At 33.4% G+C, this 72,089-nt stretch overlaps 4 protein-coding genes across 4 annotated transcripts; 3 read left to right on the top strand and 1 right to left on the bottom strand.

Annotated features, from left to right (window-relative positions):
• The first annotated feature begins 15,592 nt into the window (after positions 1–15,592).
• On the top strand, positions 15,593–23,726 carry LOC104881004 (uncharacterized). Its single transcript, XM_019223413.1, has 11 exons — positions 15,593–15,797; positions 15,866–16,029; positions 16,548–16,587; positions 16,825–16,949; positions 17,022–17,119; positions 17,288–17,865; positions 17,960–18,123; positions 18,453–18,520; positions 18,645–18,780; positions 18,850–18,999; positions 23,604–23,726. The coding sequence occupies exons 1-11, from the start codon at positions 15,593–15,595 to the stop codon at positions 23,724–23,726; spliced, it is 1,851 nt and encodes a 616-aa protein (XP_019078958.1).
• LOC100261803 (pentatricopeptide repeat-containing protein At1g10910, chloroplastic) lies at positions 23,382–51,947 on the bottom strand. Its single transcript, XM_002270148.5, has 11 exons — positions 51,592–51,947; positions 48,940–49,024; positions 48,002–48,265; positions 47,319–47,621; positions 44,632–44,736; positions 43,533–43,632; positions 42,570–42,889; positions 40,355–40,531; positions 40,153–40,281; positions 39,028–39,265; positions 23,382–23,679 (listed from the first exon to the last, which is right to left on the bottom strand). Exons 1-10 carry the CDS (start codon positions 51,870–51,872, stop codon positions 39,050–39,052), a joined length of 1,980 nt encoding a protein of 659 aa, XP_002270184.2. The 5' UTR covers positions 51,873–51,947; the 3' UTR covers positions 23,382–23,679; positions 39,028–39,049.
• LOC100244668 (3-ketoacyl-CoA synthase 7) lies at positions 24,796–26,890 on the top strand. Its single transcript, XM_010659392.3, has one exon. It carries the CDS (start codon positions 25,337–25,339, stop codon positions 26,714–26,716), a length of 1,380 nt encoding a protein of 459 aa, XP_010657694.1. The 5' UTR covers positions 24,796–25,336; the 3' UTR covers positions 26,717–26,890.
• A 5,717-nt stretch (positions 51,948–57,664) lies between the features above and the next one.
• LOC100256702 (RNA demethylase ALKBH9B) lies at positions 57,665–60,316 on the top strand. The gene is made up of 6 exons (XM_002270193.4): positions 57,665–57,984; positions 58,348–58,815; positions 59,061–59,146; positions 59,231–59,541; positions 59,726–59,797; positions 59,880–60,316. Exons 1-6 carry the CDS (start codon positions 57,819–57,821, stop codon positions 60,148–60,150), a joined length of 1,374 nt encoding a protein of 457 aa, XP_002270229.1. The 5' UTR covers positions 57,665–57,818; the 3' UTR covers positions 60,151–60,316.
• Positions 60,317–72,089: the final 11,773 nt, after the last annotated feature.

Raw genomic sequence — 72,089 nt, 5'->3', positions numbered from 1 at the left:
CTATCGTCTGCTTGCGTCGGCGACATGGACATGGCCACCGTGAAGAAGGGAAACTCAATCTTCAGCTGGTGGAGCACGTGGACGTGCCGAGACAGCGGCGCGCACCAGTTGCTAGCTTTATCCCGGCGTGATGGAGTCAACCGCCGCCGCCGCGGAGAGAGGGTGAGGGGAGTTGCAGCCAGGCGGGGCGAGTTGGTGAGGGAGATGAGTCCCTGGACCCGCCCATTCTAGCATTGGACTTGGGCTTGTTTTTAGAGCCAAGCCCAAGCTTATGATCCATTTAGCCCCTTTGGTTTGCCCATAGTATCAAATATGGGTTTGTTTTTAGAGAAGCCCAAGTTTGTGAAGGCTTTAATTGCCTTGGGCTTGCCCATTGACATCTTTGGACTTGGGCTTGGATTGGGGCACTAGGCCCAAGTTGGTGATGGATTATTGTATTAGGCTTGCCCCATGAAGACATTGGACTTGGGCTTGAGTTGGAGCCCAGACCCAGTTCGTGTGGATGATAGGCTTCATGCCAATCCTTTTAAAAAAAAAATCCTAAGCTTAATTTTATGCTTCAAAATACTTGTTTAAATCATATTTTTATAAATCAAATCATTATCCCTTATTTATTATTTATTCAAAGTCCAATCTATAAAAAAAAATCATCACATGTCTTAATTTAATTCTTCAAATACTCTTTTAAACCTTATGTTCATCAATTAGAATTATTATTTTATATTCTCCTATCTATCTATGTCAATCCTTCAAAAATCCTAAGTTTTAATTTAATTCTTGTTTAAATCATATTTTCATAAATCAAATCATTATCTCGTATTTATTATTTATTCAAAGTCCAATCTACCAAAAATCATCACATGTCTTAATTTAATTCTTCAAATACTCTTTTAAACCTTATGCTCATCAATTAGAATTATTATTTTATATTCTCCTATCTATCTATGTCAATCCTTAAAAAATCCTAAGTTTTAATTTAATTCTTGTTTAAATCATATTTTCATAAATCAAATCATTATCCCGTATTTATTATTTATTCAAAGTCTAATCTACCAAAAAAGTCACGTGTTTTAATTTAATTCTCCAAATACTCTTTTAAATCTTATACTTATCAACCAGAATTATTATCTTATATTCTCCTATCTATCTATGCTAATCCTTCAAAAAATCTCACGCTTTAATTTAATTCTTCAAGTACTTGTTTAAATCTTAATCTCATGAATCGAATCATCATCCCGCATTATTAGTTGTTCGAAGTCTAATCCATTAAGAAAATCCCATGCCATAATTTAATTCTTCAAATACTCGTTTAAATCTTATGTCCATCAATGGGAATTATTATCTTATACATTCATTTATTATCTAGCCTAACCCTTCAAAAATCCCATGTTTTTAATTTAATTCTTCAAATTCTTGTTTAAATCATATTTTCATAAATCGAATTATTATCCCATGTTTATTTAGTTATTCAAAGTCTAATCCTTCAAAAATCCTCTGTCTTAATTTAGTTTCTCAGTAATTCGTTTAAATCTTGTTTTCGTTAATTAGGATTATTATCTCATATTCGTCTATTTATTTAAAACCTAGTTCTTCAAAAATCTCTTGTCTTAACTCAATTTTTCAAATCCTAAAAATTCTACAGTTCGTCTAAATTTTATCCTCATCAATTAGAATCATTATTCCATGTCCATTCAAAGTCCAATATTCCGAAAACCCCACACCTTAATTAAAACTTCACTCCCAAAAATTCTACTATCCATCTTTATCCGCCTAAACATTATTCTTGTTAATTAGTATTATAATCTCATACCTACCTATTTATTCAAAGTCATATCCTTTAAAAATCCAACGCCCTAATTCGAATTCTCAATTAGAAAAATTCCACTATTCTCCTTTTTATTCGTTTAAACATTATTTTTGTTAATTAGTATCATTATTTCGTGTTTATTTGTTTATTTATTTATTTCAATCATTAAAATTTAACTCTTCAAAACCGGATTTCCAAATTTAACCTTTAGACTAAAAAAAAAAAATTTCCACCATTCACTTTTATTCATTTAAATATCATTTTTGTTATCATTATTATAAATTCCACGTTTACTTATTTCTTTCTTCTAAAAATTCCAATAATTAGAGTTCAATTATTCAAAGGTCTGACTTTCAAACTTAATTCTCAAAATCCCACTATTCACTCGTCCAAATATCGTTTTGATTAATTAGTAACATTACTCCATAATTACCCATTTATTTCTCATAAAAATTTCAATCATTAAAGTCTAATTCTTCAAAATTCCGATTTCTAAATTTAGCTATTTGAAATTCCAATTGTCCCACCTCCGAATTTAATTTTCAGTTTCCTATGCTCTAATTCCCGTATTTATCCCGCTACTTATTATTATCGTTATCATTATCATCTTATTCATTATTTCTATAAATTCTGCCTTCGAATGATCTCTAGGATTTCCAATTTTTATACATTAACTTTCATAGTTTCTATGCTCAAATAGCTTACGATTCTGATCTCTTTCAAAATTTAACTCCCACAATCCCAATTTTCGTAACTTAATTATTCTTAAAAATCCCGAACTTTCAAATAATTCTTCAAAATCCCAATTCTCTTTCAAATTTAATTTTTAAAAGTTCACATTCTTACATTTAATTCATAAGAATCCAATTTTCAAATAATCTCTAAGATTCTGATTCTCGAATGAATTTCAAAAATCTAGTTTTCCTTCGAAGAATTTTAATCCCTGTTTAGTGATGCATGTGATCTGTTTTTTGCTCTATATGATGTACTAATCCTCTATATTGATAGCGCATGGTGGCTCATGGCCCAGGTATGTACCCATTTTCCCTCTAATCGTTGTCTATGCATGTCTCGATTTTTTATGAGTGCATGATCATTCAGGATATTCATTGACTTACTCATCAATTGCCACGTCATCTTCATTTTATTAGTAGAGACCCAACTTTAGGGACTTAGAGGGGTGCTATGGTCTTCACCGTGCCTTCCCGATAAGTAACCTGACTCCCGAGCCCGATCCGGTTTTTCGTAGATCACCTTTTCCAAAACCAGGAGTCGCACTAAGGGTTTTCTTTCTTATTTTGTTTACCCTTTTAAAAATAAAACAAAAATAAGTGGCGACTCCAAGTCATTTTTCAAACAATAAAATCATTTTTCAAAGTAAAATCAAGTTCGCCATCGAGTGGGAAACGCATGAGCCGAAATGCAGGGTCCACACCTGTCTAAAAAATCGTGGATTTAGCGTTCATGAAATTTAAATCCAACGGCACAACAACAAAGAGACCCTTAGAATAGATCCAGAAAACACAGGAAACGAAAAAAGAAAAAGCAATTTTTTTGGTTTTCCTTGGGGGTTTTGCATGGATTTTCTTAGAAATCAAACGAAGATGAATTTTCTCATAAATCGTGGATTTAGGGTTCATGAAATTTAAATCCAATGGCACAAAAGCAAAGAGACCCCTAGAACAGATTCAGAAAACATAGGGAGCAAAAAAAAGCAATTTTTTTTGTTTTCCTTGGGGGTTTTGCATAGATTTTCTCGGAAATCAAACGAGGATGAATTTTCCCGGAAATTGTGGATTTAGGGTTCGTGAAATTTAAGTAATATTATTAATTTTAAATAATATTTTATAAAATATTACAAAGCAAAAATGTAGTTTTAAAATGTAATTATTAAATTTTGCTTTTCCGTATCTTCTCTCATATTTAATTGGTAATGACATAAGATAAATCATTTCATCATTTAACTTATCTTATGTTTAATTAAATATGAATACGATCAATAATGAGATTTTTTTTTTTAAATCCTTTTTAAATGAGGTATATTAATTCTAAATTAAGATATAAGACATATATATCTCATGTTCTATAAATTTAGTTTTTTTTTCAATTTTTTTTTTATATTTGTAAAATAAAAATTTTGATTAAAAAAAGAACTAAAAAAATATTCATAAAATATATTGTAAAATAGTACTAATATATGCATTATTTAATATATATATATATATATATATATATATATATATAATGAATAACATAATATAAAAATGATTTATAAATTTTAAATATTTTAATTATGAATATTATTATTAATTAATTAATTAATTAATAACTTAATTTTAAATTATTGGACAATTTCTAAATGTAACTAAAGGTAATAAAATTTTCATATTTATTCAACAAATATTTGAATATAATATAATTTTTATTTTAAACAAACATCAAATATTGAAAAATAATATATTTTTCTTTTTATTATTTTTATTCAATTTTCATGCTAAATATAAACATGACATGACATATCTAACTAGATATAATACCTTGAGATATCATATGCATTGAATATAATATCTAAAGATGTTATATCTCATTGGAAATTATATCCTAACATATGCATACTCTATGATATTTTTAAAAACCTATCATATTCTATATTATCCTATCATATCCTATCAACCAATTGTAGTTTAAGCAGATAAGAGTTCTTCATTATAAAAACCACCCTTGTAACAAAGTTGAGATCAAGCTTGATTAGCCTTCATCTGCACTCGATTCAAGAACAAGTGGTTATACCTTAAATCAAGATCAAATCAATCAATAAAATTAAATGATCATATATTCTTTAAATTAAAAAAATATCACAAACGGTTGTACTCACATCTTTATTAATATAAATTTTTGACATTTAGTGGGACATCTTCTACTTCTTATCTCTTGTAAAGCTTGAAGGTTTGTATTGGAAGCCTTAATAGTGAAATCCTCACTTGAGTAAGAGCTTGAGGAGAATGGATATAGGTAGATAATCAAATCACTATAAAAGGAGTTTACACATCTTTTCTCCTTTCTCTTACTTTTTTATTATTTAATTTGTTAATACTTGATCTTTGTCGGGGTGGGGGGTGGGCGCTTAAACTAATAGGGTTAGCCTCTTGTTTTTTGTTTAACAATCTAAGAAGATATAACTAATTATTCTAATTCATCTCATATGGAAAGGTTTTTTATTAATCAACCTCCATTCTTTTGGGATACCATTTATTTATATCCGAAAACTAGAATGACGTGGTTTTTAAAATCCACTAACTATGATCTTTGGGATGCCATTAGAAATGGTCTCCATATTCCAATAGAAATTGAGAATGGAGTAGTTATTCCAAAACCAAGCCAAAAATAGGATGATCTTGATAAAAAGAAAGTTTAACTTAGATGCAAAGGCTATTTATTATTTATATTATGTAATAGATAGAAATGAATATAATCATATATGCTAATGTGAATCCTTATGGATAGCTAGAGAGTACTTGAAATAACTCATGAGCAAATTAATCAAGTCAAAGAATCTAAAATGAGCAATCTTATGCATAGTGATGAGTTATTTTCTATGAAGGATAATGAATCCATGATTAAGATATTTATTAGGTTCACCAATATCATCAATGGACTTCAAGTATTGAGAAAGGTTCTCAAAGAATTAGAGAAAGTAATAAAGATTCTAAAGTTTCTACTAAAGAAGTGGAAAGCCACAAATATTCAAAGGATCTCTCAAAGCTTCCTTTGGAGTGATAGTAAAGATGACTCCATAGAAGAAGAAAATAAGAATGAAATGGCTAGCATGTGTTTGACTATTGATGAGCTAGATAAGGTAAACTTTAACTTTAACCAATGTTTTTGAAACTGGATCGATCATTGAATCGAAAAAGCTACTAGTTCACGGTTCACTAGTTGAACTAATGGTCGAACTGTAGTTGAACCGGTGACATCATAAATATATAATTTATATTTTATTAAAATTAAAATTATTTTTCAAAAAATCAAATATATATATATATAATTAAAAAAATTATAATATTATTTATTCTTTTTTATATAAATGTATTAATATTTTAAATTTTGTGTTTAATATTTAAATATGAAAATATATCAAAAATGAAAGAAAAATTGTATATTATATGTATATATATACTGTTATTTATGAAATAAGATATGTATTTGGTAATATTTTACAAAAATGAAATAGTAGTGAAGTGGAGCACTTACTCTTTAATGAACCTAATGCCCATGGTTCAAGTGTCCTCTCCTCGTAGCTTAAAAGCTGGTTTTTTATTTAAATCAGCTACTACATTAGTCCCACATCGGAAAGCAGATGAGATGTAAAGGGCTTTAAAAATATCTTCCATCCAGCATACAACAATTGTTTGATGGGCCTCACACTACATTAGTCCCATATCGGAAAACAAAGGAGGAGATATAAAGGGCTTTACAAACATCTTTCACAACAACAATTGATTGATAGGCCTCACGCTACGAGTTATAGAGGGCTTTATAAACATCTTTCATCCATCTTACAACCAGGGAGGAAAATATCGAGATATTTTGGCAATAGGTTTGGCTGGATGATTAGAGCCAAATATGTGCTCTAATGGCACATATTCTATATGATTTGTGTACCAAAGGACATTCAAATCACCCAACTTGACCTAAATCAATGCTAAGGCCCTAGCCATGAGTTTAATTTGTACTTTGGAGACTTATCTCAGGTTCAAGGGAAGAAAATGGTGCAAATTGAATGACTTTAGATTTTGAAAGATAAAAAAATGGCTAAATGAGGAAATAAGTGAGTCAAGACTCATTGAACGTAAGGAAAGGCAAGACGAGGCTATCATGAGTTTGGAAGATGAGAAATGACCATTATGGAGCAAGAAAGAAGGCAAGAAAGCATGGGAAATGAGGCATGAAGCAAGATTCAACTGCATGGAAATTTAGAACTCAAAAATCTGATGGCATTATATACTCTGACTTTGAGGACAAATTTGGAGCATTTTATGGAGTCCATTATATACATACTATATATTTTTTTTCAAAGCTCGGGAAGTCAGGAGTCCAACGCTTCAAACGGTTTACAAATCGGAGGTGAAATGAAGAAGTTATGACCATTTGAAGACAACTGCACCAAGTTGGAAGGTCATTTCGAAATTCAACTTATGATTTCGAAATTCAACTTCCCGTTGGGGCAAGTTTGCCCCTTGATATAAATATATATAAAGTCAAATTCATCATATAAACATAATTTTAAAAAATTGTTTTAAAGAAAAATTAATTATAATTATTTTATAATTAAATAAATTTTTTTCATCTATTTGAATGCCAAAAATATAAAAATTATCATGATAATTTTCTTCATAGTGTTTTTAATATTCTTAATATATTAATTAAGTATTAAAAATTATGCATATATCATCATTTATTTTATATCATTTAATACAATTAAATTAAATGAATTATAATTTTAATATTAAATATATTTTGAAATTAGATATATTATAATCAAATATCACAAATATTATTATGAATAATATTTGATATAATTTAATAATAAATATATACTTATGAAATTTATAGTTTTTTTATTAACACATACAATATTATTATCAAATATGATAAATCATATTATACATATATCAAATTGTTTAATAAAACAATTTAAAAATATCATTATACTTCTAATTACATTTTTATAAAGTTTTTCTTATATTTTTATAAATTTTGATCAATTTTAGGCTTATCGATATTTTTTTCCAAAATATCCATCGATATATCTCCGATATATCCATAAAATCGAAGTATCGATATATCTGTGATTACCAATATTTTCATCCTTGCATACAACAAACAATTTTGCAAACTAAAGTGGGCAATTATGTTGGACCGAGTACTAAGTGTGACCCATTTTGCTAAAACCAGTTGAATTGTTTGGTTCGTCAAAAACTATTTGGTTCACCGGTCCAGTGGTCGAGACGGTCTGAGGCTAGTCTAATTGGCAAGTGGTTCAAAAGTGGGAACCAGACCGAAAAGACAACCGATCGACGGTTGGATTGGTTCGATCGATTGGTTCAGTCTGGTTTTCAAGACAATGACTTTAACTCAAACTATGAGGATTTGCAATAAGCTTTTGAGAAAATCTATGGAGACCTTAAAACACTTGGTTTAAAAAATGTTTAGATCTCTTCAAAATAAAATCCTAAGTCTTCAAAAAGAACTTAAGGATGTGCAAGAAAGTTTGAAAAGGCTGAAAAAGAAAATATTTCTCTGAAAAAAAAAAAAAAAAGTTTTAAAGAAGAAAAATGATTGGTTGACCTCTTCTCTCTCAATTTTTTCTTGTGGATAAAAATTTTTTGAGATAATTCGTGCAAGCCACTAATATATTTTTTTATTAAAAGGATTAAGGCTACAAGTCCTTTAAGAATAAAAAATATTTCGAAAATTATTTTGTCAAAGAGGCTTCTAGTGCAAATTCATCCACTATTTGCAACTTTTGTGGAAGAGGTCACATAAGTAGCACTTGCCCTCTCAGAAATATTTTTCAAAAGGCTTCTATACCTCTAAAATGAAAAAGGTTTGGATTGCAAAATTGAAATAATTCCAAACCCCAAGCACCCAAGAAGATATGAGTACCTAAATAATCTTGACTTGTCTTATAGGATTTAAAGAAAGACAAATGGTTTATGGATAATGGATGCTCAAACACGTGATTGGATATGAATCAAAATTATCTTTCTCACCAAAATGAAGGAAGGTTTGATGACATTTGGGGGATAATGCAAATGGAAGAATTATTGGTCAAGAAAATGTTTGTAATAATACTTTCTCTTTAATTGAAAATGTCTTGTTTCTTAATGGTTTAAAACGCAATATTTTAAGCATTAATCAACTTTATGAAAAATGTTTTAAAATGATTTTTGAATCTTCATATTGCATTGTTAAAGAAATTCAAGATGATAAAACAATTTTCATAGGTCATAAAAATGAAAATGTTTACACTATTGATATTCAAAAGTATGATGGACATGACAAATGTTTCTCTACCATGCATAATCAAAGTTGGTTGTTGTAGACGCTCCATTTTGTCCATTTGGCACATACCTTGATTAAGTACTTTTTCAGTACTTTATAGCAATTATTGGAAGCCTATTGTTACTCACATATCTTCTCTTTGAGTCATTTTGAATATTTATGACAATTTGTTTAGACTTATTTAGGCCCAATAGGCACACCTGACCTATTTAGGTGTACCTAGTCCTTTAGGGCTCGCCCCAACACCCCTAAGTCATTTGCATGGCTTACATGGCTTATGTAGCTTGCATGGCTTGCATGACTTACGTAGCTTGCATGTTTATTTGTTTATTTATTTATTTATTTATTTTTTTTATGAATATGTGTCATGGACTTATATCTTTTTATCTTTTTTTATTTATTGATTCATTTTCTTATTTACTTTTATATATATAGTTGTATATTTTTGTTATCATTATTATTCTTACTATTATATTTTATTTTTATTGTTTTATTATTATTATTATTTTTATTATTTTCCAAAAATGATTATTTTATCTTATTTACTTAGGCAAAAAAAAAAAAAGTTTCTTGAAGAAAGACGAAAGAATTATTTTTTATAAGGAATAAAGTCCATTGGAAACTTCATGGCCGTCATGCACAGTTTAGCTAACATTGTCGCTTTTGATGCATCATCTTGTATGTATCGGTATCGAGCCCATTCTTTTCTTTCTCTTGTTACTAGGCCCATCACAATCTTGAAAACTCCAATAGCAGCCCAATGGGGCTGCATCAGAGGTTGTGTAAGCAATGGAGAGGCACGAAAAAAGAGAGGGGATTGGGAAGGAGGAAATGGGGGTTTTCAAAGGGTTTCTGCATGGGAAAAGAGGGATTTTTGGGAGAAAATAGAGGGAAGGGCTATTCGGAGAAGAAAATATTCTCATATAAGGGGGATTCAAAAAGCAAAAATGAGGACAGAGGATCTTGGGAAATTTTTCAAAAAGGTTGAGAGGTTCTAAATTTTGGAGGAAAAAAAAAGACTGAAAGGAAGAGAGAAGAAAGATAAAGGGAACACCTTGCTCAAGAAGAAAAGATAGTGAGAGAAGGAGAAAACGTTAATTTTAGAAGAACAAAGGACTCCCAGGTATGATCATTGTGACTCCCCGTACCACCTTCCAACCTTCCAGATTTGCGTATCAATGCTAGAATGCTTTTATTATTAAAATGGTTTGTGTATGGGTTCTCTCTAGTGTGGTATTGTTTATTGTTTACATGGGTTTTTTTTATACTTGCATGAATTCAAATTCATCTATGTTACATGATGTCTTGGGATCACATTCTGGTGTCTGTTAAACCCACTTTCTAGGTCCCTTCATCTATTTCTGCTAATCTCGTTGAAGAGATGATGAAATGTGACTGATTTGAACATCTTTTATTAAGTTTTCTTCTTCTTTATTCCTCTAGGGCTTTGTTTCCTTGATTTTGCACCCTTTCATGAATATTCACAGTAAGGTCTATCACTCCTTTTGCTAGTATGTTCCCATCCTAGAGCCTACTACTAATCCTAAGCCCCACATAGATCAATCAAACTCACATTGTTGGTAGCAATTAGCAAGTAAATACCCCGCCCTGCAGAAGATATCGAGAGGGAATTATGGCGGGTAGTGGAGCAACCCAAATGATGCTAGGTTGTTCTTCTTCTCCATGGTGAGACTGTTGGGTTGACAGACTGACTTTCAAGTCTTAGAAATCAATAAATCTTAATAAAGAAGTAATGGTAGGAGAGTGTGTGGGTTTGGTTTAATTTTATTCTTTTTGTAGATGAGTGTTCTTGCTTTGGATATCAGTTCAAAGACAAGTAGTACAACATGCCCATAAGGCAAGTGAGAGAAAGCTCAGTACAACACCTATGTGATCAATACCCACTTACAAAACTCCATGAATCCAGCTTCTCCCCATGTACATGCAATCTACATAATAGGCCCTCCATCAACTATTGCAATAGAAACCAACCTGAAAATTCTTGTTGAAAGAGAACGTGTAACCCAAGCTGAACATGAAGATATGGAAACTCATCTTGGCAATTATGTCATGGGTATTGGTGAAATTGAGGCCTTCTCCGAAAGGTTGAAGAAAGAACTACTTGCCAATGGAAGCAACATGATATTAAAGTAAAGGACTCCAAGCATAACATTCTTCAACAGAGGTAGAGTTGCTGACTTTGTCTAGAAAAAGCTCCTAGACTAACCATCCTTCTGAACCTTCATTTAAGCAACCTTAGGACATCCTATCTTCTGGTCCAATTTCAAATTAACTTGTTACTGGATATCCATCCCCACAAGTCATTTCTTTCACCTAGTTACACCTTGGGGCCAGAGTCCTCCATTGCCATGCATGGACCTTTGGTGCACGCTTTCTCTTTCACTACATAAGACCCACCGCCAATGCTTTAAGATTGGAGATTCCTTTTTTGTCTTTAACTATTATAATATTATAAGGCATCCAAAATGCACTAACTTTATTACTTAAGGGATTGTTGATGCATACTGGTCATGGCATTTCATGTAGATTTATATTATAATATGCACGAAGTAATAAGGTGCTTAGTTCATGAATTGTAGTGTATTATTATTTTTATGGGTTATTGTATTTTAGATTCTGAGCAATTGCGTATTTATTATTTACTTAAAGTGTTCGGTTTGATCTCATGGCATAAGAATTTTTATTTTATTCCTCATAAATTCATTTGAACATGAAAATAATTAAAATAATTTTTAACATTCATTTTAATTGTTATTTCTCAATGATCCATGCTAAATTAGTTTTCTTAAATTCTCTCTTTTAATTTTTTTAGTTTTGGTTAATTTTGAATAATAGTGGAAATTTGAAATTTTTGAAAATTTTAGTTTTGATTAATTTTAATAATAATGGAAAATTGGATTTTTTTTTAAAAATAATAAAACAAAATAGGATTTTTATTTTTATTTTTTTAATTTTAGTTTTGGTTAATTTTGGAATAATAGAGGAAATTTGAAATTTTTAAATTTTATTTTTAATTAATTTAAATAATAATAATAATAAATATGATTTTTTTTTTAAATTTTAGTCTTGGTTAATTAATAATACAAAATAGAATTTTTTAAAATTTTAGTTTTGGTTAATTTTGAATAATAGTGGAAAATTGGAATTTTTAAATTTTAGTTTTGATTAATTTTTAATAATAGTACAAAATAGGATTTTCTTTTTTTTTAAAAAATAGCCCTAAATTTTTAAAAATAGTGGAAAATTAGAATCTTTAAATTTTAGTTGTGGCTAATTTTGAGGGATAATTGGAAAATAGGAATTTGAAAATTTTAGTTTTAGGTTGACGCAAATTAGTTTTTTCTGAAATACCAATTTGACATTCGTGTGTTAAATGATTTTTCTTGAATATAGAATAAATTAGTTTCATGATTAATATTCTGATGTTTAATTGCTAGTAGTTGGTTTTAGATTGATTTTATGTTAAATAAGTTTTCTAGAATGTCAAATATTTAGCTTCCTGATAATAACCTTTCTTGAATGTCAGTATGTTTCACGTTAACTTTATATTATTTAATTGTGTTATGGAGTTTAAAGTTTTCACCTAGGGCAATGGAAATTCTTAGTTTTTTTTTTTTAGATTTTCTTATTATAAAGCATTTTATTTGATTAGGTTGTTGGATTAAAATTCTTATTTTGGGAAGTGACGTTCCATGGTTTGGATAAAATGCTTATTACGAATAATATAAAATTATTGCTTGTAAACTAGCATCCATATTCTATGAAGTGCCTTGCTTGGATGTCAAGTATGCTTTGGTTTGGTTGATTCCCAGGTTTAAGTAGATTTGTCTGTTACTATATCATATTTGCTTTATTTTGTTTGGTACCCATTTGATTGATCAACTGGTTGCTATAATATCCTCAACTCTGTAGTAGAGACCTCTTTAGAGCTTAGAGAGATTCTACTTCTTTGAAGGTACCTTCCCAATGGGTAATCCGATCCCCAAATCTAGACTTAAGTTTTTCGCAAACAACTTTTCGAAAAATCAAGAGTCATTTTAGGGTTTTTGTTCTTACTTGTTTTCTCCTCTAAAAATAAATAAATAAAAGTAAGTGGCAACTCCAAATTTTTTTTTTTATAAAAATAAAGTTTTTCACCTTAAACAAAAGTGAGTCTCGCCAATCGAATGGGGACGCATCATGAAAAATGCTAGTCTACAACTGTGACATAGGAGATTAGGACATGCTAACTTGGACCTAATTTCCCAACTCAAAAAGCATAAACTTGTAAGAGGACTTCCCAAAATTAATTTTAAGAAAAAATAAAGTTTGTGTTGCATGTCAAGTGGGAAAACAAATAAAAAATTATTTCAAAACAAAAATTTCATTTCTACATTAAGGCCTTTAAAATTTTTGCATATAGATCTCTTAGGACCTTCTAGGACTTCTAATCTTATAGGAAATTTTTATGTTTATGTTATTGTAAATGACTTCTCTAAATTCATATAGGTTTTATTTTTTTAGTCATAAAAATGAAGTTTTTCAAGTCTTTTCAAAGTTTTGTAAAAAAAAGTTCAAAATGAAAAATGTTTTATCATTACTTGTATAAGAAGTGATTGTGGGAAAGAATTTGAAAACCTTGATTTTGGAACCTTTTGCAATGAACATAGAAATTGAACTCAATTCTTTTTACTCCTAGAACTCAACAAAATAGGGGTTGTTGAAAGGAAAAATAGAAATTTACAAGATATAACAAGACTCATGCTAAATGGGAATGATTTACCTAAATATTTTTTGGTGGAAATGGTTAACACTACTTGTTATATTCTAAATCATGTTTTGTTAAGGCTTATTCTTAAGAAAACTCCCTGTGAATTTTGAAAAACAAAAAACCATGCATTGGTTATTTTGAAGTCTTTGGTTATAAATGCTTTATCTTAAACACTAAAGATAGTTTTGGAAATTTTAATGCAAATTTGGATGTTGGGATTTTTCTTAGTTGCCCTCTTTTAAACAAAGTTTGAGTTTTTAACAAAGCAACCGTGGTTGTAAATGAGTCTATCCATGCTATCTTTGATGAATTTAACAATGTTTTTTAAGAAAGAGCAAATGTTGATGATGATTTAGATTTGGAAGAAGGCATGAAAATGACTACAAATTGAAAATGTAATCACCAAAAGTGAAGTAGTGTTGATCCAAAGGAAGGTCCCAACAAGAGCAAGAAGAGTCAAGCCAAGACCTTCGAAGAAATTGAAAGTTTATCACCAACTATCCACAAAACCAAATTATAGGTAATGCATCTAGTGAGAAAAGAATTAAATCTTCTTTGAACGATATTTGCAATAATTTGGCTTTTATTTCTCAAATAGAACCTAAGAATATTCATGAAGTTAAAATTGATAAAAATTGCATGGTTATGCAAAAAGAATTTTTGAAAGAAATGAAGTTTGAGAATTAGTTTCTAAGACTGCAAAGCAAATCGTAATTGTAACTAAATAAGTTTTTAGAAACAATATGAATGAGAATGGAATAATGGTTAGAAACAAAGTTAGGTTAGTAACCCAATGGTTTAATCAAAAAGATGGAATTGACTATGATCGATACCACTTAATTTCTCTAAAACCAAATATCCCTAAGCTAGAGAAATTGAAGCTCAAGAAAGTTTTTAGCTCTCATAGTTGTACAACCCTCATCTAGAAAAATATCTTAAATATTAGGGTTTTAATCTTCATTTGAAAAACTCATATTTGTTTCAAAAAAGTAAAGTTTTTGCACATGTAATCAAATTGTCATCAATTAAACACGGTTAAAAAATCTAGGTAATAACTAAACTCTTGCCCTTTAGTGTGATCAATCAATAATGAAGTCAATTGGTCTAAAACACAAATTTTGATACTCTTAAACTTCAAATCCTATTTTCAACAAAAAGATTAAAAGTTCAAAATTAGGCCGATTAATATTTAATAACATCCATCACCTCAAGATCACTTGCCTTCTCCTTTAACAATCTTCGATCACAATCAACTTAAAAATAAGAAAAGTATAAAAGAGGATTTGAAGTAATTTAGATAGGAGAACATAATAAGAATTTTGAATTAGAATTACCAACACACACAAGTACTTGCATTTTTAATGAAAATTCAAGTGGAAATAGCAAAAATGGAAATTAGGGTTTTAGAAGGGCTAATAGTCAGCCGGTCTTTCCAACGGTGACCCCACCATTCACCTTAATCAAACAAATCTAAATAATTTTTCTCTCAACATATACCTAATTCCTTCTTTTTAACACATAAATCCCTTAATAAAAAAATTTCAAAAAAATTATATTTTTGAAATATTTAATGACTTGATTCATAATAATAGGACAAACTTGTGATTTCCTCTTTGGGCAAGGACAAGAAAAAAACAAAAGAGAATATTAACCACAACAAATAACATAAAATAGATAGAAGGAAGAGAAAATATGAAAGAAGATACTCCATAGTACACCTATACCAGCTTTGTAAGCAACGACTTGATGCAAAGTGCCCACCTTGTAACCCTCGTTAATGGCGGATCCAGCAAAGAAACCGAGACTTCCCCACGTGAAACCCATTCTCTTTCTTCACTTGTATCGCCATAGTTGTTAAGCACATGAACTAGGAAGTGTAATTTACTAGTTATTCCTCTGAGGTGAGAGAGATCATCAGGAGGAAGGGGGAGAAAATGGTGTCTGAAACGATGTGGTCTTCAAGAGATCAGGGGGAGAGTGTGATAGTGGTGATGGATGCCAACCGAAGTAAAGCAAGCGTTGATGCAGTGTGCTGGGCTCTCAAGCACGTGGTCCGCCCCAAGGACACTGTTGTTGTTCTTGGTATTCTCTGTGAGCTTGGGAGGAAGACTTCTTGTTTTCCGTTTCACATGGGCATGGGCACCGCTGGGATTTGTATGCTCTTTCTGTTTATTTATTTACACATTTTGCTTGTTCTTCACAGTTTACTCTTTTTGGCTCAGTTTATGATAAGGCTGTAATCCAAGTTCACTTGCCTACCAACTCTAAGCTTTTCTGTCAATTTGTTAACTTGGCAATTAGCATGGTATCAGAGTCTCGTTTTTCTCGGTTGATCACGGGGGAAAGTTCATATGCAAATAAGAAGAGACTGAGATGTGAGGTTAAGGTTATAACATGATAGCTTAGCAGTATAGTTCCCAGAATTGGTTTGGCTGCTAAGAATATTAAGGAAAAGGAAAGAAAACCAAGTTGTCCTAGAATTAAGTTCTGGCATAGCTTTTTCAATGCTTGGATACTCTACCTGCTTTAATTTCAGTGTATTTTGTTTCAATTAAATCAACATTTTGAACTTAAAAAAAAAAAAGGTTAATTTGGATCCTCTTTTTAGAATAAAATTGGAGGTGAAAACGTATGGCTGTTGGAGCTTATTCATATATCATATGAGATTTGCTCTAGACTGATCTGAGGCTCATTTTCCTCAAAAACTGAGCCTGAGAAAACCAAGCTCTGAGATTTTAGTTTGATGGACTCCATGGGTTCATGAGCTGAGCAGCAGGGGAGAATAAGTAGATTATGGTAGGCGACTACCCAGTTGCCCAAGTAGATATTTAGGCATGGTGGAAGCACAAATGTAGGCAAGGTTGGCTAACAGAGCTCCTTCTGTTACATGCCCCTTTGTTGTAGGCCGCACAGCCGCCTACAGATGTGAACGCCAGCACAAGCGGTTAGGTTCATTAGGCTCACCCAGGTAATATGCCACCAAAGAATCGCTATTCATTACCTAGTTCTTCTGTCTGATTTGTATCTGACGTGAAAATGTGTTAAATCTAAACATCTTGATTGTCAAGTACTTTCATACTTTCTAACAGCCTCTGAATCTCAACCAGAATTCCTATAGGATTGTGGCTAATAGATCTATACATAGTTGCTTCAATTCTAGGATTTCTATGCCTTTTTTCAGGGGAAAGATTGGAATTGTCAGGAAGTGAAGTGAACCCCAAAGAGCTCGAAGAAGAAATTGAGAAAAAGAGGGAACAATACCAGAGTAGTCTCCAGCCAATATACCGACAATGCAGGAAGAATGAGGTCAGTCTCCCATAATGGAGAATTTTCATTGGCTTAATTCAATAAATAAGCGTGAGACTTTTCCATATGCAGGTGAAGTTGGAAGTTAAACTTGCTGCAGGATTTGATGCCAAGAAAATAACCATTGAAGAAGCGCAAAACTCAAATACTCGATGGATTGTTTTGGATAGGTGAGTTGAGTGTCGATCCATGGACTTTGAGAAGAAAAAAACAATATAAAGCATCTTGCAGTGGCCAAATGCTATGTAAAATTGAATGGATCAATCTCATTTTCATGTCCTGGCCGAATTGTATACTCAGTTTTTAGCTAAGTTTCTTAATTTTCTCTTGATGGGCAGCCACTTGAAGAAGGAGAAGGTGTTCATCTATGGCCAGGTAGACTGCAACATTGCAGTGATGAAAGGAAAAGATGTTGCAACCTTAATGGTACCAAAAGCTTCTGGGTGTTCACAAATTCCCCAAAAAATCACTAGAGTTGACGCGGCAAATATCATCACACCAGATCAACCCCAGACACAGCCAGATGATGAAGACCTAAATGATCTTCAAGAAGACTTATGTCGGCCAGCACCAGCTCCTCAAAGTCCTTGCTGGTATCCCCTTGCATGGAGAACTGGTTTCCCTCGCTCTTTCACTCTCACTGAGCTTGAAGAGATAACAAATAGGTTTGGCGATGAGAATATTGTTTTAGACCACGGGGACATCAAACTTTACGACGGGATCCTGCAGGAAACACCTGTTTTAGTCCAGCGTTTCTCTGGAAATGATCAAGGCAAGTTCTGGTCAGAATTCAAGATCCTCTCCCGTGTCCGCCATCGCAATATCATGAACCTTGTTGGATACTGCTGCACTGGCTCTTGTTTGTTCTTGCTCTTCGACTACCCATGTATGGGTAGCCTTGAAGTGAACCTCCGACGTAAGTATAAGCCCAGAAAAGGTCTTGTTTCTACAATAAATTGTAGTTTTTCAGCTAGTCTTTTTGTATAGCTGAGGTCCTGTTTTCATTCTAGACAATGCTGTTACTAGGAAGAAGATGATTTTGAAACCAGATTTCATTATGTATGAAGGTGAAGATAAGGCTGAGAACCTCTCATGGAGATTAAGGTGGTATATTGCTCAAGAAATAGGAGTAACTTTGCGCTATCTTCATGAGGAATGTGCCGATGGACCCATTGTACACCTGTCTGTTTGCTCCTCTAGTATAGTATTTTCTCACGGTTGCTCTACCATGGTAAGCCTGCAACTAGTCTTCAGAAGCAAGTTGGGAACCAAGCTCTTGGTTCAAGTGCATATTCGGCTGGCCTTTACATGGGTTTCAAAACTCCATTGAAATCATTTTCTACTGTCTTTTTCGCCACTGTTTTAGAAGAATCACCAGTGGACTGAGGCTGGTCGCATGTAGCACTATCCCAAAAGGCTTATATATCTTGTGTTTTCCTCCTCGGTTTTTCTTCCAAAAATTGAGCTAAAAAACTGAAACTTTTGCTTTGAATGTCTTACAAGCTATGCAACTTCTCAACGGCTAAGTTGCTCAAGGATGATACTCCCTTCAATGAAGCTTCACAAGCAGAGTAAGAGAACCATGCAAAACTTTATCTAATGGATAAAAAGGACCACTGATGAAGATCCCTATTTCTTTTGAATGATTTCAATATGATGACATCTTACCATTTGTGTGATGTTTGATGGTTGAAGATGCCCCAAGGTAGAGCAAGACGAGTACCTTTCTGCTGATGTACACGATTATGGGGTGTTCCTCTTGGAGCTCATAGCTGGAAAGAGTGCCAGTGACTTTGAGGCACAAGGCAGTGGACAGTCCTTGATTGATTGGGTAAGATGTTTCTTGTATTTCTCGGTTATTCTGCGAGTTGTTTGTTGATTAGCTTCTCCTGGAACACAGGCACTGCCACTTCTGGAAAATGATTCCCTCGGTGAAGTGATGGATCCCAGAATAGCGGATACTAATGATGTTAGGCTGGTCCATCATATGGCACGAGCTGCACTGTTCTGCCTGAAAAACGATTCCGGTCGGAGGTTATCTATAAGTGAGGTAAAACACGTTACACTAAATCTTTGTCAGTTTTCTTTGGGGTGTTTGGATGCCTTGAAAAATGGTGTATTTTGATACACCAGTTGGTAGTATAACATATGCACAAATCCTGAAAATGGCCTCATTGTAAGATCTCTCTCTCTCTCTCTCTCACGCTAGTCAAAGTGTTTTAAGGGCTCATAGTACCCAAAGCAAATAATATTTACAAGGGAGATGATGAATTATTACTAGAGTTAATTCCTACACTCGATGTGAGTCTTTATCTATTTGGTTTTGCAATCTTATGGACAAAATGGCCTCATTGTAGGATCTCTCTCTCTCTCTCTCTCTCTCTATATATATATATATATAGCTCCTCTTAGGCTAGTCAAAGTGTTTTAAAGTTATAAGGGCTCATAGTACCCAAAGCTAATAATATTTACAAGGGAGATGATGAATTATTACTAGTTAATTCCTACACTTGATGTGAGTCTTTATCTATTTGGTTTTGCAATCTTATTGACAAAACAAACACGTAATGGTTGGCATCAAAATGATTGTGATATTCCATGCACATTGAATATATAAAGGAAGAAGTTTCTCCTATTATTTATGTATGAACTTCTCTTAACCAACAAGATGACTTTTAAAATCATGAAACTTTATTGAACCCAAAATAGACCATATCTATATGAGAATGAATAGATCATTATACTGTAAGTGGTCAAATCTCATAAATTTTGAATGGTTAACAAGTTTATGGTAGCTCTAGTAGGGTTTTGTTTTTTTTTTTTTTTTTCCATTTTCTTTTTTTTTTTTTCCTTTTTTTCTTTGTGATTTTACTTTTGTTTCAAGAATATGATGGTAGGTAGAATTTGATTTGCTTGTAGGTGTTAGCAGTGGTTCGAGGTGATAAAGGGTGGATATCTAAGTACCCACATTGTTGAAAAGGGATTGTAGATTGGTGTGGTTTATGGGAAAGAATCAAGAATCAATGTGTGAAGTTTGAATTTCAGGTTCAAACATCTCATACCCATTCAAACAAAAATTTAATTAATTGTTAATGCTTATTTTTGTTATATGACTCATTGTATCATCATCGTGATATGAATTCCTAAATCATCGTGATAAGAATGTATTACTTTGAAAAAAAACCTTAAAGAGTTGTCGTTTTAACCCTACTTGTTAGATTTGTTAATAGTTAGGAAAATGATAGGGTACTAAATGAGTACCCATCTAGCTTGTTATCTCGTTCAGAGTGCATGAATTCTTACTAAATGAGTAATCATCAAACTTGTCTTCTTGACCGTCCAAAGTGAATGGTAAATTCTAGGCTGTTGAATGAGGATATAAACAATGAAATCAAAGTATAAAAGAATGAGACCAAAGCAAAAAAAAAAAAAAAAAAGGATCCAAGTTACAAAGTAAATAGAATATATTTAGGTACAAAACAACAATGTGACTTAATTATGCATGGGATGCATTATGATTGGTCTCGTTTTTCAATATGTACTAATTTGATATTTTTCTGAAACTCTATCATTCAATACTTAAACTCTACTTGTTTTTCATCTCTTTTTTATTCTAAACTACATTTGGTTGACAAGATAAGATATAATATGTATATCTTAGGATATTATATTCAAAAATATATATCTTAGGATATCATTTTGAATGGGATGTGATATGTTTAGATATTATATCCAATGAATAGAGTATCTTAACCTAGTATATATAACCCGATATATTATATTATGTTTACATTTATTTTGTAAAATGTATTATGTTACATATATATATATATATATATATATATATATCACCTATATTATTATTTTTTATAATATATTTTATATATATATTTTCATTCTTTTTTAACCACAAATTTATTTTTAATAAAAAAAATATTTTACAAAATAAGTAATATAAAAAATGAAAATTTTGATAAAATAAATAAATAAATTTATGTTACATGAGATATATATATATATATTAACTTAAGTTTAACCTGTCTTATATGCCATGAATACAAAAATAAAATGAATAATATATCTCATTATTTATTATATCTTATATTTAGTTGAACATAATATAGAATAAATGACGGGATAGTTTATCTTATCCCTTTACCAAATAAATATAAGATAGAATATGATACCCCTCTCCCTTATCATATCATATGTTATATCCGTCAACTAAATATAACATAGAAGTTTTTTTGTGAACTACTTAAAAACAAGTTTTTATTTTTAAAACAAAAAATAATTTTCTAACTAGAAAAATATTTCAAAAAATTTTAACTAAAAATAATTTTCTATAATTTATTTTAAAAATAAGTTATTTTTAGAACAAATTTATGATGTTTTAAGGTATTCTTATAGAATATTATAAAAATAATTAAAAATATGAAGAAAAAAAAATACTTTAAACCTTTATATAATGGGTAAAATTTTGGGTATATAGCAAGGATAAAAATATCAGTAATCACGGATATATCGGATATATCGGCGGATATTTTGAAAAAAAATATCGATAAACCTAAAATTGATCAAAATTTATAAAAAAAATATAATAAAAACTTCATAAAAATGTAACTAGAAGTACAATGATATTTTTGAGTTGTTTTATTAAATAATTTAATATATGTATAATATGATTTATCATATTTGATAATAATATCGTATGCATCGATAAAAATATGAATTTTATAAGTGTACATTTATTATTAAATTACATCTAATATTATGATATTTGATTGTAATATGTCTAATTTTAAAATATATATTAATATTAAAATTATGATCCATTTAATTCAATTGTATTAAACAATATAAAATAAATTATGATATATGTATAATTTTTTAATATTTAATTAATTATTAATGATATTAAAAACATTATGAAGAAAATTATATAATTTTTATATTTTTTGTAATCAATTAAAAGAAAATTTTGCATTTAATTATAAAATAATTATAATTAATTTGCTCTTTAAAATATTCTTTTAATATTTTCTTTATATAATGAGTTTAAGTATATATATGTTTAGTGCATAATATATAACAAGGGTGAGTGTGCCCGGATGGTAAGTGGGTTGAACCCCAAACCAAAAGGTTTAAATCCCCTCAGCAACAAAAGGATTTTTCAGGCATTGTAGCGTATTTGACCGTTGTTGACCATGTGATTTATCGGGAAAAATAGCGAGATATCGCCGATTTTTTGGGATTTCTCCCAAAATTTTGCCGGACCAATATTTCTCCATGAAATATCATATCAATACCCTCTAATACACGACATATCGTGATATTTTTCTCCTTGGTATATAGTAGTATGAAAACTATTCTTTATATTAGACTTCTCAAATTAAAAAAATAAATTAACACACTACATTTTTAAAGATATCTAAATTTAACATCAAGACAAAACACCAAATTCCTAAAGTAAAGCATGAAGCAAATTTTTATCTAATTAAATTTTTTAGACTGCCAAAATTATTCTTATATGTCCATTCACTCATATGAAAAAAAAATCACAAAATAGAGTCTCAACTTTATAAAATATAAATTTTAAGTAGCTAATTAAAAATAATTAGTATTTCATACACTTTTTAGACAAAAATATTACTTTTAACCATTCAAGTTTTACCTTTTAATAATATACTTACTATCTTTTATTGTACTATTTTTTACTAGTAAACGCACAAAACTTGAATTATTTCGAGAGAGCTTCTATTTTATAATTATTTTTATATGAGTGTGAAAACACATTTTTTCCAAAAAGAAAAACATTTTAAATATCAATTTCCCAACACAAAATCAATGGTGAATCCAAAATAGCATTTTCCATTTGCATTATTAAATACATATGAAGTCACAAAAAGTAAGATCTTATAAATAATAATAATAATAATAATAAAAACAAAAAAACAAAAGTGAGGAAATTTTGAGGAAAATAAATTTTTAGGTATGGTTTGGATATGTTTTCTATTTTTTGTTTTTAAAAAATAGAAAAAGGTAATATATATATATAATTTTTATGAGAAAAAAAAAAACTAAATTAGATAATAACTTTAAAATTAAATTTTAAAAAATTTAAATTTTGAGATGATATTTTAACTTTAATTCTTTTAAAACAGTTTTTAAAAGCTATTTTTTAAATATAATCTCTAAAAAAATCTAATATAATCAAAATTAATTAAAAACTCATATATTTTCAAATTAAAAAGAAGAAACATAAGTCAAATGAGGTTGAAAAAACATATAAAAAATTTATTAAATTTAACTATATTTTTTATTTTTCTTTTTTTTATTTTTTTATCTATTTTCTTTCCTTCGCATCCTCCGGCTTAGTTTGATTCCTGAAAAGTACCAAGGAAAACAAGCTTCATCTGACTCAAGCTCATCTCTAGTAAAAGAGTACCAAAAATTGCTCATCTAAACTTCAAATATAACTTCTCACATTCTGAAGGATCTAGAATCTCATAATCCAACATTTCTACAACAAAATCATGAGCAACTGCCAAGGAACCCTCACGTATCAAGACCCAGTTGTGACTGAATGGTAAACCGCTGAACCTTCACTTCGAGATGCTTGTTGCATTGCTGTTCTTCTAATGAACCCATCAGATGGACAACTTTTCAGAGCATGCATGGTATCTTCCTTCAGTTTCGGCACAATTTGGGCATGCAGTTGCTTGCTTGCCTGAAACAAATTCAGGGTTGTTAAAGCTTGGAGGCATGACTGAGTAGTTGTACATGCAAATTTTATGATCAAACAGACACACTTACCTTCCCTGATAGAAAACAAGTCTAGAAGAGAGTAAAGACAACTAGAAAACCAAAGAGAGAACAATCTGATCATCAAATAAGTTAATCTAAATAATTACTTACCTGAAGCAGTTTGTCCCCAGAATACCCAAAGTTTAATATAGCCACATACTCAGCCACTCCCCACACACATAGTGCAACGGTCAGGGCTAAGGGCTTTGTACAATCTTCTCGCCTGTGGCAAGTGATTAGGATTGACCTTGTAGCTCACTAGCCATGCAAAGGCCTTAACCTCAGATGGGGCTTTAGATTTCCAAATGAATTTTGCTAAGGGAAATGAGTAAGATCTAAAAGTTGAACAAGGCTAAAAAAAAAATTTTAACAAAAAAATAGGCCTGAAAAGACAATGACCAAAGTCTCATGCCAGGCATGGATGGTGACGTGTGCAAGATAAGGAGGACATGAACCTTTCAAGAAACCATTCAACCACAATATTTTTTCTTTTTTAATAACCAAGGAACCATTCACAGCAAAGTCCTTCAAACTCCCCATAGGGACCTAAACCTCAGGGTGTTAACTACACTCATTACAACCAGCATCAGGTAATCCAAGGATTCCTAATGGTAGGAATCAAACTCAAGACTGTGAGCCTCTACCACATATCCTAACACTTGCCCTTACCATTGGGCCACACCCTATTCAACCACAACATTTTATCCTTTATGCCTTACAAAGTGTCTAACCTCACAATCCCTTAAAAATGTTTTCACCCCATCAAGCTCCTAATCATGGATCTACCCCCCACCCCCCTTCCCTTTTTGCTCCCAAACCTCAACACACATGCATCTTTGGTGATGGCTAGAGAAACAAATTAGGAAAAAACTCTCCAAGTGGTAAGTCACCACACTATTCATCCTTCCAAATTTTCACTCTTTGCCCATTACCCACCCTAAAACTAGTTCTACTACTAAAAGTCTCCTACCCGCATTTGATTGTCTTACATAAACCCACCCCACAACCTTCCTTCACCCCCTCTTGAGCCCCAACCCCCCTCCCTGTTACCATGGGTAACTGAAGACAATGTCATATGGGATTCACTCCCTGCCAGTGAGCTTATTTTCAGCTGTTATTATGGGCACCAAAACAATTATTCACAATTTTGCCTACCAGAAAACATAACACTAAGCATTTCAAACAACAGGCACAAAGCCTATTATGCTGCTACTTTGGGTAAAGAGACATTCTGCTACAGATCTAATGAAGCTAAATTATCCTTGTATCAAACGTCAAAGCATAAGAAGAGAAATAAGAACTTAAGAGCTAAACCTTTTGGTGCTTGTGACGTTAACCAACATTACTTTATAACAAGGAGCTAATGCATCAAGCAGTAGAAGTAAATTGTCCTACCGACAATAAACAGAAAAAGGTAGTTGAAGTTGTCTAGGTAAATATTCTATCTCTATCATTCATCTCAATTTGCACATGAGAGGGAGGGCAAACCATTGCATTCTAAAACTTCTTCCTTGCTTTACTTATTTATATAAGTAGTCAAGAGTAACAAACTCTGGATAATCCAATCCAAGTTTTTGACAATGGTCACAGGCTTGTTTAGATGTATCTCTCTTACAAACTCATTCATCATCACAGAAGCCACAAAGTCCCTCACCCCTCTCCATCTCTTAGCAGCTTTAGCTTTAATTCTGGTAGTTTTCTTGCTTTATTCTAGATTCAGTAGTGTCTACCTTATTGACTTCTCCTGTTATCGGGCCCCCAATCACTTGCGAACCCCAACCTCCCACGTGATTGAACACTTGGAATTATATGGCAATTTCAGTGGAGAGAACGTCAATTTCCAAGCGAAGTTAAGTGAGAGATCAGGCATTGGAGGTGAAGCTTTCATTCCAGTAGGAGGACATGAAATACCACCTGATACTTCTTTGAAGCGAGCTCGAGAAGAAATTGAAATGGTTCTCTTCACTGTTGTGAAAGATCTTCTATCCAAACACAAAATAAACTCCAAACAAATCGACATTCTTATATCAAATTGTAGCCTCGTCTGCCCGACACCATCCATTACAGCCATGATCATAAACAAGTTCGGATTCCGAAGCAACGTGAAAAGCATCAGCATCAGTGGAATGGGTTGCAGTGCCGGAATTTTGTCCATAAGTTTGGCTAAAGATCTTCTAAAAGTTCATAAGAACTCCTTAGCTCTAGTTCTTAGCATGGAAGCCGTTACTCCCAACGGCTATATGGGTAAGAACAAGTCCATGCTTGTAGCCAACACTCTATTTCGGGCAGGGGGAGTTGCCATTCTATTATCCAATAGGAAGCAAGACAAGAAGATCGCAAAATACAAGCTTCAACACCTTGTCCGAACCCACATGGGATCTGATGACCTATCATACCAGTCTGTCTTCCAAGAAACTGATGAAGATGGGTTTGTTGGGGTCTCACTATCAAGGGCACTTTTACGTATAGCAGGCAATGCCTTAAGGACCAACATATCTGAGATAGGTCCACTTGTCTTGCCATACTCTGAGCAGATCCGATATGGGTGGTCATTGTTTTGCCAGAAGGTTTGGGCTCCCGCAAGATGGAAGGAAATTCATACACCAAATTTCAAGAAGGCTTTTGAGCATTTCTGTATACATGCTGGTGGAAGGGCTGTCATTGATGCTGTGGAGAATACTCTCAGGCTGTGCAATGAAGATGGAGAAGCTTCAAGGATGACATTGTATAGATTTGGTAACACTTCATCTTCCTCTGTCTGGTATGAGCTCTGCTATCTGGAGGCAAAAGGAAGAATTAAGAAAGGAGATCGGGTTTGGCAAATTGCATTTGGGAGTGGCTTCAAGTGTAACAGTGTGGTTTGGAAATGCATTTCAGAAGTAGATCCAAAGGTAGAAAATGCATGGTCTGATAGAATCCATTTATATCCTGTGGAAGTCCCCCATGTGATTGACCATTGATAATCAACATAGATGCTTTAGTTTTGAAATATACTTGATTGTAGACTAAAATTTCTATCTCCTCATATATGCTTCTGGATATGTATTTCATGGTTGACATCCCATTGTATTATTTCAAAACTAGTCTTCAATCCTGTGATAGATAATAAAGGCATTTTACATGGAATCATCTAAGATATTTCTTTTTTTATTCTCTCTTTTGATAAGAGAGACATCCAAGAGAATTTCAGTAGCTGCTGAAGCTTTTGATTCTGATGATTGGAAGCCTCCATTTTGGACCAATCTAAACATATCCTGACCTTGGTTTTATCTACCCATCTCAATCTCCTTGCAACCAGTTGCTCTCGACTTAGCAGCCATCTACATCTCATGCAGACTGAAAAGTGTTTCATTCGCTTCATTGGTTTCCAGGAATCTGACATATATTGAATTACCATCTCTTATAGAAAACAAAGATCAAGGACATATTTACTGGTGAACCTAAGAAGCCTGGAGGGAATTCGATGCAAAATCTAGCATTAGTAATAAATCGCATTCCAATTGCTTTCATCTGCTTATTATATTGAACTCTACACTGAAGAGAAGTGGATAAAGTGCTCCTTCAGACATAAACCCAAAAAGCATGATATTCTCATAACTTCTCAGTTATGGCCCCAAGTGTCCAATCCCTCTTTCAGTTTGCATTCAAAAGCAAAGATACCAGCTCAGATCACCACTGGAATCTTATTGAATTTCTTAGCTAGAGACATTGTAGTCCATAGCAAGAAACTCTGACTGGTAATCCAAACTGCTAAGCAACGTTCTTATGAACCATTAAAATTCATAAAAAACCTTATTCTATACTACCGGTATTGCTACTATGCCCTGAACAAGGCAAGCCCTTAAAACCATCAAGCTGTTGCTTTGAATTATGCAACAAGCCAATGCTGATGGTGAACCAGCCACCATTGTGGATAAGGGCTCGTGGACATTACTAGGTAGCCTCTAAGAATGTCACTGAAACCTAACATATCTTAAATCCTGGTGAACCGAATTGTATTGATGCTCTAGGTAGCAAACTCCATGTGACCTCCAGTAATTTCTGTCCCATGTTAGTTGTGATTCTCAAGCATCATGGTAGCCTGACAAAACAGAAACTGCCACATCTACTCTATGATCTAATGCCATGTGGGCAAGACAGTGGACTTGGGCACAAAATTCCCCCTTAAATCTGTCACTTACTTTTGACGTATGCACTGCACACCACTTGCAAACTTCCCCCTGTGTTTGCCACTGGTGTCATAATGTTGTAGCACTTGGGCACAAATGTCTACTCCCAGGAAGAAGTCTGAATACTTTGGATGCCCAGAAATGCGGAGGCCCAACCATGGCCAATGCCTAGGGGATTCTCCTATTTCACAAGTGGGTGGAGGCGACACCATATGCCTCTAAAGGGAATGGTTACTTCATTCATGTCCTGGAGAAAATGGTCGATTTTCTCTAATGTGGTGATCACCAAATGATCTTGTTGAGGCTTTATGGCTCAGACTATCAGCTCAATATGCATTGTTCCCCCATTACCAAATAACTGAAGCTTTAGGATCGATCAATTACTCCGAGTCCATTTGCAAGTAATTTTGAGAGGGATAGAAGTGCTTCGTAATGCTTAGAAGCACTTTCTTATATAAATTGGTGTTGGGCAAAGTTTAAAAAGTCACTATTAAAAATCTAGAGAATCACTTGAAATGATTGCTAGATAATCACTTGGTAGGTGATTCTTCCAAAAATCCTTTTTTTTTTTTTCTTAATGTTATATCTCAAATCATTTATATATGTATATATGTATCCAAACAACAAGTGATTCCCCTTAAAACCGTTTCTGATGAAAGCGCTATAAACAAAAAAAACACAAGTTAAAAGCGTTTAACCATAATCACTCCCGAACAAGCTCTTAATACAATACTAGAACCTTGTTTTTTAGAGGCCCTGAATTCAAACATTATTGTTTGTTTATTCCCCCATTTCTTGAACCCACACGCAGGAGGGATGAGGCGCATGTGAGGTAGCATGTTGAAGCTATAAGTCTAATTACTTCATCTTGAAATATATTATTGATCCATTACCTAATAGCTTAAACTCTTGGGCCAAAAGGTATACCAACTGAGCTCATATATTCTATCAAAGGTGTCATCCTTGACATATCACCTTTATGCTAATTTATCCACCCTGGTCAAAAGGAATTCTTGAGAAGTTCAATCTGCACTTTTGATGCACCTCGATAAGCAGAACTGATGCTCTATAGGGTAAGGCTTAAGGGTTTTAAATTAGTGACTATTGAAGGTCGGCTAAGGCATGATTCGCATGCATCCAGTTCAACCAGGGTGAGAGAGAAAGGGAATCCACCAATGTTGAGGTACATGTGTCATCATGAAGACTTCCTTATCATCAAATGACAACTAGTTGGTCATAATAAAAGGCTCCATTTTTCCCGATACAAGAAAGAATATAGAACTCAAGCTTGCTCTCCCAAATTATCAAGTCTCTCTGAGCATGAGTTTCTCCAATGTGTAAGCTTCTTACATGACACCATTGTCATTCTCCCTAACCCCTTATCACCTCCTACTTTACTTTGCTTTGCCTTCATAATTAGATGTCTCACCATCCCTTGTGGTTGACATCCTCTAACTGATAACCTAACAAAAACAAATTCATTTCTTTTGTTACCAGTTTACTACATTATTAATGTCTTTAATAGCATATCTAGTGATTGATCCATTCTACAAGAAATCTAAATTATGCATAGGCCTGCACATATCATCCTATTGACTAATTTGATTGAGCACATTAACTCCCTAATTTTCGAGATTTGATTGGAAAAACTAGGGAATTAATTCTTTGATTTTTGGGATTATATAGTCATATAATTCTCTAATTTTCAAAATTATAAAACTGTATATTTCCTTTTTTTTCCAATAGAGGAATTTTATAAATTAGTCAACTTTCTTTGTGTAATTTAGTTTCCTAATTTTGTAGAACTGTACACAATAAATATTGTATCATTTTGTCAAAAATTAAATGAATAGAATTATTCTTTTCCACATGGTATTAGAGCCAATCCAAGGTCTCAAGTTTTCTTCTATTTTTCCCCAATGATCTTCATTACCACCTAGCCTTCATTGTTGTCACCCTTTTTTTCTTCTCAACAACCCTTTTTAACGTTGATCTATCTCCATTTCGCTCTATGCTATGTTGAAAACATTAGAAAAACCAATCCTAAACACTGCATTCAAAACCAACCACATATAAGTGAATATCAAAACACTCGGCCCTAGTGAAGTGATCTTCTGTCTACATGAAGAAAAGAAAAAGGGATTTAGGTGTTAGGAGTCTCTCTTTGCTTAATAAAGTGTTATTGTGAAAATGGAGTTAGCATTTCATTAGTAAAAGGGACGCTTTTATGAGACAGGTTATAACTAGTAAGCATAGAGAGGCGGGAGGAGGTTGGCAGAGTTGTAATGTGAGACAAGGTTATAGTGTCAGGTTATAAAAAGCTATAAGGAATAATTAGGATACTTTTAATAGACGATTGTCTTTTATCATAGGTAATGGGAGGAGGGTGAAGTTCTGGAAAGATAGGTGGTGTGAAGAGGAGCCTTTGTATGCCCAAGTTCTTTCTTTGTATGCTTTAGCCTCTCTAAAAGAGGCTTAGGTAGCGAACTCGTGGGATCAGCCTAGAGAGAGGAGTCGGTGAAATCTCTGTTTTTCTAGAAATTTTAACCATTGAGAACTTGAAATGTAGAGCAATTTTTTGCAAGACTGCAAGGATACATAGTGATCGAAGAGGAGAAGGATAGGGTAGTGTGGATGGATGTAAGGAATGAGACTTTCTCAATGAAGGCTTTTATGCTATCTTAGAGCCAAGGAGTTCACCTTCTTTTCCAACGAGGATCATTTAGAACCCTTGGGCTCCATCTAACATAAGTTTCTTTGCATATGAAGCTTGTTAGGGAAAGATTTTAACCCTTGATCAGCTATAAAAAGGGGTTGAATGTTGGTTAATAGATGTTGTTTATGTAACGTAGAAAAGGTATCAACAGATCACATTCTTCTCCATTGTTCGTTAACAAGGTTTCTTTGGCAGTTGTTGTTTTCTTTGGTTGGTGTTCCTTAGGTTTTGTCGGCCACATTGAGAGAGACTAATGAGGATGAATCTCTAAGATATATATCAAGAAAGGGAATTAGTATTAGTTGCAATTAAAGTAGGATTAGTATTACTTTGAATTAAATTAGGATTAATATTTGTTGGACTCTAATTAGGATTAGTTAGTTATGTTATAATATAATTAGAATTTGAATCATGATAGGTTATTAGAGTCCTAGTAGACTTTGGATGTTATAGTTAGAATTAGAATCATAGTAGGTTATTAGAGTCCTAGTAGACTTTGGATTTCTTAAAGAATTGATATTAATAATATTATATTTTCTTTCATTGCAAAGTTGCAACCCTCAATGGTGAGACTCCATCGATTTTCTTCTAAGTGAGACTCCTAGAAGGCTTTGGTGAGACTCTAAGGTTTTCCATCTTTTCTTCATTGTTTCTTCTTTCTCTCTATTTCTTATCTTATAAGTTTCTCTACCATAAAATTTATTCCTTGTTCCTATCCTTACACCCTAAAAATAAAACCCTAGTCCACCTACCCTTGAGTGTAGGCAACCATCCTAGGGTTGTCCTACATCAGAGACTCTATTAGGGTGGCACAGGTCCCTCATTCGAAATAACCGTAAGAAGGTCTTGACAATTGCTCCTTCATGCATTTCTCGGACTATTTGGAAAGAGAGAAACCGAAGGTCGTTTGAGAATGAGGAGCAGTCTATCAAGATTCTGAAATAACAATTTCCTTAGTAATCTTTGTTTATGGGTAAAGATGTATATAGGTGATGGTACTTTGTCTCTTTGTTATTTTGTTGATTAGTAGGGTTGTTGGTACGAGAGGGTGTATTTTTTGGCTTTTTTGCCTTAGTTGGACCTTGCCTTTTTTATTGTTTCCTTGGCGCTCTTTGTATACTTCATGTGCACCTTGTTGCACTCATTCTTTGGAGCATGTTTATACTATAATATCTCATCATTGCTTACCAAATAAACACATTTCAGACTTAATAGCCAAAACTATCTGGTATGGTATCAATATGTGCACATATTTCTAAAAGTGAAAGGCAAACTCAGTCACTTGATTAGATCAATGTCAAGTGAAGATGATCCCAAGTCTATAGCCTAGGATGAGGACTCAATGATCATGTCCTGGCTATAGAACATGATGCAACTCAAAATCAGTGGAACGTGTATAATCCTGACTGCAACAAAGGAAATCTGGGAGGTAGTGAAACAAACTTATTCTACAGTCCAAAATGTTGCTCAGGTTTACAAGACAAAAGGTCAAAATTTGCTCTACAAGGCAAGATTCTTTATTCTAATTGAATACCATAATGTAATAAAAGGATTGTGGTTTGAATTGGACTATTAAAAAATCGTACATGAAAAATACTGAAGATGTTGAGATGTTGCTTAAGTTTATTGAAAGAGAGCACAAATTTGAATTCTTGGTTAGACTTAATGTGAAATATGATCGAGTATGCATTCAAGTGCTTAGGAAGGAATCATGAACATCTTTGAATGAGGTATTCTCAATCATAAGGGTTGAAGAGGAGAAAAAGAGCTAAATGTTGACACTCTAACAACTGAAGTGCATGCACTTGCAGTTTCAGACTCTCAAAGCAATCCAATCCCTAACATAAATTCTGGTAGAGGAGAGGTATTCAAGCATCCAAGTAACAAGGATAACCCCTGATGTATTCAATGCCAAAAAACCAAGGCATACAAAGGAGATGTGTTGAAAGTTACAAGGGAACCATAGTCCTTTGGTAGGAATGGTGGAAATTAGGACTAGCAACAATTCAGACAACAAAGAGCCCAAGAAAAAATGACACTTTTAGAGAAGAAACCCAACCATGAGAATTCAAACAGCTCGAAGTTTGAGGGACTCAAAAAGGAAGAGATTGAAAAACTTTGGAATTTAATCACCTCTTTAGATAAGCCCAAAGCATCATGCTCATTGGTTAGATCAAGTAAGCACTCAATGATTAGATCTTTTAGTGCCTCAAAAAATTGTTGGAATCATATTGAGTCAAACTCAGGTGCTATCAACCACATGACCCACAACTCTCACCATTTCTCATGTTACAACCTATGTCCTAGAAACCAAAAAATCAAAGTAGTCAATGGTAGTTTAGAAACTGTGGCTAGACGAGGGGCTATTACCCTTACCCATCTCCTTTCCTAAAATATGTACTACATGTTCCTAAATTCTCCATATCTCGTGTCACTTCATCAAGTTACCAAATATCATCTTATCCCTCTGCATTAATTTATACTAGTGTTTGAGGACCCTTTCAAATTCCAAATATCATTGGAACTCATTGGTCCGTTTCTTTTATTGATGATTGTTCTCATGTCACTTAGCTATACCCTCTAAAAGAACAAGTCTAATATTAGTTTTGTATTCTCTACTTCTCACAAGTTATTAGTACTCAATTTGGTGTTCAAATAAAGAGTATCATATCTGACAGTGGAAAAGAATATTTTAATCAAACCCTATCCTCTTGCCTAGAGAGAGAAGCAATAAAACACTGGTCACCATGTACAAATGCTCCACAACAAATTGGGTTGATACTTCTGACCCCAAGGATGGGGATAAGAAAAAGGGTAGCATTATTGTGATGCTACCTCGAATCTACTCAAGGAGAAGATTGTCGAACCCTTAGCCAGTGCAAACCTAAGAATCCAAATCCATGACAGGTACCTTAGTCATTCTCTTTTGTCACTAATGTTTGAAAACTTAAATTTACTAACAGCTCTTAGGAAATAAGTCAGAAAATGCACCCAATACCCTATGTCTAACTTCATATCTTTTGATAGATTATCCTCACAACACATCAAACCTACATTACTCTATTAAATCTTATTGAAGTTCCACCAATTGTCCAAGAGACACTTATTAACAAGAATTTGAGGAAAGATATGGGTGAGGAGATAAGGGCCCTTGAAAAAGATAAGATATGAGAGATTGTTGATTTACCCAAAGGGAAGAAACCAGTGGGGTGTGTGTGAGTGTTTACCAAAAAATATAAGACAAATGGAACCTCAGAGAAATACAAAGCTAGACTCGTAACCAAAGGCTACACTCAAACATATGGTGGACTATCAAAAAAACTTTGCTTCAATAGAAAAGGTGAATGCTATACAAGTAATATTGTCCTCAACATACTAATCTTGGTTGGTCTTTACAATAGTTTGATGTTCAGAATAAAAGGTTTACATGGAAGCACCTCCAAGGTTCAATGACTGATTCAAGGCTAATAAAGTATACAAACTACAAAAAGCATTACATGGCCTAAAACAATTTCCTAGAGCATGGTTTGAAAGATTTGCTAAAGCTATGGAAAACTGAAAATTCCTATAAAGCCAGGGGGATCATGTTATCTTTATCAAATGGTCAACAACTGATAAAATTGTAATCTTAATTGTTAATGTAGATGATATAATTGTGATAAGGGATGATATTGAAGAAATTGGCAAACTCAAAAAACATTTAGCCAAAGAATTTGAGATAAAAGACTTAAGCAAGCTCAAGTATTTCTTGGGAATTGAAGTGGCTTATTTAAGAAATGATATTTCTATTTCCCAACAAAAGTATATTCTCAATCTTCTCAAAGAAACAGATCTACTCAGATGTAAACCCTTTTTTTTTTATCAAATAAATACTCGGATGTAAACCCATTGACACACTTATTGAACAAAATCATAAGCTAGGAGAAGCATTAGAAGATACAACCATAGACAAGCAATTATCAAAGGTGTTATCAGAGGCTAGTTGGGAGACTCCTTTATTTATCTCACATGAGACCTGATATAGCCTATATAGTGAATGTAACAAGTCAATTCATGAACTCCCCTAAAGAGTCTCACTTATAGAATACACACAAAATTCTATGATACCTGAAATCCACTCCAAATCAGGAAATACTCTTGAAAAATAAAGAGTTAATTTTGGAAGACTATATCAATGTAAATTAGGTCAAATCAATAGTAGATTGCAGATCAACCTCTATGTTTTATATTATTTTTGGAGGAAATTTGGTGACATGGAGAAATAAGAAACAAGTTGTAATTGCTAGTCTCACTACAGAACCAATGTTTAGAACCATGGCACAAAGAATTTGTGAACTGCTTTGACCGAAAATAATTCCAAGTGATCTAGGAATGAAGTGGAAACCAAATATGAATATACACTGAAATAATAAATCAGAAATCACTCTTGCTAACAACCTAGTTCAGTATGATCATAAAAAACATGATGAAGTGGATTGACACTTCATCAACAAGAAACTAGATAGAGGACTAATTTGTACTTCTTATGTTTTAATAGATGGGCAACTTGTTGATATACTAAAAAGTGTCTATCGAATCGCTCATTTTAGAAAATAACTAGCGAACCAGAAATTGATCATATCTACTCACTAGTTTGAAAGGGAGTGTTGACTAATTTAATTGAAGATGCCAAGGAATTAACTCCCTAATTTTTTAGATTTGATTGAAAACACTAGGAAATGAATTCCCTGATTCTGAGATTATATAGTTGTATATTTTTTGTATTATTTCTTATTATAGAGGATTTCTAGGAATTGGTCAACTTACTCTGTAATTTAGTTTCCTAATTTTCTAGGATTGTCTACTATAAATACCATATCATTTTGTTAGAAATGAAATTAATAAAATCATTCTTTTCCACACATCCTAAGGCTGAATATATATTTTTTTTTATCAATAAGTATATATGTATTGCAAAAGAGGCGCTAAAGAAGCGACTCAAAGAGTTACAACAAAGAAACACTCACCCCCTTTACAAAAGGACCCAAGACACTAGGAAAGCTCAAAAAACCCTTTCCCTTAACGCATACACACCCATTCTATTAAATCTATTAAGGTCGAAGGAGCATCTTTTATCCACAATTTGGTTCCCGACCATAGTAAATGCACAAAAGAAATTTTCAGCTTTTGAATGGACAGCACACCGTCCTCAAAAGCAATAGAATTCCTAGCCTTCCAAATAACCCAAAATAAGCATAACGGTCCTATAAGCCACATCACCTTCCTCTTCTTGCCCACAAAAGAGTCTCTCCAACCTATTAGAGTTTCCTTAACCGACTGTGGAAAAACCCAAGAAACTCCAAAAAAAGAGAGGAACAACGTCCACACCTCCCTTGTTCTTTCACAATGAAGGAGGAGGTGGTCAATTGACTCCCCACGCTTTTGGTATAGAAAACACATATTTGCCAAAGCTCAACCCCTCTTTTGCAAACGGTCCAAGGTTAAAACTCTACCCCACGAGGCCTCCCACGCAAAAAAAGCTTATGATGGGCTGAGCACAGGACATCCAAATAATCTTTAAAGGGAAAAAAGCAGAAGACACCGGCTGCAACGCCCTATACAAGGATTTTACCGAAAAAACCCCATCATTTAATTCCACCCATCTCACCCTATCCTCCTCGTCCACACTCACCATCTTCCCTTCCAAGCAACAAAGTAACCTTCCCACTTCTTCCATCTCCCAATCATTAAACGGCCTATTGAAAGTAGGAGTCCAACTTCCCCTCCTTTCCCCCTTGGCTATCCAAACTTCCTTTACCCAAGCCTCTTTAGACGTTGTTAAGGCAAATAATGAAGGGAAAGCCTCGCTTAAAGGGCTGGTTCCACACCACTTATCTTTCAAAAAACTCACATTCTTACCATCCCCCACCTCAAAGCCAAAAAAAGTGGTTACAAGCTTTCCCACCTTATTTATAGTTTTCCACAAACCAACACCATAGGTCTCCCTGATCTCACAAGATCTCCATCCTCCTCTTTCCTCCCCATACTTCCTTCTAATCACCTAATTCCAAAGGGCCTTTTTTTCGTTTGCAAAGCACCATGCCCACTTGCCAAGGAGAGCCTTATTGAACGAACCAAGGCTCTTAACCCCCAAACCACCTTTACTTTTGTCTTCACACACAATCGGCCACCTTACTAAGTGAGGTTTTTGCTCAAGAGCGCCACCTCCCCACAGAAAATCCCTTTGCATCTTTTCCAATCTCATCCTAACAGCCCTAGGTAATTGAAAGATGGACATGAAATAGATCGGTAGGTTGGACAGAGTACTCCGAATTAAGATAATCCTCCCCCCTTTTGATATGTACTGCCGCTTTCACATAGCCAATTTCTTTCGAAATCTTTCCTCTATTCCATCCCATACACCAATAGATTTAAAAGGAGCATCCAAAGGCATTCCTAGATAGATGGAGGGCAAAATTCCCACTTTATCTCCAAATTCATCAGCCAACTCTCCTATATTTTCAACTCTACCAACTGGGATCAGCTCACTTTTTTCCAGATTCGCTTTTAACCCTGACAAAGTCTCAAACCACATTAATAGCCAGCACAAGTGTGTCAACTGATCCTCTTTAGCTTCACAAAAAATCAACGTGTCATCAGCAAACAATAAATGTGAGATCTGGACTCCTTCACCCCTTCTTCCCCGAACCATACAAGGCATTAAAAAACCTCCTTCAACTGCTCTTTTCATCAAACAGCTAAAAGCCTCCATCACTATTACAAATAAATAAGGCGAGAGGGGGTCTCCTTGCCTTAAGCCCCTTGAGCTCTCGAAAAAACCCGTTAGGCTACCATTCACCAAGACTGAAAATCTGACAGTGGATAAACACCACTTTATCCAACTACACCACCTTCCTCCAAATCCCATTTTCCCTAAAACCGCTAACAAAAACGACCAATCCACATGATCATAAGCTTTTTCAATGTTTAATTTGCACAATATTGCCCCTCTATTACTTTTCAAAATGGAATCTATTGCCTCATTAGCGATCAACACTGCGTCCATAATCTGTCGCCCTTCCACAAAAGCATTTTGAGACAATGATATCACTTTGGCTAGCACTCTTTTTAATCTGTTAGCCAACACCTTAGCTAACCATTTGTAAAGCCCTCCCACCAAGCTTATTGGCCTAAAGTCCTTCAAGTCCTCAACCCCCCCTTTCTTAGGAATCAAAACTAAGAAGATTGCATTCAGGCTTCTAACAAATCTCCCATCTCATGAAACTGTCTAAACAAATTCATAACCTCCTCCTTTACAAATTCCCAAGCAAACTGCCAAAAGGCCATTGAGAAACCATCCAGGCCTAGCGCTTTCTCTTCGCAACAGCCTTCCAACGCTTCAAAAACCTCCTCCTCTAAGAAGGGCTTCTCCAGCCTCTGCACATCCACCTCTTCCACCCTCTCAAAATTTAACCCATCTATACTAGGCTTCCATTCACCAGGATCTGTCAATAGTCCTTGGAAAGTTCTGCTCACCTCCTCTTTGATTTCACTTTCCTCAGTTAAACACCTCCCATGCACCTTTATTCTATTCAGCTGATTCCTCCTTCTGTGAGCATTTTCCATTTGATGAAAAAATTTGGTGTTTTTATCCCCCTCTTTCAACCAGATTTCCCTAGACTTTTGCCTCCAAAACACTTCTTCTAATAAGGCCCACTTCTTATATAACTCCCTTGCCTCCTTCCTGACCTCTTCTTCTTCCATTGACAAGGAACGGACCCTCTCTTTCTTATCCCAGTAATCTATTAAATTCCACGCATTCTGTTTCTTGGATTCAATTTGCCCAAAACCTCTTTATTCCATCTTCTCAATAACGATTTTAAAGCCTTCAATTTTTCAGTCAAAATAAAGCTAACTGATCCACTCTCTTGAATCCCCTCCCACCACTGTCTTAGCTCCTCTTTAAAGCTATCCTCCTTTAGCCACATATTCTCAAATCTAAAGGGCGTGGGCCCTCTCCTCATTCCTCCCCCATCCAAAAGAATCGGAGAGTGAACAAAAACTGGCCTAGCCAGTACAGCTTGGATGGCCCCCTAGACATGAGCTTCCCGATCCTCAGAAATAAGGAATCGATCAATTCTTGACTTTGACCGATTATTGAGACCTCCACACCACATGAACACCAATTAAACTAATCACAGAATCTCAAAAGACCAAATCAATTGTTGAAGCTCCAATGACTTTAAAAAAGTGAATGTTGTAAATCATCAACATAATTTATGTTAACTGAAGCATGGAAAGAAAAAAATAAAAGATATGGTTTAATTGCTCATGTTAGTCTTAGGACTGAAAGAATATCAAATTGTTGATCTTAGAAGGTTAATCAATGGAAAAGGATTAGTTGTACCTCAGTTAGCTCATTTATTCATCTAATTAGATATCAATGCTTTTGCCCTTGCATGCTGTTTGGATAACATCTCAGCAATGAGTTGCCGGCCAAATAGGTGTGAGTTCTTGAGAATCATATTTCTTGTTGATGAATCAACAACATAACCTTGACCAGGCATCCATTGTAGCAAATGGAGAAGCAGTTCCTTCTTTTCAGGTTCCGCAATGTAACGTGTTACAGCCATCTGAAATAGTTCCTGAAATTAGAAAAAAAAAATCACAGGTTTAAAATAAAATAAAATAAAACTAATTCTTCCACTAGGCAAAGTTGGAAGCCTGAAACATCCCAACATGAATAGAGGTAGATATATGCTTCATTTCCCTTTAATCTAATCCACAAAATCAGGGTGAGAAGTTGTCTGTGTGTGCCCTAGGTGGGGAAGTAACACAAGAGTAATTCTATCAACTACTCCACACTTCCATTCAACTACAGACCTTTGGTAATAACTCACAATTTGGGACTAAAAGAACTCCATTTCCCTATTCTTGAAATGGATTTTACAAGCAAGGAAAACCATAATGGGTATTGGATTCTTGTGGTGTTGTGGTGTAGTCCCATCATGCCAGCACAGAAAAAAAAAAGGGAAAAAAATCCTCATTGGCATTTTTTCATGCCTCTAGACAAACCTCTTACATCAAAAGATAAAGGAAAAAATCTTTAAATCACAGTATTCAAACCCGTGCCCTGTATATGTGAGATATGTTATGTTATTGAAGCTTAGTAACAGATGGTTTCCATTTACACTATCTACATGGCAAATAATTAATGATATTAAGTGATTCGAGACCATTTGACTCTGTGATGCTATTGTAGACTTTCGAAAGATCTACCACAAAGTTCCCACTCGGATGGGCTGAGAATTATATCATGATTATAATACCATAAAATCACATCACGATGCTTTTTCACATTTACTCCCAAGTGCACTTATCTTGTGGTGGTATCAGCATAACTAAAATTGTGTCATGTGTCTTGTCCTGGTTCCAAAAATCTATGAGTTTAAAAATCAGATGCAAGTTGCATGCCTGAACTGAAATTATTTTAAAACTTTCTGAAGTAATTCATCCAAGCCCACATTTTTACCTGATCAATCTTGTAGCCAGAACCGTGGATAGCCTTCATAACATCATTTATCAAGTTTACATTACCAAACTTCATAAATGCAGTCGCAAACTTCTTTATAGAAGGTTTAGAGATCAAGCCTTCATTGTCCTGAGCAGATAATAGTTCTGATAAAACAATTGATTGTATACAAGATTAAGATTCTCTAAGACACATCACATACCTTGACCACTACATATGCATCTTTTAAAAGCCGTCCAGCTACTAGAATATGTAGAATCTTCTCATGAAGAGCCTTACACATTGTTCTCTTGCTATATCTCAACATATTGTAAACAGAAAATGCTTGTGAATGCGCGCGTATTTTACCAAGATGAGAAATTAAGGAGGAACAAAGTTCCTGCAAGATAACATCAAGGAAAGCACTGCTGTTATTTTTATCCTTGAATTTTAACTCATTAAAATGATAAATTATTCTACAGTCGCAAGACAAGACTGATTTCCACAGACAGATTCATTGCATCATCTTTATAGGGATATAGCATTTACTCATTCATATCCAAGAAATTATAACAATTCATGATATCAAATCATTAATCTCATCAGTTCTTCCTCATCTCCCACCCTTTAACATCTTGGTTTCTCAAAAGTCAAACCAGTAACAGATTTTTTGTCAGTCAATCAGGAATTTCAAGAGAAGTCACTCAATCAGTAACTGAGTTTTTGTCAAACAAGTAACAGTAGTATGGAGTCGGAGTCAATGGATATTCTAGAGTTTGATCCCACCCATTTTCATTCATCTTCAGAGTCAGTTTGCCATTACTTTTTAGTTAATCTAATACATTTTACATCCATTTGTAGTTTAGGTTTTCCTTTTTTTTTTTATTTCCTTTCTTGGTGGGGGCAAGGGGGAGCACATGCAATATATCCAAGAAACTCCTCCATTTCCACCCCAATGCTTGCCACCTAAACCAGGCCTCAGAGGCATACTGTTTTCCAAGTTATTCTTGTTAATCATGATAGGTTTTGCCAGTGTCACTATCAGTGGAGTACTTTGAAGAAAGTTGGAGTTTAAGAAGCTATGTTATGTTATCCTCCTCATAGTGTCAGTTGATATATTTTTGGTAATTATGTTCAACTGGATCCCTTAAGTTTTACTGGATCATTAAGTCTGCAGGTGTATCAGTATTGAGCTGCTTCAGATTCTCCAATAGTGGCACTCTCTCAGATTGCTTTATTAACATCTAATTGTTTTCTAATTTGGTGGTTCTGTGGTGTAGTTAAAGAGCCCTGAAGGAAAAAACTTTCTTACTAATTAATGGAAAATCACAATAGCATAAGAAAATAAGGACAAGTTTGGGCTCAAAAAACCTGAGGAATCACTCAACCCTCTTTTGGAGGCTATGAGCTTTCTATTGAGAAACATGGAACAAACCAAGCTGGAAGACAAAATGGACATGGAGATTTTTTCCTTCATTAAAAACTGAAATTTCTCCTTAGTTAGGGCTGATTTATTTCCTAAATTAGCCTGATTGATTTTCCAGAGCTCTATAGTATATCTTCCCAGTTGTAATGTCCTTTTTCCTCACTTTTAATTACTTTAAATGTTGTGATTTAGACTAGATTTTAGTTGATCTCCTCTATACAATCCTGTTGTATATGTTATAATTTTCAACACAATAATTGAAGGAAATTCAGTTTATTTTTCCTCATGGGATAGAGAGGCCTGTTTTGGGTTTTGGGCTCTGGGTTGTTGTGCATCATCAACCTATTAGCCTTCATTGCTGATAGACCAACCAGCTTTCATTGCTGGCAAAGTTCAACGTATTTTCCAATGTTAGAGATCATGTCTGAGAAAACAGAGACCTCTGTGGAGTAGTCTTCAAGCCCTTCCAAGAGTCCCACAATCCACATCACTACACACAAAATTAATGGATAGAATTTCCTAAAATAGGCATAGTCCATGAAGTTCCTTATCAAAAGGTGAGGCAAGATAGGGCTACTTGGTGGCTCTAGGAGGGCACCAGACCAAATCGACCCTAAGTTCATCGCTTGGAATGCAGAGAGTCCCATGGTTATGTCCTACCTTATCAATTCCATGGAAGCCAACATTAGTCAATGTTATATCTTTTCTCAACAACTAAAGATTTGTGGAAAGCAGCGAAACTTACCTACTCCAACATGGTAAACAATGCTCAGTTGCATAACCTAAAGCACAAAATGCACGATACCAACCAAGGGAAACCTAACTATGACTGCCTACTAAAATGCCATGACTAAACTTTGGCAAGAGATAGATTTCTATCAAGACCAAGATTGGAAACAAGTAGAAAACAGTGTGAGATATAAACAAATTCTTGAGGAAGATGGGATCTTTAAAAATAAAAAAGTGCTTTGTTATTTGTCCTCCAGAAGTAATAAATTAAAGTTCAGAATACCTCCTCTGGTTGGTGGCCTTTGTTGTGCATGTCTTCCATGGTCCGATATGCAAGCAGATACAATTTCTCTTTGCAAAAATACTTGATTAAAATATGAAAGGTGTTCCAATCAGGACTAATCGCTAACTCATCCATTTTCCTCATCATTTGCATCACACTCTCCATTTCACCTGCTCTGCAGTAAGCACAGAGCATTGTGTTTAACATAACCAAGTCATATTTGTCATACGTGGCTTCGAAATCCCTAGCCAACTGCTTTGCCTCTTTCAACAGCCCACTTCGGCAAAATGCTGAAATCATGATACTGTAGCAATAGCCATCTGCAGGTAATGGGAAAGGTCAAGTAGCTCCAGCAAAGAAACTAAGAACGTACAACTTTCATACAAGGTAAAGGTAAAAAAATTAGCAAATGGACCTAAAATATAGTGAAACACAGCTCATAGAATTCAAAAACATAGTGATTACATCAAATCAAAATTCTCCATTATAGAACAAGGGTTAATGAGTCAACTGTTTTATAGTAGGCGGATGCTTCAAAACAACAAAATTACCATCTGAAGGACATTTCCAAGTTTCTATTTCTTGGACATCTAGGCAACAAAAACCTTGCAAACAAGCTAAAAATAGCAGAAACCACATAAAGGAAGTCAAAGAGTGGGGAACAACACTTTTGCATACAATGGCAGGTGAACAGAGATGCTAAGGACAACAATAGCTAGCAGACCAGCGGGAGTTAATTGATGGAGCGAGGACATTAAATGTGTTGAAAACCATACATATAAATTCAGTTATACTTTCTATCCATGTAAGAGAAGCCTTCTCAAATAAAAATAATAAATGATATAACTAGCTTGGTACTAAAAGCTAGGCATGCATTGTAGTGCATCATAAACCAATACCAAACATAAACCAATTCTGGAGAGAATCTTGCTAAGACACTGAAACATCTGACAGAAAACATACCAGATTTCACTTGTTTTTTCTTCATTTCTTCAAAAATTGATTTAGCTTCGAGTATACGCCTAGACTTCGCAAGGCCATCCATCAATAAACAGTAAGGCATCTACAAGTTAATTTGCATTCGATAAGCTACAGATGTACAGTTACAAGACAAGTTCAGAAGATAACTTAAACAGGCTATAGCTGCTCAAGCTTAAATAAATTGATATCAGCATGAGAGACCAAAAAAAAGTTAAGCTAACTTTTGGCTGGTATGATTACAATAAAGGTGTAGCTAAGCTCCTTGGTATGATAAGTCTGGAAAACACTGCCAAGTGGTATCAATTCAAAAAGCACAAGATTTTGTTAGAAGAATGAGGTATTCATGCTTTGTGCTCAAAAACCAACAAACAGGGTTATTCAAAAAGCACTTAGGGGTACTGGTACTAGGGCATCATGCTTTAAAACTTTTAGAAGAAGCTTAAGATCTTCTCATGAAGTAAACATAGAAGGATTTCTTAAGGAACTAAAATAAAACCTAACTGGTATCATTAACATTTAATGAAAATATGAAATTCAGAGAAATTAAACCCTAACCTAATTGCTGACATCACTTTACATGGACTCCAGAAAACGTTTACATTTCTCATCAAGCTTATTAGATGATTGTTATGGGTCAAATTCAAATGAAGTTGTGGGAAAACGTGAATTATGGTTGTAAATTAATGGCTTGTATTTTGCTGTGTATAGTAATTATGCTAGTTTAGGAGAGTTTGTTTGTAACAGCCAGAATTCCTAGAATTAGGTTAATTTAGTTAGTTTCCTATTTTGTTAGAGTATCCCATAAATCATGGGATTTGGTATAGCCTAGTAATTAGTTTCCTTTTCTATAGCTAGGATTTTTCTGTATAAAGCTAACACCAAATGTAGTTTTCTGAGATGAATGAAAATAAAATTATTCCACAATTCTGCTCTCTCAATTTACGTCAGAAGTCCCACAAAGGAGGATCAGCTAGTTCTAGAGGACATCCTCTAAACAGAAAATTATATCACTAACAAGCAGTGAGGTTGAAATTCTTAGCTAATTTCTACAAAGATAGAAGAGAAACTGCATTGGTTGTACCTCATCTTCTGCATAGCCCAAATCTTCCAGTTCAGCTAATAATTCTCTTGATTTTTCGAATAAGCCTCCTCTAACATATACCTTTAATAAAGTTGTTAAAATAACCTACAAAACAAGCAGTCTGAAGCTAAGGAAACATCATCTTTAAGATCTTGAAAACTACTTATTATGTCAAAAATAAATAAATAAAAGAAAGCATATCACATGAAACATTCAAAACAAAAGGTGACAGAAAATACAAGTTGAGAAAATCAATGATGGTTTACATCAAAACAAGAAAAAGAACAGCCAAGAGAACAGAATCTATGTGATATGCCCATGTTTTTCAACAGCTACGTGTTAATATACGTTTAACTTTAGGCTTCAAACACTTCCCCTTGTATTATATCTTAAATCCCATAACATAAAAGGAAAGGTATCAACTCAACAAAGTAATGAAAGAAAAAAAATTACCCAAGAAAAAGGATGTCCAGATTCAAATATCAGTAACCTAAATCAAGAAAAGAATATCTGAACAAATAAAATATATCTTTTCAACTGCAGCTGGTAAATATAGGGACAACAAGTGGTGTTTTCCGAAGCCACTTCTGAAAAACTTAAAAGTGTCAGGTATGACAATAAATAGGAAGAGAGAATACAGTTAAGGAACCTCACTCCCTAATCCCTAATTGATGACAATCTATATGCTTGCAGATTTCAAGTTCAGATATCTACTTGCTTTCAACAACTAAGCATCCTGCAAAATGTTAATTCTCTTTTTTGAATTCCTGATCAGAACAATTTACTGAAGCATGATCGTCTCTTCAATGCCCTTAACAATAGGGGCCTCCAAACATTGCCTTATTGGCTCAGTCTTATCACTAGGTCATGCAGACTTGCCTCATTTGTTAATATAGAAGAAAAGAGTGAAACATATAAGAGACTAACTACATTCATATCCCCAAATTCCCGTCTGAAGAATTTAATAGACATTCTACTTTCATCCAGAATTTCTATCATTAAAAAATTCACACCTTCCGGTTTTTAAGTCAAAAAATCCTGAAACTAGATTTCATGTTCGTATGCAAGCTCTATCACATGCCGATTTACAGATTTGAACCTCATTGCAGGTGCCTTCATAACTCCACTAGACCAGACACAAGTCCCCAAATTTAGTCTTAAATGATGACTTTGTGTAGAAGTACAAAGACTAGAATCTGAGTCTTTCTGAGCAATTTCAGCCTGTCAAGAGTAATATCTTTAATTCAATTAGGAGAATTAAAAAAAATTGCCTAACAATTTTTCTTCAGCCTCTACTTTTGACTCAGAGTAACTCACATATTTTCATCAGCACTCATTGGTCTACCTTCATCCTAAGACATGACAAATCCATATCATGGGGAACATTGTCAGAAATATCCTTACAAAACTTACAAGAGAAGAGGAAAGCTGGTCCCAATGTCCAAGCCCTAATTTGGGATAAAAATCGTAGCTAATGGAAAGACAATCACACCCCTTCATCTCAGTCTATAACTTGAAAAAGCTTCTATAGTAATAGAAATCTAAAGACCTTGGAGAGGTGTGATTGTCTTCTTTTTAAGTGTAATTACTTAAGAAACCATAGCTGTTTTTGACCAAGAACCTTTGTGTGATTGGCAAGGATTTCATTTCTTTTCCTCGGTCATCTTTAATCATTTCATCTCAGTCTATAACTTGAAAAAGCTTCTATAGTAATAGAAATCTAAAGACCTTACATTAGAGTTGTTATCAGAGTCCATAAACAGTGTATGGCAACTAGAAGAGGATTGTCAAGGATTTCATTATCTTTCTTCACTCTTCAGACATCTTTAATCCTTTCATCTCATTCTATAACTCAAAAAAACTTTTATAGCACTAAAAATCTAAAGACTTTGCATTAGATTTGTTATCACAGCCCATAAACAGAGCACTATGGCAGTTAGAAGAGGTTGGAATTTCAGCCCATGGGTTGCACCAGCTTTGATCACACCTAAAATGGATGGTAGTTGGCATATACATAATGATAGTCATGCAATAAACAAGATTACAATCAAATACATGTTTTCGATTCATAAGCTTGATAATATGTTAGACTGGCAGATTCTACAACCTCTTTTGAAGGTTTACTTAAAGAATAGATATTGCCAACTTAGAATGAGGAGCAGGGATATGAGCGGCTGATCATGGATAATCTTTCACAAGAAAATGAAAAAGACTGGTTTCAATGCCCAAGCCTTAATTTGGGATATCAGTGATGATTAAGTTCTTCTTGGGATTTACCATAATTAGTTTAGGCTAAGTTGTTTGTTAGTGGTTTACTTTCTTTTAATTTTAAATAGTGTTTCCTTCGTATATCCATTCTCCTTGTTGTCAGGACAAATAAGGAATTAGGAAAATTATCCTATTAGGGAAAACAACCATAAAAGTCTACCTGCTCATACCATAAATGTCTGATCAAAAAATAAAAAATAAAAATCATTATGCACTGCTCATTCCAAGTCCACCTGCAATTGTGGATAGGAAGACTAATACCAACACTTAAAAACATGAAATGCACACTCAGCTACCTCAATCCACTACAATCATAAACAAATTTGACTACATACTAGAAAAACCTTAACATCTAATGGTAGGTTTTTTCCCCTCATAGATAAAACCTTAGCATGTAGTAAGATAACATGAAAACAAACCTTATTCGGTACTAACCCTGCAGATTTCATGTCTTGAACCAACATGTCAGCCTTTTTATAGTCTCCATCTGCTGAATAAGCATTGAGCAAAGAGCTATAATGGAAAACATTAGGCAAATGACCTTCATCCTTCATCTGGTTAAAATAGTTCTCTGCTTCCTTGCAACGATTGTTTGATGCACACACAGCCAGAAGTGTTCCATAAATTACACTGTCCATGGGCAGTCTGCTACGTTCCATCTCCTGAACTAGCTCTAATGCCTTAGAGTAGCCATGTTTGACTTTCATACAGCCTGCAAGTAGCTAAGCAAAGAAAAGACAGTAACAGATGAGGTCCACCAAAGCACCAATTAGAAAAAAGAAATTGTGCATTGCATGAACACTACCTCCAATAAATTCAGGTATCCATAAACTACATACTAATAAAATAGTCCCAATTTTCCCCATCACATTTAACATGCGTCTATTTTACTTCCCCAACTATTTAAATATGCATATCTTATTTATCAGCTGAACATAGAAAACAAGATCAGTTTAAGATTAATATGTCCTCATGTCTATCCTTTTATCACAATCATTCTGATTTTGGTGGCTACTATATGTTGGAATATTACATGACCAACTGCTTTTTCAAACTATGAAAATTGAAATGATGAAATATGAATTAAGGGCATGCTGCATACCGTACTATATGTGACAGCATCCGGTCTTAGACCATCCTGCTTCATCTGATGAAACAATTTAAGGCTGTTCTCAAACTTCCCATTCCTGATCAGACAACTAAGAACAGAATTACAGACGGAGACATTATTTCTGACTGATTCATCTTGTATGCTATTATATATTTCTAGTGCCTTTATGGGATTGAGGCTCTTTCCCATGAACTTTATGTAAGTGCTATAAGATGAAAAGGTGATCTTTTCATGCTTCTGCATCCAATCAAAGAGCTGCAATAATCCAAACATGCAAATAATCCCACAATCAGAAGCACTCAACTAGTCAACTATTTCTATAAGAAAGTTTATCACTTGTTAAAATCAAAATGACCATAGTAGCATATTCTCTACAGAAAAAACAGCAAAACATAAAAGTTATCAAAAGAAAAATCCTATGTAATTTATATTGTAGAAGTGAATGGAGATGTTTGCACATATGAATATCTCTGACCAAAATCATTCAAGGGGACAGGATTCTTATATCAGTAATATATCAAAATGAAAGTTTCTTCCATGTCTCAAATGCCTCAAAATTTTTCTCAGTTCAACTAAACTGTTGCAAAAACCTCAACTTATCCCAAAAGCATTTGTATATTAAACATCCAAGAAATTTAATTTAAGTTTACTGAACAAATTGCACAAAAAAGAGTTAGAATCTGCATAAAAAAAATTAAAAAAAAAAAAAAAGAACCTTCAATTAAAAACCACAAAAAAAATGATAGCATAAATCTTATAAGCAAATAATTAAAAAAAAAGAACTTGAAGAAACTTCTGACAAGATATTCATACCATTAGATAATAAAATGTAAATGCACACCTAAAGATTTGGAAATAATTCATACATCAACAACTATAAGTATTAATAATTAGCATGTCAGAGGGATGCAATTTTGAAGTTGTAGCACCTGAGAGAGATCCTGCCACCTGCATAGCTTCCCAAAATGACGCAAAATGACATTCAAGTCTTGCACCTTCAACATGTCTCCTAACCTGTAAAACAGTAAGTTCTATCAGATACCCCAAGCTTGTTAGATGCCTTTTAGTAATTAGCATATTACTGTTCTTTCACATTTAACTAGATGACATGCATAAAGAGCCTGTGAAAACCTCTTTCTATTTAATTCATTCACAAAAGCTAGCTTGGCATATTATTTTGACAGGGCCTTTTAAGCAGGTCAGGTGCTGACATAAGCACCATGTAGAAAATTGGCAGGAGCACCATCTGCTGCCATCATCAGGGTAAATTTGTATTCATCTTTAACCTGGTGAAGTTTCATCTGATTCAGACTTTTGAAGCTAGCATTAAAACCATATCTTATGTGGCAGCAAGATGGGCTCCCTTTTCTTAGATCTGGGATTTCATGTTGTTGAGCGCTCCTTGTTGCAACCAAGATAGGTAGAGCAGGAAAATGGCCACAAATGTGGACTTGAAGGGTTCCGTGTCTGAACACCATGCAATTAGACAATGTTTTCTATATCAGCTAGCCTACAGGACTTGCTGGCACCCCATTTTTCCCATCAGTAATTTGCCATGGAGCTACCTGACTTTTTTCCATGCTTTATTTCCTGTTTGAGTACGTCCATCCTTTGTTTTGGATCTCTATGGTACCTGAACTGTGGTGTCCCCTCTGTTGTAACTGTATGTACCCTAGTACCCAGCCTCTGCCATTGAGAGTGATCCCATTACTATTTCACCTTCCATCAATCTTTCCTCCCTGTAGCAGGTTCAAAACTTCACCAATAGTCCAACAATTTACATATAGCATCACCAGATCCTTAAATTATTCTGAAACTTTGTCTGTGACTCCAGAAATGAAGAAAACGATTGGCAATGTTAGCAAGAGGTGCAGCCTTTATCTGTTGGATTCTCTACCTCTTCTAAGCCCTTCAGTCAGATGGTCATGTTTACTGCTGTGGATCAGTACTTCAGATTGAATATTTGTGAGACCAGCCTTTTCTTTCACTACAAAATGTCTCTTTCCTACCTTATGCTTTTCAGTTTTATTCTGAGAATGTGAATGTCCTAAACATACATCCTGTTGTTATCCACTTAATCCGAATAATACCACTGCATACTTTACTTGTATTCACTCTAGTGTTTATGATCTGCACAAACATTATGTTTTTACATATAATTGGATAGTTATTTTCATTGATGGACTTTCTTGTGTTGCATGGATATCTCCATCGTGTAAAAAAGGGTCAAGCTCTTCCCTGTTTGAAATTCTTTCAAACAAATGGTATAAAATCATTTTGATGCAACCATTATCATAATTAGGTCTAATAATACCATCGAGTAATGGTCTCTGCTTCTTGATCCTATATCAATGGTTACAGTTAGTCCATAAATTTGCTTCTGTTGAGACCTCCAACCACTGTTTATCTTCAAGCAAAACAACATTATAGCAGAAGAATTGACACTTGTTAAGGTTGTTCAACTTCAATGCTTTTCAATGCATGTACCAAAATGCTCTTGGAAAGCTATAATTCGCTTAGTTGGTCAATCACCCACCTTTCAAAACACTAAGAAAGAAGCAGAGCTAGATACACTTCCTGAGGGAAAGAAAACTACGGGTTAAAAGTGAGGGTTTTGGTGAAAACATGGCTGATGGGTCCATAGAGAGCTAAATAATAATTGTAAAATCCAGTTGAGACCTTAGTCTAATTCACGGATCATTTAGAGGCTCCACAAAAATGTCCGTAAAGCTAAATACACAACTCTATACATCAAACAGATAAATATAAAAAATTAAAAATTAAAAATGTATATATATAATTCGCCTACCAATGACAAAATGCAGTTGAGACTTCAATCAACAATTCATAGGTCATTTAGCAACTAAATAGAAAATTTCCAAAAATTAAATAAACAATTTCATGTGTCAAAAGCAAAAACACAAAGATGCTCTAAATGCATGCAAAGTCAAGCAATGTTGGAGAAAACTTCGAAAAGGACTCCAATTCAACAATTCATGGATCATTGAGAACTTGATAAATAGATCCAAATAATTAAGTAGAAAATATCATACATAAAATTTCATTAACATCAAGACAGTAACCAATTCCACCACTAATTAAAAATCCCTTTGCGATTCCAATTCACATATCAAAAACCCATTTGAGATTTCAATTCAAAAATTCATGGGTCATTTAACAATTATGCTTTAAATAAATGACAATCAAGCAACAGCCTAGAGAATTTCATATATGGAATAAGCAAATGAAATTAAATAGAAAATTTCACGCACCAAACACACAAACATAGAGATATCCCAATATCGCCACTAGTTACAAAACCCAGTAGAAATTTCAACTCCAAAATCCAATGTTCATTCAACAAAGATGCTTTAAATGCATGAAAATCAAGCAACACTCAAAATTTCACACAAAAAATTACAAGGAAAAAAAACCCCACTTGAGATTCCAGTTCAACAATTCATGGGTCACCCAACGATTATGCTCTAAGTGCATGAAAATCAAGAAACAGTCCCAAAAAATTCATACACGAAACAAACAAATTAAAGAAATGAAAAGATGAAAATGGGTAAAACAAGAACCTTGCAAGAGCTGAACCCAAATCAGATGACTGCTGCACTTCAAGAATGGCAGATTGACGCGCTTTGTAGCCAACCGAATGACACCTTTTTCTTGGTGTCACAGAAACATGGGTTGGTTCAATTTGCGACTCCTTGTGGAGAGGAGGAGTTGCAGAGGTGAGGTGAGAGCTCTTCGCTCTGGTAGTGGAGGGCAGTGGAGAAGCAGGAGAGGAAAGGGAAGGCAAGGGTGACAGGCGGGTGATGACTTGCTTAAACCCACCACCCAATACAGAAATCTCCATTGCTCTGTATTCTGTGGAATGCAGAGCGAGGAAAAGAGCTTTGTTTTCTTGAAAGAGAGAGGAATGGGAATGATTTTTTTTTTTTCCTACATTTTTTTAAAAGCAATTTATTACCAATAATTTTATCATCAAAATAAAAAAATAAAAAAAATAAAAAAATAAAAAACTAAAAAGAAATAGTTTAATTGTTTGTAAGTAAAAATTCTAAAATAAGAAATTATTTATTTGATACGATTTGTAGTTAATTTAAATTATACACATTTAAAAATATTAAAAATTTTGTTTAATTTTACTTATTGTATATGAATTTGATAGAATTTGTACATTTTTCTAATAGAAAATTTATTAAATTTATAATTTAACACCATATCTTAATTTTTGTATAGCACATTGAGGAGGTTAGATAGTATTGGGGAAAAATCATATATTAAATGGAATGTGAAGAAGTACAATTATAAAATGGGAGAATTATGTTTTGGGAGTAGATGGGCCCCCAAATTAACAAAAGGTCTATGTAACTCTTCAAATTGAGCCCAAGACCCAATGAAAGTATGGAAATTGAGTTGAAGAATATCATCCTTCAGTATTTCCAAAAATGCCCTTTGTTGATTTTAAGAAAAAAAATTAATATTTTTTAAAAATACTTTTACGTAATTTAATATTTTTTAAAAATACTTTTATGTAATTTAATATTTTTTTTAAATACTTTTATTTAATTTAATATTTTTTTAAAATAAATTTATTTAATTTAATATTTTTTTAAAATAAATTTATTTAATTTAATATTTAAAAAAATATTTAATTTAATATATTTTTTAAATACTTTAATTTAATTTAATATTTTTGAAAAAAAAATTAATTTAATTGAAAAAAAAATTATTTAATTTAATATTTTTGAAAACTACTTTTATTTAATTTAGTATTTTTGAAAAAAAAATTATTGAAAAAAAATTATTTAACTTAATTTTATAAAATATTTTATATGTGTTTTTAAAGGGTATATTTGTCCGTTACTATTTCATATCTTTCAACTCAATTTGAAGAGTTATATGGACCTTTTGTTAATTTGGGGACCCATCTACCCCCAAAAGATAATTCTCCCTTATAAAATTTGGAAGACAATTAAAATTTTTGTTTTTTTTTTTAATGAGATCTATGGTGAAAAAGTAAAATTACAACATTGGCCTTAAAATAACAAAAAGGTCCTCACTATGATGTCATTTTGTTTTTGTTTTCCTTTTCTATTATTCTTTTTTCTTTTTACTATCATATTCTTCCTCATTTGCATTATAGGAAGGAGTAGGATTATTGGTACAATATGGATCTCTTAAAATATTGTTTTTTTGCTATGTTTTACTTGACATAGGGATTTTTGGGTAGAAGAATGTTGGAAGGGGATATCAAGGATTCAAGATGTTCGAAGGCACATTCGTAGGCAATTTGAAGATTGAAAGTTGATTTAGGAGGATTTATATCAATGAGCCTTATTTCCATGAATGTTGAAGTGATATCTCAGAGAAAGGGATGTTCTTAATCAAGTCTTGTTAGAAGCTCTTGTCACCTCACCAAATGTCATCTTTCCAAATCAAAGATATTTGGATTCTAAGGGCTTCTTCTAATGATCTTTTAGGTAGATGGCTAAGAAAATTCTTTACAAATACCAACTCCTAAAGAGAATTGCATATCTTATTTTCAACTTTATTGTCTTATCTTGGTCGTTGTCATATTTCAAACTCTATGTGAAACTCTTTCACATCTTCTTCATCCTAAATAAAGAGCTATATAACTTTAATTTTTCAAGTTCTTCATCAATCAAATAACTAAGTCAATTCATTTCATGCTTTTGAAGTTTAATTGGAGATCGAGATGCTCAGATTGATCGATTTAATTGAAAGTTCACTCCAATTATTTGTGCTAAAGTTTTGAAAATACAATTGTTATGAAATTTCAACAGCAAGTTGTGTGCCTTGGCAAGATTTTTAAGTTGGAATCCATAAGTTTTGGTGAGTTTCAATAAGGACATACATTGATAACTTAGGCTCCTTATATGGAGGATAAGGTTGTGAGTAAAAATGCTCAAGAAGGAAGCATAAGCAAGTGTAGTTAGGAGGTGTCTAGAAGATTAGATTGGTAAGCCTAGTTTTTTAATCTTATTTCCAATAATGGATTGGTCATAACCTTGAGTAGGCCTATGGTTTTGATCTTATGGAAGAAGACTTCCATGTAGATCTTTGTGTCCTATATGCTCATCTCTCTCATTCTTTGATCACATGATTAGCATCATCACCACACATTTAAGTAGCTAAGAATCTACAATTGTTTTTAATTTGGATAATATTAAATTGGTTATTTTATAAGAGATTTATATGAATATTAATTCCCGGTAAAATTAAGATGAACCAAATTGAGTGCATAGAAAAAGATCCTAAGGGTTCTTAAAAGCACACATCAAGTAGAACATTTTCAAAGCCAATATATCCTAACTTTAAAAATCCCTAAATTCTAACTTTCTTGTTTTTTTTTTTAATTTTTTGTCCATCAATTCTTCTACACATGTGAAATATACAATCAATATGGTAAATATGTGGGAATGGCATATGCAAAACTTCTTATATCCCGTCTTCGAACTCTTCCAAATATATCAAACATTAATCATGGAGTTTCATCTTCACCTTCTCCAACGTATCAATTGATGATTTAGTTGTAGACACAATAATGACGACATCCTCCTCCATTGACACCCTAATGGCGGTGGCAAGTGCCTCATTATTGACCTCTTCAATTATAAGCTCCATAACTTGTCCATTTGCATAGGTGACAACATCCGCAATGATGATAAAGATTTACCTCACATTGGGCATGGTCATGGAACAAGTCAATGTTGTGATTTTGTGTATAATTAATCAATTGCATAAGTGAGGGATTCTTGTGATCTAAGTATTCGATAAATGATTTGAGTCAATCATTAGGATTATCTGAAATTGATTCCTCATAGTGCTTATTAACTATGTGTTTGCTCATCAGGTGTTGTTCTTTGTCAATAGTGGTAGTAATTAAGTAATTGTCATTGTTTTGTACTCAAACCTTTTGTTGAAATGTCTCCATGCCTCAATATGAATTGGGATCATATGCCAATATATTGCCCTTTTACCATCACCAAGAAAAACTTTATATGTTCAATTGTCGTTGGTGAACATTGACATCTTCCACAATGTAGTAATAATAGTAATTAAAAATAGAAGATAAAGAATGATATATCATTGTATTTAAAATATTATGTTAAATAATAAAGAATGATATTTTAGGATATTATATTTAATGATAAAATAGAATAATATTTATAGCATTTAAAATGAAAGTTATGATTAAAATATTTAAATGTAGTACACATAAATTGACTCATATCTTTATACCATAGAAGGCGAAATTCACGTTTTGTTGTTACTTTTTTTATCCCTAGTTTTTTTCACAGGTTTATCAAATTATCATTTTTGCAACATCTCAATTGACCCATGAAGAATGGCATTACTATAATTTCAACCAATTTCAACCCTCATTCCAACTCATACACCTGTTGTTAAGATGATATTTTATCTTTATTTTTATATTATATTTACCACAGTTTTGTTCATTTCGTTTAGTGACTATACCTATTAGGAACGACTTTCTTGTAATTCTAATCAATATCAACCTTCTTTCCCATTTAGGCTCATGAGATTCCAGTGTTAAACGTGTGAGAAGGATTAGGGACACATATATTTGATATAGAGGTGTAGACCTTAATTTTGTCCCGACACACTAATTCTCATTTTATTTATTTTATTTTTGCTCTCTCCTTTATGATGCGTATGGAGGACCCTTTTACTTAGTTATTCATTGTTCCTTGTTGGTCTGTATTTGCTCAACTCATTATTGATTTTTGAGTCATATTATGGAGACCATTAGGGAGGTTATTTTGGGTGCTAGTGTTTACCCAAAATATATATATATAATACATAATTTTTATTTCAATTTTTTAATTAAAAAAATAAAGGGAAAAGTTTGTTTGGTAACATGATTTTGAAAAAAAAAAACTAAAATTTGTAAAATTCAAATTTAAGATATTTATCTAAAAATAGTTAAGATGTCATGCACTATTTTATTAAAAGTATTAGTAGTATATTTAAATGAATAGGAACTTCTTTTCCGGATTAGGTAATACTTTTTACTTGAAAATGTATAAAACTATAATCGTCCTATTAACAAATCTCTAATTGTATACCAAACTTTTAATGAATATGACTACACTTGATGTTCAAACAATTAAAAATAAAATAAAAAAAATAATGAAAAGAAGGGAAGATAGGCTTTTTGACATATTTTACATTTTTTTAAAATCTTTTAAGAATTTGGTTGTAAAACATTTCACTTTTTAATATAGATTTTTAGATATTTTTAATTTTTTTCATGGTAGTAAATAAACCGAATTTTTTTATATTTGAATTTTGAAAAAAAAAAGATTAACTAAGATTCTTAAAAATTATTTTTTATAACTATATTGAATAAAAAAGAATTAAAAAATAGGATTCCTAATATATTGAATAAAAAAATATTAAAAAAATAGGATTTCTAATACATTTTAATTTCTTTCTATTTTTTATATGGTACTCCAACGTGGTTTTTCCATACAATAAAAAAATTAACAAAATAATAATCTTGAAACTTTTTATATTTAAAAAAAAAAAAACTTGAAAATTTTAAGGAAAAATTATGTAAATGTGTACGGTCTAAACATGCATGAAAAGAGAACCTAAAAAAATCATTTTCATGATAAGAGTATTTTGGTGAAAATAATTTTCATTTCATGAGGCCTAACTCACATTATTTAAAAATACTCTTACATGTGTTTTAGTCTTATAGTCTTAAGTAATGTTTGATTGACAGGATAAAATATGATAAAATTTATATATCGTAAAATATTATATTTCATTGGATATGATATGTATATCTTAATATATAATTTTCTAATGGGATATAATATTTTTGAATTCATATTATGTGAATATGATATTTTAATTTTATATTGTGTTATTTAAAATATTAAAAGAATTTATATATATCATATATTAATATTATTTTATAAATATTTTTTTAGTTTTTCTTTTTTAATAAAAAATTTATTATTTTATAAAATGAACATATTAAAAAATAAAAAATAAAAATATGTATATCTCATATCTTAGCACGGGATTAACATATCTCATATGAAAATGATAAAAAGAGGAGAGTGAATAATATATCTCATCACTTATCGTATCACATGTTTTATAGGATATAAGATAACTTGTCATATCTCATTATTAACAAAATGTGGAATAAGATAAAATAACTCATCTCACGTCTTATCCATGTTATATCCAACTAAATTGGTTGGAGTTAAAGACTATTAATACCAAAAACCATGTACTTTTATTTTAGTACTTGAGACTTTAGCCCCCAAGCAAAACTAGTTTTTTATTTTGGTTTTCAGATTTTGGTATTTAAATTCAATTGGAATTCTACTCAGATAATGCAAGAGTCTCCAATAAAATAGATTATTTTAATTCTCATTTAATTTATTATTATTTTTTAATAAATGCCATGTAATTAATTGTTTAAATATTATTTAATTTGATAATTCTAAAAAAAATTGTCCTTAAGCAAAAACATTTATTCCCTTCTATATCTGGAATATTGATTTAAAATAAATAAATAAATAAAAAATAAAACCTAGTATTGCTGCTATTGCAGCATAAAAATAATAGATTACGTGTCCGAAAAGCTTCCAAAAATCTAACCAAGTGTGGTTTGTGAGCAATAGGATTTCCAAACCCTATATATATTTTCAAAGACGCTCACTTTTCCACCGGAGCTTTTCTGTCTGGTTTCGGCGCTTGTTTCCTTTCTGTGGGCTCTCTAGTGGAAGTCATGACTGGGAGTATGGCCGAGAAACGGTCCGACGCTGTCTGCGGGGATGGATTGATGGGGCTGCTGCAGAAGTTGGATCATTCGGAAATTCTGGAGGTTTTGTCCGGAGGGTTTTGCAAAAACTGTGAAGCTGTTTTGGAAGACCGCGTACGCGCTTTGATGAATAGTAAGCGACCCTCTTCTTCTCTTTCTCATTTGTTTTCTAGGGTTCGGTTGGATTCTTTTTTTTTTTTGTCTGGTTGCATGTTTTCCCGGTGGATTATTATTGTTTTTCTTCAAGGTTTTGTTTGGTTGCATGTTTTCCTCTGTTTTTCCTGCGATTCCCAGGTAACCGAACGGGACATGGGGAAAATTTGTTTATGCATGATCCAGTGGAATTAGGGTTTAAGGGTAGGGTTTAAGAGGAGGGATTTGACTTGTGTTTTTGTTTCTATATCCTTTTCTTTCCAAATTTTAATTAGATTTATTTTCCCTTTCTGTTTGTGTTATTCAAAATCCTAAAATGTGAGATTTTCTTTGCCTGTTGCAGAAAAATTCACTGAAATATCCTTATCCAATGTCAAAACTGAAAGTTCAAGCTTTTCTTCTCCCACCAAGAACGGTTCAGAGACATCTTCTTGGGGCCCTATCCGAACTCCTGAATCCGTTTCTTCAGTGGGGCGTAAGGAGGCTGTTTCTTCTTCATCGCCTGTATCGGTTAGCAGTAAACCACACTTATCTGACTATTCTAAGGTGGAGATACTGCTGAATGATGGACTCGGTGGGAATTCCTCTGTGATTGACACTGGCTTATCAGAGGAAGAAAAGGAACAAATTCGGCTTTCACAGATTGGTAGGAAGAAAGATTTTGTTCACATTGAGAGGATAGATGGAAGAACAATGAATGTGATTCAAGGGCTCGAGCTTCACACTCGAGTCTTTAATTCTGAGGAACAAAAGAAGATTGTGGAATGTGTCTACAATTTGCAGCGTATGGGCCAAAAGGGAATGCTAAGAGGTATCCAATGGAATCTTTCTTTTGTCATTTTCAATTCTATTCAATGATGGGCTATTTTCAAAGTTTGAAATTGTTCTCTAAGTATAGAACCGAGGGTGATTTCATTAAGCTGAAGTCATAATTAGCATAAGGGTATCATCGATTTTTAGGCATTTGATTTCTATATTTCAGTGGATGAATTCAGATTTTCTTAATTGAAAAGTAAAATCAAATTGAATTAACATCTTATTATGAATCTTTTGCAGAACGGACTTATTCTGAACCAAAAAAATGGATGCGTGGAAAGGGACGCGTGACGATTCAATTTGGCTGCTGCTACAATTATGCAGTGGTAATGTTTGGATCCATGCCCTATCTTTTTGTTTGTTATCAATCCTCTATTGTATATTAATATGGATTGTCCTGTACTTTTCAGGACAAAAATGGTAATCCTCCAGGTATCATTAGGGAAGAAGAAGTCGATCCCTTACCTCCTCTGTTCAAGCAAATGATTAAGAGGATGGTGAGATGGCACATCCTACCACCAACCTGTGTCCCCAACAGCTGCATCGTGAATATCTATGATGAAGGGGATTGCATTCCTCCGCACATCGATCATCATGACTTTCTGCGACCTTTTTGCACTGTCTCATTCTTGACCGAGTGCAATATTCTTTTTGGTTCTAGCTTGAAGATTCTGGATGCAGGAGAATTCTCAGGCCCTGTTTCTATCTCCTTGCCCAAAGGGTATTTTTGTTTCCAAATCCTCTTTCATTTATTTTTTTTCCTTTCCTTGAATTGCGTTTGTTATTTTACATTGTAATCGGTTCTTGTAGTGAGCAAAGAATTGGAAAGTTGGGTTGAGAGTTGTCTAAACCATCTTTCCCTTTTATGATGGGGTTCTCATATTTTGCTCATTTACACCCTGCAGATCAGTCTTGATTCTAAATGGGAATGGAGCGGATGTGGCTAAACATTGTGTACCTGCTGTACCAGCGAAGAGGTACTTATCTTCTTCCCTGAATTAATCTTTTTCATGTCTGTTCTTTCCATAATCACTTCTCTTACAATTTCTTGTGTTGCAGGATCTCCATTACATTCAGGAAAATGGACGAGAGCAGGCTCCCATACAAGTATTCACCTGACCGAGAGCTCCTAAATGTCAGGCCTCTAGCACATCGGCCTTTGATAAATACACCTTTACAACAGCAGAAGAACACAGTCATCCGACATGAATCCAGGATTTCCCAGCAGAGTAGCAGTTCCCCTCACCTTGATAAGGATGATTTTCCTCCTCTTGGTGCCTGGAAGTCTGATAGCAGGAAAAGAGGCAACAAAAATGGGTTAAGGCAATGAGCTTTTTCCACTGGAACTTCTTGTATCATGCAGTTTTGCTTCACTTTCCTTTTCTTAGGTAATTAGGTGTACTTCATTCAACTTCATTCAATCAATAGCTTAGAACTTGTTTTAACTTGTTATTTACTGAAATCAATGAAGGGAATACTTTATTGTTGTTGACTAACTTTGCTGCCATGGGGACTATGTGATTGAAGCGACTATGTGATTGAAGCTGTGATTTTTTTTTTTTTTTTTTTACACCCTTTATAAAAGATTAAGCTATGTTTGGTTCTCGGAAAATTTTAGGGAAAATGCAAAAGAAAGAAAATAGAGAGGAAAAGTAAAAGGAAAGAAAAAGTAAAGTAAAATAAAAAATAGAGTTAAAGATAATAAATTATTTTTATTTACTACTTTAAACTCATTTTATTTATTTTAACTCATCAATATAAATATTAAATAATTTTAAAATACATTAGTTTTTAACAAATTTTAATTATATTTAATATTCTTTGGAATATTTTATAAGATAACCAAACATGAGAAAATAATTTTTTTTAGCATATTTGTTCTTTCCTTTGTACTTTCCGGAAACCAAACATAAAGGCTATGTTTGGTTCCCGGAAAATTTGAGGGAAAATGCAAGGGAAAGAAAATGCAAAGGAAAAGTGGAAGGAAGGAAAAAGTGAAGGAAAATAAAAAAATAGATTAAAAGTTGATAAATTATTTTTTTTGTTACTTCAAACTCATTTTATTTATTTTAACTCATCAATATAAAGATTAAATAATTTAAAAATACATAAGTTTTTAATTAATTTTAATTATATTTGATTTTCTTTGATATTTTTCATAGGACAACCAAATATGAAAAAATCATTTTCCTTAGCATTTTTTTTCTTTCCTTTGTACTTTCCGGGAACCAAACATAGCCGGGTTTTTTTTGGCAACGTTTCAAAGAATAGTTTTCTGTTCTAAAAAAAACAGAAAAACAAGAAAATATGTTTAGCAATCAAAACCGTTTTTTCTATTTTTTGTTTTTATGAATAGAAAATATTGTATTTTTAGAAAATATTTTTAATTGTTTAATGATTAAAAATAAAGTGCAAAATATAAAAATTATTTTTAAAACATATTTAAAAATATTAAAAACATTCTCAAACAAACTTTTATTTTACAAAACATCATATAATAATTTTAAAAATTTGTTTTCAAAACAATATTTTTTAAAATTGTTTTTTAAAACAGTTATCAAATATGACCTAAGGAACACATAAAAAAATTAAGTAAAATAATTTTTTTAGTTGGATGTGAAAATAAAATGTTAAGAAAAAAGAAAGGAAAATATGAAAAAAAAAAAAATAATTAACAAGTGTATCTCTTTGCCATTTATTTTTAATATTTTTTCCTTCTTTTTTTAAATAATAGAATGAAAATTTTTAAAATTTTATTTTTTTTCTTATATATATATATTATTATTTTCCTCAATACTTTTTAGAAACCAAACATAGTAATTATGAATGAAGAATTAAAGAAAATTTTAAGACCTGTTTGGCAACTATTTTTGAAAATAGTTCTTAAAAATAGTTTTTGAGAATAACTTTTAAAAATTGTTTTTTGATGTTTTATAAAATAAAACTCTAATCTATTTTCAATATTTTTAAAAATGATTTTGTGGACCCGTATTTTTGCACAATGCATTTTTAGTCGATGACGTGACTCGCTTTTTATTTATTTAGTGAAAAATATGATTTTTAAAAAAGACTTAGAGTCGTCATTTATTTTTGTTTTATTCTTAAGGGATAACAAAATAAGAAAGAAAACCATAAGTGTGACTCCCTATTTGGAAAAGACAGTTTATGGAAAACCAAAGTCGAGTCTAGGGCCAGGTTACCTATTGGAAAAGTACGATGGTGAGCCGTAGCACCCCTCTAAACTCGTATGCATACAGTCCCTACTAAACGAGGTGAGACAAGTATAACAATTGATAAAGAAATCAATAGATACCAATGAAATAATCAAATAATAAAATGAATGATGTATGAGAATAAGCAAAGTGAGAGTGAGATTGTACCTTAACAGCAAGTCATAGTGTTCTATCATGAAACAAAGTTAATGCACAATAATGAACACAAAATATATCTGTGGACTCCGCATTTCGGCTCATTCGTTTTTCACTCGATGGCGAACTCGATTTTATGAAAATGATTTTATTCATTAAGAAAATGACTTGGAGTCACCACTTATTTTTGTTTTATTGTTAAAGGGGTTACAAAATAAGAAAAAAAACCCTAAGTACGACTCCTTATTTTTGGAAAATGTGGTCTATGAAAAACCGGATTAACTTCAGGGGTCAGTTTATTCATCGAGAAGATACGGTAAAGACCATAACACCCATCTAAGTCCCTAAAAACGAGTCTCTACTAATAAAATGAAGCTGACGTGGCAATCAATAGGAAAATCAATGGATACTCAAATCGATCATGCACATATGAGAATCAAAACATGCATAAAGAATTACCAGAATGGGAGTGGATGCGTACCTAGGCCACGAACGAGTAATGCGCTATCATAAAAATGGGGTCAGTGTACAATAAAGAGCACAAAACATATCACATGCATCACCAAACATAAATTAAAACTGTTCGAGGGAAAACTGAATTTTTGAAATTTATTTGAAAATTGGAGTCTTAGAGATTATTTGAAAATTGGAGTTTGAGAAATTATTTGAAAATTGGATTTTTAGGAATTAAATGTAAGAATGAGAATTTTAAAAATTAAATTTGAAAGAAATTGAAATTTTGAAAATTATTTGAGAGTTTGGGATTTTAAAAAATTAAATTATGAACATTGAGACTTTGGAAGTTAAATTTTGAAAGAAATCATAATTGAAAATTATTTGAGAAGTAGAAACTATGAAAATTGAATTATAAAAATTGGAAATCTTGGAAATCATTTGAAGATAGAATTTTTAGAAATAAATAAATAAAATGATAATAATAATGATAACAATAAATAAGTAACGTAATTGTGGACCCTGTATTTTTGGCTCATGCGTTTTCCACTCGATGGCGAGCTCGATTTTTTTATTTGAAAAAAAATTGATTTTTATTTTATTAGAAAATGACTTGGAGTCGCCACTTATTTTTGTTTTATTTTTAAAGGGTAAACAAAATAAGAAAGAAAACCCTAAGTGTAACTCCTTATTTTGGAAAATGTGGTATGTGAAAAACTGGATCGGGCTCGGGGGTCAGGTTACTTATCGGGAAGGTACGATAAAGACCGTAGCACCTCTCTAAGTCCCTAAAGTTGGGTCTCTACTAATAAAATGAAGCTGACATGGCAATTGATGAATAAATCAATGAATACTCAGAATAAATCATGCACACATGAGAATCAGAACATGTACAGACACTAATCAGAGTGAAAACGAGTACGTACTTGGGCAGCGAGCCACCATGCGCTATTAAGAAGGAGGATTAGTACACAATTAAGGAATAATAGCATGCACGTCAGAGAACGAGATAAATCGATCATGCATGACAATTAAATCGATCAATCAGTCAATCGATTATAAAATCACTTATGTCGGGCCCTCACCAAAGCCCTTTTATTTTTGCATGAATTAATTTTGTAAATTCCATCCATTGGAATTACAAAATTAAATCCTTGCTTATTTCAAAAATCTTTTAAGAATATAGAAAATGTGAAAGTTGCTCGCCATGAAGAAAAAATGGCGGCAAAATTTTATTAAAAAGCGGATCTTGGAACCTAAGAATTCCATGGATGAAAGAGCGCGGAATTGAGATTATTGTTTTATTGAAAAACGAGGAACTGGGAAATTATTAAAAAAATGAGATTTGAAAAATTATTGTCAAAGTCAAAGAGGATAAAAGGGAAGATGTCACGTGACCAAAGGTGGCCATGCAGCTGAATGCACATATGCGCGGACCCAAGGAGGTCACTAGGGCTGCTTTGTTGGCGCACCATCCTCTCTCATAACTGCAAATAGGCTCGGTATAAAAGAAGCTTGAGACAGGTCTGGTGACTCAGAATATGGATCACAACCCACAGAACCTTCGATCACGATCACCTGGGCTGTAACACCTCCCTCTCTCAAAGCAAATCTTTGTCCAGCTTCAAGAGGAACAGCAGATATCAACTCGAAAACTGCTGTAACATCATCCCCAGGCATAACCATATTAACTTCTTCAAGCAATTGAACCTTCCCAGTGGCATCTGCAGTCCTCATGTAAAACTGAGGTCTATAGTTTGTGACGAAGGCAGTATGTCTTCCACCTTCGTCTTTTGTCAAGACATATATCTCCACTTCAAACCTCTTGTATGTTTTGCAAGTACCCGGCTTAGCAATGACCTGTCTACGCTGGATGTCTTCCTTGATTTGCTGAGACCTCACTGCTAATAGTGTTTCAATGAGTCGGAGGCCACTATTCTCAGCAAGCATCATGGGGATTGAATCCAAGGCATCTCCAAATGCTCTGATAGCATATTGCTCAACTCCTGGATATCTATCAGCAGCTGCCTCTACAGCAATTGAGCAAGAAATCTCAGCAGAGCCACTACCCTACACAATAAAATTGCTGCAACCGAGGTTTCTGGCCGCACCCAACGCATCATGGGTGCTACGCTTTGTCTCTTCTATCACCATTTCGTCATCACTACGAATAAATATAGCTACAGCCCATGAATCTGCACAATGTTCAATATACAGCATTCGATCTTTAGTGGTACCAAATGATCTTTCGCGAACCAAACCAGCCTTCCCCAGCTTCTCTTGTGTCAATTCTTGGGACCTTGGCACAATTCTTCCACCTGTTGCTATAGCTACCAACTTTAACCCTACACCACTAACCCATCGGAAAGCAAGCAAGTTCCCATGTAACAACAAATGGTTTGCTTCATCATCAAACCCCCATTGACAGATAACCGAGGTAGCACCAACATCCTTGTGTTTTGAACCATTTATGACACAATTGCTCTCTCCAGTTTTTCCACTGACCACCAGCATAGTTACTACCTGAGAAAAGAGCATGAGCAAGGGAATGGTCCTTTGCCTTGTAATGCTCAAAGTCATGTACAGGCAAGGCATCTGTCGCAAGCTCATCATTATTCCATATGACTATGTGTACTTCAGGTCTTTGTGCATTTCCCTGGCGTGATGGAATGGTGCTGCTAAATTCCTTCCCTCCATCTTCTTCTCCAAGAATATAGGCTAGAACAACCAAAGATTCACCAAAAGGAGCAACTTCTGAAGTGAAATAGCTGATTTGAAATGATGCCGCAATATCCACCTGGTTCATGCTGGACTTGGAAACATTCCTGTGAGTCCCACTGGTTCCATTGGACTGATTTGCTCTTATTGAAGCAATCTTCACAGATGTTCCCCAACCAATGACCAAGAGAGTATCATCCTGCCACACTAAGTGGGGAACCAAAATCTCAGGACGTGGGCTTCCTTGGTCTCTAAAACTTCCTCTTTCTGCAATTCAGCCGTGGCTAAATCTTCGATTTTTGCTTCCATTGAGTGCTCTTCTAATTGGTTCAAATCTGGAGCTTCATCATCTCATAACGTGATGTCAATTGCCTCATCAAATTCAGCTTGACTACCCTCTGAAATTTTAGCTTCCTCTGCTTCTATCTTTTCATTATTCTTGGACTCAGAAGCAGCACGTATGGAGGGCTCCCCTTCTGTTGCATATTGAAGTAGTGCTAGCTTACCAGTAGCCTTTGTATTGCAAAGACAACAAAACCATGGAGGACGTCCAGATAACCCAACAGTTATATCATTTTCAAGCCTTTGCTTTGAATCACCTTTGACCTTTTCTGAGGTACCATTTGGAGTGCCCTCTCATTTGATGAATATACTTCACTGCTTGTTCAAAAATATGGTCATGACAAGTGGTGATATCTTCAATAAATTCATTAACTGCTTCTATAACGTCATGCTTCAGCTTCCGACTCCTTAAACTTCTATCAGCAGGTTTACTTTTTCCTTTAGAATCACCACCAGAAGAAGAACTTTGAGGACGCAGAATGCTTCGGGCAGCAGTAGCAGCAGCGATAGCTAATAAAACGGGGTGGTCCTCTCGCTCGCCACTTTGTTTCAAGCGAATTAGTACAGTTGGCAAAGCAAAGAGTTGTTGGTTTTGAAACCAGATAAATAAAAGAAAAACGGAAGCCAGAAAAATTTTCTCAAAATTTTTTTCTCTCAATGATCAATACTTGTATTAATTTAATGAAATAACAAATATAGGTAATTTAGAAATGTACCTTGCGATTAGGTTGATAAATTTGAACTCCACCAAAAAGATCTTAGAATTCCAAATCCTCTAAAGCATCATGGATCTTTCTCTAACGTTCTCCAAATAATGATGAACTCAAAACGAGTGGGCGTTTTTTATTTTATTTTATTTTTTATCTTTAGGTTTTTATATCACACAACTTAATATATAGAAAACTTGTATTCTCATCCCATCATCAAAAAATTGAGGAAAAAAAACTTTTTAATACTACGAAGAAAAAATAACTGACATATTTTGAATTTTGAAAAACCAGGGATAAAATATCTCTCCCCATGATCCCCACTTAAAAAGTGTTTCTTAGGGAATACAAGTGTGGTCTTCACCACATTGTATCAAAAAATATTTTAAATAATCAAATTATAAAATAAATAAATCAAATCAAGATTGTGTGAAATTAATTTAGAATTCAAAATTCCAAACTAATAAAATCAACCCAACATAAAAAAAATGTTCATATAATTTTAATGGAGCCGTTGAGAGGAACTATGAACATTATAATTTTAAGCTCCAATAATTTTGACAATTAATTAACAACTTAATTAAAAAATCAAAATTATTAATTCCAAAATTACTCCACTAAAAATTTGGAATTGCACTCTTAAAATTATAAAACTAAATATATTCAAAGGATTTGAATTGCCCATTGATATAGTCACTACATATGAGTCAATCCTCCATAAACAGTTCATAATTAAAGCTAGGTTTTTCCGTTAACCTCTTTAATTATATCTTTCTCCTTAAGTGCCATTGGTTCTCTAATGAATAATATATTTATGGTCTAATCATAAATTGAGCGCTCTTATCATTCAAGGCCCGAACCAATACTTATGGGAACCGTCCATCTGACTTCTTAACGAAGGAATGGATTTCATCTTGTATATTAATATTCCCGGCTATTTATTTTATTATACTTTCAATACACCAAGAATTTGACACTATGTATTTGTGTCATTACCCGGTATGTCAAAAAATACAATACAATAAATAGGAGTCTATTAATCACTCGGAATTAAGATCAATGCATATATGACCATCATTGATTAATATTGAATGCTCTATATTATAACGGGATTTATCAGAGATTCATAATTAATCGTGTTCCAGTCCTATATAATCAAATTACATAAAGCGCTTTCATTCCAATAATCTCATTATTAACAATCCGGATAAGATCATTTCATTCAGAATGTAATGAACCGCGCTAGTAATTTTAAATTAAAGATCCCAACTTTAATTTTTAATTACGAACATATTAGATTATTTTACTTTAAATATTATCCTCTTGTATATAACCCTTATATACAATATTTAAAGTTACAATTAAATAATCTAGGGTTTTCGATATTTATAAAGCATCTATAACATGCATGCAACAATAATATTGAAATAATTCCTTAAAAAAATATTAATAATCAGCAAAATAAAATAAAAAATCTCATTTGTTTATGGGCACATATTCCAACAAACTCCCACTTGCCCTAAATCAAATGTGACATGTCTCTAAGTCCCATCCCTTCAAGATGTTGCTCAAAACTCCGAGCCGGTAAAGTCTTAGTGAACAGATCAGCTATGTTGTTCGCAGATGCGATCTTTTCAACTGAAACGTCTCCTCTACTGACAATCTCTCTTACCAGGTGGAATTTCCGTTCTATGTGTTTTCCTTTGCGATGGTTCCTGGGTTCTTTGGCATTAGCCACTGCTCCACTATTATCACAATAGAGTCTGATTGGCTCATGCATATTTGGAACAACTTCCAGTTCTTTCAAGAATTTGCAAAGCCAGACTGCCTCTTTAGCTGCTTCACAAGCCGCTACATATTCAGCCTCCATGGTTGAATCAGCAACACAAGTTTGCTTGACACTCCTCCATATAATGGCTCCATCTCCCAAAGTGAAAACGACCCCAGAAGTAGACTTCCGAGAGTCTCTATATGATTGGAAATTAGAATCTGTATATCCGATAGGAATCAATTCCTTACCAAAGTATACCAACATATAGTTTCTCGTCCTTCTCAGATATTTAAGTATATGCTTGACTGCTACCCAGTGATCTAATCCTAGGTTTGACTGGTATCGACTAACCACTCCCACTGCAAAGCATATGTCAGGTCTTGTACACAACATTGCATACATTAAACTACCAACTGCTGATGCGTAGGGAACTCGTCTCATTTTCTCCTCATCTTGCGGTGTTTTTGGACACTGCTCTTTAGAGAGATGAACTCCATGTCGAGAAGGCAAATTCCCTTTCTTAGAGTTTTCCATTGCAAACTTGACAAGCACCTTGTCAATGTATGCTGCCTAAGACAATGCCAGAAGCCTATTCTTACGATCCCTAGTCATTTGGATACCAAGAATGTAGCTTGCCTCTCCCAAATCCTTCATTTGGAATTGGCTGGCTAGCCAGTTCTTTACCTTGGATAGAGATTCTACATCATTTCCAATGAGTAGAATGTCGTCCACATAAAGAACTAAGAAAACCACTTTATCTCCTCCTATTTGCTTATAGACACAAGGTTCACCCAGATTTTGTTCAAAACCATAAGACTTTATGGCTTCGTTAAATCTAATATTCCAAGATCTAGAAGCTTGCTTAAGTCCATAAATGGACCTTTGTAGTTTGCACACTTTCTACTCTTGGTCTTTGACCACGAAACCTTTTGGTTGGACCATATAAATAGTCTCTTCAAGATGGCCATTCAAAAATGCTGTCTTGACGTCCATTTGTCATATCTCATAATCATAATAAGCAGCAATGGACAAGAGAATCCTAATGGATTTTAGCATGGCGACTGGTGAAAAAGTATCCTCATAGTCTACTCCTTCCTTTTGGGTAAAACCCTTTGCCACCAGCCTTGCCTTGAAAGTCTCTATTTTCCCATTAGGTCCTCTTTTTCTCTTATAGATCCATTTGCAACCAATAAGCTTAATGCCTTCTGGTAGATCTACAAGCTCTCAGACTGAATTTGAGTACATAGACTCTATTTCGAGTTTCATGGCTTCCTGCCATTTCTCTCGATCAACATCATCCATCGCCATTTTGAATGTCAATGGATCATCATCACTGCCATCAGTGACTGCAACTGTGCTTCTCCATTTTCACGATAGCGAATGGGCAATCTTATTTCCCTCCCACTACGTCGTGGTGGCGGTGGTGTTAGATCTCGAGTAGTGGTTTCTTTTCTTTATCGTTCAACAACTATTGTTGGCGTGGGGTTGATCTCATCAGCTAGCAACTCTTCCAGAACTACTTTACTTCTAGGTTTAAAATCTGCCATATAGTTATACTCGAGAAACGTAGCATTTGTTTACACAAATACTTTGTTATCCTGAGAGCTATAAAACATACCTCCTCTTGTTCCTTTAGGATATCCTACAAACATGCATACCTCAGAGCGAGGTTCTAGTTTCCCAGTCTTTCCCTTTAACACGTGCGCAGGGCACCCCCATATGCGAATATGTCTCAAACTAGGTTTGCAACCATTCCATAACTCTAGGGGAGTGTTAGGGATTGACTTAGATGGAACTATGTTCAGAATATATACTGCCGTTTGTAATGCATATCCCCAAAATGAGGTTGGCAGAGAAGAATAGCTCATCATTGATCTCATCATGTCAAGCAAAGTGTGATTTCTTTTTTCGGCTACACCATTTTGTTGAGGTGTCCCAGGTGCCGTGAGCTGTGATAATATTTCATTTTCAATCAAGTAGTCCTTGAATTCATAAACCAAGTATTCTCCTCCTCGATCTGATCGAAGAGTTTTGATTGATTTGCTAAGCCGTTTTTCTGCTTTAGCACGAAATTCTTTGAACTTTTCGAAAGCCTCGGATTTTCTTTGTATCAGGTATACATATCCGTATCTTGAATAATCGTCAATAAATGTGACGAAATATTCATAGCCCCCTCTTGCTTTGACATTCAAAGGTCCACATACATCAGTATGTATGTCTCTAGAGGTACTTTTGCTCTTTCACCCTTAGCCGAAAATGGCCTTTTGGTCATTTTGCCTTCTAGGCAAGATTCACAAACTGGTAAAGTGCCAACTTTTAGCTCTCTCAAAGGACCATCATTTTCTAGTCTTTCAATTCTATCTATGTTAATGTGACCAAGCCTTAAATGCCACAAATATGTGTCATTTTTATCATTATAAATCTTTCTTCTTTTAGGGGTTGGTTCAGCGACTTTAAACATTTCGGTTTGAAGTAAATTATTGAAAATTGGTTTAACAAAATATATACCATTATCAACATAACCTGAACAAATATTCATTTCATTCTTATAGATTGAAACAGAGTCAATATCAAAAGAAACATAAATAAATTGTTCATGTAACTTTGAAATCGAAATCAAATTCCGTTTGAAATCCAGAATAAAATAAACATTGTGCAATAACAAATATTTATTATTAGCAAATGACAGTCATACTGTCCCAACTGTTGTCGCTGAAGCTCTTGCCCCACTGCCAACTCTCATCATGAAAGCTCCCTCTTCAAGATCCTTAGATGACTCAAGCATCTTTAAAGAGATACAAACATGGTTAGATGCTCCTGAATCAATAATCCAGCTTGAGAAATCATTCTCAACTAAGCATGTTTCCATTACTAATAAATCTAATTTACCTTGTTTCTTCTTTTGTTTCAGCTCATCAAGGTACTTCTTACAGTTCCTTTTCCAATGGCCGTCTTGATTGCAATGGAAACATTTCCCCTTAGGTTTAGGCTCAACAACCTTCCTTTTCTTCTTTTGGATCTTTTTCTTGTCCTTTTGATTTCTCACATTTCTCTTCTTCTTATTCCTTGAAGGAGAAGCCTTTCCCACAACTGCATTAGCCTCAGCAATATTTGTCTTGCCTCCCTTATCATCTATAAGGGTCTCATAAGATTGCAGCTCATTCAGGAGTTTTGTCAAATTACATTTCTTATGGTTCATGATGTAGTTTGTCCTGAATTGGAGGAAAGAGGGGGAAAGTGTCTCTAAGATCATGCCAACCTGGGTCTTTTCATCAATTTTAGCTCCATTGATTTCAACCTCATTAAAGTGATGAATCATTTTAAGGACGTGCTCACGAACTGAAGAACCATTCTTCATTTTACTGTTCATAACAGCTTTCACAGCTTCGTGGCGGGCCTGCTCAGAGGGGCTTCCAAACATCTGCTGTAGAGAATCCATAATCTCGCTTGCAGTTTCAAGGCCCTCGTGCTTATTAAAATGTTCATATAATTTCAATGGAGCCGTTGAGAGGAACTATGGACATTATAATTTTAAGCTCCAATAATTTTGACAATTAATTAACAACTTAATTAAAAAATCAAAATTATTAATTCCAAAATTACTCCACTAAAAATTTGGAATTGCACTCTTAAAATTATAAAACTAAATATATTCAAAGGATTTGAATTGCCCATTGATATAGTCACTACATATGAGTCAATCCTCCATAAACGGTTCATAATTAAAGCTAGGTTTTTCCGTTAACCTCTTTAATTATATCTTTCTCCTTAAGTGCCATTGGTTCTCTAATGAATAATATATTTATGGTCTAATCATAAATTGAGCGCTCTTATCATTCAAGGCCCGAACCAATACTTATGGGAACCGTCCATCTGACTTCTTAACGAAGGAATGGATTTCATCTTGTAT

This window comes from Vitis vinifera, chromosome 12 (assembly GCF_030704535.1).
Source record: "Vitis vinifera cultivar Pinot Noir 40024 chromosome 12, ASM3070453v1".
Taxonomy (NCBI): domain Eukaryota; kingdom Viridiplantae; phylum Streptophyta; class Magnoliopsida; order Vitales; family Vitaceae; genus Vitis; species Vitis vinifera.
Note: the sequence above shows the minus strand (reverse complement) of the source record. Positions and strands in the feature narration are given on the sequence as shown.

Bases quoted from the DNA above. Each gene is read 5' to 3' on its own strand.
- LOC100256702 (XM_002270193.4), top strand. From the start codon at position 57,819: ATGACTGGGAGTATGGCCGAGAAACGGTCCGACGCTGTCTGCGGGGAT. The intron at 57,985-58,347 runs GTAAGCGACCCT...TGCCTGTTGCAG, and splicing joins CGTACGCGCTTTGATGAATA to AAAAATTCACTGAAATATCC. The intron at 58,816-59,060 runs GTATCCAATGGA...AATCTTTTGCAG, and splicing joins CCAAAAGGGAATGCTAAGAG to AACGGACTTATTCTGAACCA.
- LOC104881004 (XM_019223413.1), top strand. From the start codon at position 15,593: ATGTGGTCTTCAAGAGATCAGGGGGAGAGTGTGATAGTGGTGATGGAT. The intron at 17,120-17,287 runs GTGAGTTGAGTG...CTTGATGGGCAG, and splicing joins CGATGGATTGTTTTGGATAG to CCACTTGAAGAAGGAGAAGG. The intron at 18,781-18,849 runs GTAAGATGTTTC...CCTGGAACACAG, and splicing joins GACAGTCCTTGATTGATTGG to GCACTGCCACTTCTGGAAAA.
- LOC100244668 (XM_010659392.3), top strand. From the start codon at position 25,337: ATGGTCACAGGCTTGTTTAGATGTATCTCTCTTACAAACTCATTCATC.
- LOC100261803 (XM_002270148.5), bottom strand. From the start codon at position 51,872: ATGGAGATTTCTGTATTGGGTGGTGGGTTTAAGCAAGTCATCACCCGC. The intron at 43,633-44,631 runs GTACAACCAATG...ATTAACTTGTAG, and splicing joins TGGGCTATGCAGAAGATGAG to ATGCCTTACTGTTTATTGAT. The intron at 40,282-40,354 runs GTATGTGATGTG...TTATCTGCTCAG, and splicing joins ATGCATATGTAGTGGTCAAG to GACAATGAAGGCTTGATCTC.